Below are 72,089 nucleotides of genomic sequence, written 5' to 3' on the forward strand. Positions count from 1 at the left end.
TTCAAGAGTGTCCAGAAAGTTGGTATCGAGATTAGCATTGTTGGCCCAGGTTCGGTACATGGTCATATCAACAACGTGATCTTTATTCCGCTTAAACTCCTCAAGAAGGTGAGCCTTCTCGCCCTCGATTATATCAAAGGTGGCCTTCTTCTCCTCCTCGAACTTGGTATTTAGCTCTTCAAGCTCCTTGATTCTAGAGTCCCTCTCCATGATCTCAGAATCTTTAGCCTCCAGCTTTGACTCGAGCTTAGACTTTGTGGCCTTAAACTCGTCTGCGAGCTTTATCTGGAGGTTCTTCGCCTCCTGACCATAGGACAAGCTCGAGTGGACTTCATTATTTAGCTTGTAGTTAAGCTGAGCAAACGCGGCGAGGGCCTATACACAAATAAAATGGGTTAGAACACATACAGAATAAATCCGAGCAGGCAGCATGTAACGTCCCAAAATTACCTAATAAGGCTTATGGCCTTGATTAGGGGGTCGGGATGGCAATATATGGAATTACGTGTATAACTGCTATATTAATTGTTAATATGTGAATTATGTGATAATATGATTAATTGTGCATATTTAGGGATATTAAATATGCATGTGGGCCCGCTTCTTATTAGAAGGGCGATTTAGTAATTTGGCCCGTTGCGGGCATAAATGTGTATTTTTATGCATATATGTGAGAGACAACATTATTATGTGGGTTTATCTGGGTTGCTTGGCAAGAGGTGGTCCTAGGGAGCAAGTTAGCAGGAAAGTCACAACGGGACCCGATACCCGACTCAGGGCGAGTCAAGGCGTATTTTGGGTAATAAACATTTATTTGGGTTATTGGGTTATGAAAATAAATATTTGGAGATATATTTGGAGTTAGAGTGTTTAGGATGGAATATTGGGGAAATTTACCATTTTTCCCTCGGGGACGTTTTTGGTACCCCGAGCTTTGGGATTAACTTAAGTTAGAAAAAACAAAAGTTAGAAACCCATAGAGTGTTCAGCCAAGATCGAATCTCTCTCTCTCTCTCTCTCTCTCTCTCTCTACTCTCTTCTTTTTCTCTCAAGGACTTCCAAGCTAACCTTTGAAACTAAGGGGATTTTGGGCTAAGACCACTTGAATTGAAGCTACGGATTTGGGAAAGAACTCAGTAGAAACTTGGTGGACTCATTCTTCAGTAGAGGTAAGCTTTTAACTATGGTTTAGCATTTAAATTCTAGAAATTGTCGGTTGTTTTAAGGTGTTTATGAGCTTTTGAGCTTCAAAGATTGAATTGGAGTTTTGATGAGTTTTCAGTTTAGTTTTCTGTTGGGTTTTGTTGCTGGGATCATATTAGAGGTGTTGTGTTGGTTGAATTGTGTTGTTGGGATGATTTTGGGTTAAATTGAAATAAAATTTAGCTGCTGAAATGGAGGAAACTTATGGGTTCAAGGGGTCAAGTCGCAACCTTGTTCTTGACAAGTCGCGACTTAGCTTGAACCAGGCGCCTTAGGAGGCCTCTGCCTGGGGGGGGCGCCGCGACTTGATAGGCCAAGTCGCAGCCCATGCCTTTGGACAGAGAGGGGGAAAGAGCCTGACCAGGGGGCAAGTCGCAGCCCGCCTGGGCAGTTTTTCCTTGGGGAGTTTGTTTTAGAATGAAACTTTTTCCTTAGGGCTCGGGATAGTTTCCACTACCCGGTTTGGTGGAACCCGAGGCCCTGGAGGCTAGGATTTGGTCCGAAAGCCTTTGATCGCTCGATATTAATAGAATCCTATTTTATGGTTGTGGCTTAGGGTATCGCTAAGGGCTCGGAACTGGGATCGTGCTCGAGGGTCGTCTTAGTTACGCTTGCTTGGACCTAAGGTAAGAAAACTGCACCCGGAACATGTTGTATGTGATTAGGGCTTGGCCCATCTATTGTATATTAATATGATTAGGGCTTGGGCCCCAGGATTTGATATGTTACGCTATTGTTCTAAATGCTTGTTGATAAATGCTTAAAGTGCTTATATTCGTTACATGAATTCTATGGTTAGGGCAAGTGGCCCCGTTATATGAATATGTTTAGTATTGTGGAAATGGTTATTCAATGGGATTATATGATTAGCATGAATATGTGCTTAATTTTTCGGGATGTGCCTATCCATATCTGTTTCTTATAAGTAAGATATGCACTCCTGGATCAGGGCTTGACTTATGAGTGAAGGACGGTAATAACGCACAGTGCGCTGGTCGAGAGGCATTGGCCTAAACCAGCAACGTACTATTACGTTGATCGACTCTAAGGTCGATGGTGAACCACGGGGATTGGGCTAGCTCTATGGCTAGTGAGACAGAGCTAAGGGCGAGGCCCCAGATGACTCTATGGTCACATAGCTAGGGCATAGGCCCGGGAAGTGGCTTAAAAGCCAACTGAATAGGGCAGCGGCCCCAGGTTGATCCAATGAAAATGTGATTGAACTTGAGTGATATTGGCTATGAATTAATGTTACTGATTTTTATTGAATGGTTATTTTAAAGTTATGTTTTCTGTTGTCGCATGTTTTGTTTTCTTGCTGAGCCTCGGCTCACGGGTGCTTTGTGGTGTAGGTAAGGGAAAGGGAAAGCTTGACCAACCATGAGTTGGAGAGCTTCGGTAACAGCGTGTACATATGCGGCTTCTCAACCATCACGGCTGGGGTTATCACAGAGGAACTAGGGTTATATCCCTATTTTGCCGCTTAGGCCGGCAGATGTAACTTTTGTTATGTATTTACCCTTTTAAACAGTTATGTTGTAATATTTTGGGATCCCACGTTGTATAACACTTTTGAAATAAAATTCAATGGTTCTTTGACCAAAAATTTTAACCCTAACCCTTGTCACTAACCTTAGTTACACGATTTAAGCCAAATGATCTGATTAGTAGGTCTAGCACAATTTTAAGTACATAGTGTAACGGTCCTAGATTAGGAGGGCGTTACACAGCATGAAAAAATAAAAAGAATTACCGAAGTGATGAGCTCTCTACCCTTGTCATAAGGGGTGGCGTTGTCTCGGCAAGAGGTGAAGAATTGCCATTGTGGGGCACCAAGGTTGCTAAAGCTTTGGCCAACTCGGAACAATACATCCAAGCCCAGACTGGCTCCATGAGTCCCCACAGCGCTGTCAATCACGTACTCAAAGGTATGGGTCGAAATCGACAGCAAGCGTTCCCGGGTGGGAACCAGCTTCTTTGGAGCCGGAGCGGTCTGTTGAGAAGTTTGAATGGCAGGAGGAGGCGAGGGGAGCAAGATCTCGTTGGAGACTCTGACCTCAGGATTTGTATCAGCAGCCTGGCTCAGGCCTTGTGTGTCCGAGGCAGGACGTGTCACCTCGGATTTTTTCGGAATCTTGGAGGGGCCCCCCGACCTCTATGAGGCCGTCGGGCGCTTACTCTGCTTAACTCCGGAGCAGCAGTTGAGGACATTGTCTAAATCAAACTCCATTTCACCTGCATATACACAATTTACACATGAGTGATCGAGCTTAAACTACAAAAAGAAATGAGGCTAAAGTCAAAAGAAACCTAACTGGTACTTTCCCTCGAGCTTGTGCTCGGCGACCAAGTAATCCCCTTATCTTTAGAGGATGCTAGGGGAGTCCCTTCCCTATATATGGGGGATAGCCTCGAAAGGTATCTATAGTCATTGGTCCCATATTGAACTGCGACCCCATCCCAAACTTCATTTAAACTATACATAGTTTGGAATTTGCCTAACCAATTATCGAACCTATGAACCCTCTCATCTACCCAAGACCAAACACGAAAGTTGTCTCTGGAATCCGGGAATAGGATCAGAGTGTCGGGCTTGTGCTTAAGCATAGAAGGAGACCACATGGTCGAGCTAAGTATTACTTTACCTCTACCACCCGAGCTTAAGGCCTTGTCTTGGGCTTCGTTTCCCGAGGTAGGCCCGTCGTGACGACGAGCCATAGAGGGATAGGCCCGTGAGGTCGGCGACCTCCATCTCGGGGGGAGCTCCTCAATGGGAAGTGGCACGTGCTCCCACTTAAGGTACTTGCGGTATGAAGAGTCGTCTGTCGATTGATCATGCTCCAGAAGGCCGCAGGCTCAAAGTCGATCTTCATGGAGAAGATAGGATAGGGAGCGTCGACCATAGGGCAGTCGGAGCAGAGTTGACTTGTGCTTAACCATTGAATCTGAGGGTGTTGGATGGTGATAGCTGGCTGAAGAAATGGACGAGTAATTATTTCGAGCCTAGTCATTAAACGAACAAAAAAAGGAATGGGTATGAGTACTTACGAATTCGTTGGAATAAGTAGAATTTGGAAGGAGCGAGGCCATCCATCCAGAAAAAGGCCTGCTTGAAGTTCGGAGGATGGTTTGGCATATCCTCAAAAATCTTCTTCTCCTTTGGGTAGCTCGAAAAATAGTAGAAGCCATCCTCTCCCCGAGCTCAAGAGGGATTACTCTTCAAACAAAAGAGGTACAGGATCTCTTGCGGGGAAGTTCCTTCCCACTTCAGCTCGTGGTACAGGGACTTGAGGGCGGATAGGATCCTATAAGAATTGGTCTGGAGTTGGAATGGGGCGAGCCCAACAAAGTCCAGAAAATCCTTAAAAAAAGATTTCAGGGGCAGTAGGGCCCCTACCTTCATATGCCCACGACTCCAGGCCGCGAGCTTAATCTTGCTATTGGGTCTGCCATCACCCGGGGCGTAGCATCTCCGCTCGTTCAGAGTTGCAGGTCGACACATCAGCGTGCCAGAGAGCTTCAGGCCATGGCGAGCTAGAATGTCAGAAATTTGGCTCATTGAGGTGACCTAGCTCCAGTAATGTTCTGCCTCGAAAAAACCCTCTTGCGGGGTCAGAATTGATGCCGCTTACAAAGTTGAAGGGTGATCTGAAGGGTCCTCCATCAGCGAAAAGGAAAGTGCACCAGGCTCATAAGCAACGGTGAATTTGAGTTTGGGATCGAGCGGGATAGGTTTGATCTCGAGGTCCGGATCTGGATAAATCCCAACCCGGAGTTTCTTCCTTTTCCTTTCCTCGATCTCATCAATCTGACGTCGAAAATGGGCTCGGATATCCTCTTGTTCGCACCTCATGCGGTGCTCGCATATCAGTCGCTGGTTTCGAGTGAAGGGAGATTCTAGACTGGGAGTTAATGGAGAATAAGGGATTGCGAGCACTGACCCCCACCGATTCTCAGTGTTCTGTGACATCTAGCAAGAAAGAAAAGGGTGAGGGCCAGGCATACAAGAAATCAGAGTATAGCTTTGGTGATTCAAGCTCGAAGGCTCGAGATCACGAAGTAAGCTCGATCGAGATCGAGGTCTAGAAAGGACAAATCAAATTCGAGGAAGAACCCCGAACTATTGTAAAGTTGGGGCTTCAAGTGTGTACTTGACGCGAAAGTGGGAAAGTGTGGGTTCATTTTAAGAATCCTGGATTTTCAGGGGAAAAGTTGACGGTTACCCAAAAAGGTGATAATTTTGGGATTTGTGCAATTAAAAACTCTAATTCAGGACCCCATTTTTTGGCTTACATGATATATTACCCGTGGTCTGAAAACACCCCATGTTTGCATTTTTTACACTAAATATGGGTTTTAGAACTATGTTGTCAAAGATTTTGAATCAAAAGTTTGTGTTAAGCAGTATTGCTAAAACAACCAACTATAGCATACATTCGTACGGGAATGAAAAACACAAAAATGCACGAAGAAATAAAAATACGAGAGTCAAGAACAAGAAACTTACACACAGAAGCTTGTGGGTACAGTGAGATCGACGACTGTAGGAGCGGTTTGAAGGAAGCTCTCACGGAGTCAAAAATGCCAGGGGTGTTATGTCTCTTCGGTTTGGAGAATATGCAAAGATGAAAATGGAATTTTAAGCTCTGGTTTTTTTCTCTCTCTCTAAAGCTTGAGGCGCAAAACTAAAGAGGAGGAAGATGGTATAGTCATATATATATCCCAAAGGGAGGTCAAAGATCGAGCTAATCTGGGCCATTGGCTGGATTTGGTATTCGATCAGACGGTCAGGTGCAAACGTGATGATGGCGGCAAAAAGCTTAAATGCGAATAGACGTGGATGTGGTGAAAAAGTACTCGAGTACTCTGATTGAGCAACCCGTGGCTGACGCGTGTCCACACTCGAGTGTAGTAGGTGGCTTAGTTTTCGAAAGAGGCAGTTTAAAAGTTTCCTTCTCATAGGATTCGAACTGATACTTTTGAGGGGGCAAAATGTTACACCCAAATTTCGAGAATGGAGATTTTGATCTCGAAATTCAGGCTCGTGAGATGTAAGCTTGAAATAAGCATATTCATCTTATAATCAGCATTGATGAGAAAGTCAAAGACAGTCTCGTTAAGTAGTAAATGGGACAACTTCGGGATTGGTAAGCTTGGAAATTATGTAGTCTCGGAGGTGCTTCGAGACTATAAGTGAGGCTCGAAACTCTCAATGGAAATAGTTCAACACTTGTATAAAATCTTCTTATTCATTTCCTGTCCTCAGACAAGGCAATTTGAGCTCGAGTATTGTGAGCTCAAAGAAGATGGTTTCGTCAACATTACTTGTCGACAACAGAGGCGAATCGAGGTTACAAGCTCGCAGTGGGTGAACGACCGCGAAGGCGTATGAGTCAAATGCCTACGCTCGAAAATTGTGTGTGTACATATTTATTGTTGTAAAATCCCTACGTTTAAGGGATCTATGTAATCTGTTACTAATCATAAATATCATGGGATATAACCGCGTACGTAGCAAGTAATGCATTTAATGGCATTCATTTTAATTGATTTATATTATATCAACCTGAATTCTATGGGAATATATTTGGAAAACAACTCTATAAATAGAGTAGGATGATTCATTTGTAGGGACAGAGAAACCGATACTGGGAAAACTCTGTACAATTGCTTCCAGAAAGCCATCAGAGAATTCAAAGAAGTTAATAACACAGACTCGTGGACTAGGCAGATTTTAACTGCTGAACCACGTAAAAAATCGTGTCTATATTATTTGTTTCCTCTAGTATATTTAGTTTAATTGATCTCATTTTCTAAGTTGACGAAAAACGGCGTCAACAGTATCTATCTCTCTCAAAGGCCATTTATATTACAATTACTTACTGATACAGGATATCTTGGTGCTAAATCGGTTTCTACACAAATGGAACCTAACCTCAAACTAAGCAAAGACACTAGTGACAAGTTAGCCAATCCTACCACTTACTGAAGTCTCATTGATAAGTTAATATATCTGACTATAACTATGTCAGACATATCTTTTATTGTCAATCGCTTAAGTCAATATCTTGCTACTCCTCGAACTCCTCATTTTCTTGCAGCTCAACGAATTCTCCAATATCTCAACGCAACTCCTGGTCAAGGACTATTTTTTTCTTCTACCTCTACTGATTTTCACCTAAAATATTTTACTGATGCTGATTGGGGAAGCTGTCTAGACACTAGACACTCTATTTCCAATTAATGTGTGTTTATAGGCAACTCCTTGGTCTCTTACAAATCAAAGAAACAAACCACCATTTCTCGTTCTTCCTTTGAAGCTAAATATCGTGCCATGACAAATGACATATGTGAAATGACTTGGGTTCTCGCAATTCTCAAAGACTTTGGCATTCAAGTTCCACTTCCAACAATCATGTATTGCAACAACAATGCAACTGTTCACGTATCAGAGAATCCAATTTTTCATGAGCGCACCAAACACATTGATATCAATTGCCACATTGTTCGAGAGAAGGTAACACAAGGAGTCCTCAAGATGATACATGTCTCCTCAAAGAGCAACCTAGCCGACATATTCACTAAAGCTTTATTTCCTAGTTCATTCAATGATATTGTATCCTAGATGGACACTCCATCTTGAAGGAGGTATTAGAACTTAAGTTAGTTTTCCCTAACAACTTTCTGTTACCTACCCATTTAGTTTAGTTAATTAGTTAAGCTAGGTTGTTAATCAGTTATGTAATTCATTTGTTACCCTTTTCTTGATCTCTGTTGCCTATATAAGGCTTACCTGATCATTATGTAATCGATACTTTTTTGTTTACTTGGATAATAAGAGCAAAACTCTCTATTGTTCTCACTCTCTCTGTTTTTCTCTGAGGTTTCACCAACTATTGCTACAAATTTGGGTCTTATTATATATATGCTAAACTACCACAATAATTTAGCAAGGTGTTTTGATTAGATGTGTTCCACTGATCAACAATGTTCTATGAAACTCAACGATGAAAGGTTAGATCTTACGATAAATGCTAAGATGAAAATTAAAATGATTACTGATGGTAGTGAACTCGGTGCCTTATTAGTGGTCTTGGATACAATCTCTCTCTTTTTGAAGATATAAGGTGGTAAAGTATCGTCTTTTGGGAAGAGAAAGGGTGGTTATTATGTATCAACTATTTATTGAAGAAAAAGTAGCCAAGTATCATCCTAAATCTAAAATGACTAATTATTGACTAGAAAGAACGATCATGCATTGTTCTACTAGAGAAAGATTGTGTGCGCCTCTTAGTCACATGTAAGAAAGAGGACACAATGACTAGATCCCAACTTTTGAGATAGGATTTGCCATCTATTAGAATTGGGGGGTCATTGTATTTGTCATCAATGAGCCCACTTTCGGTTTCTGTCTTAATTCAATGAAACTATCATCAATGCCGCGTAATAACTACAATGAATGCATTGCACCTTTGTTTTGAACTTTTATCCATCTCAGCTTCTCATTCCATTATGCACTTCTCTCACTAAATAAATATCTAACGGTTCCTCTCCGGGATAGCAAGGGAAAAAAATCCACCCCAACAGGCCCACATTAATAAGAGAACACATAACTCAAAATTGAATCGACACTCAAGTTTGCAGCAAAGCACACATTTATGGATTTATATCGATTGTTGTACAAACACATCAATGATTAGCTTAGGCCAGCAACCACATATTACATACTTACAAATACCATATCCCTTGCGAATTTTCAGCAAATTGCTTGTAAGGAAAAAAACAACTGAATTGGCTTGGATCATTTTGAAACCAATATGAAGAAAAAGACTTCTTTTTTTCCCCTTTCCTCAATTTTGTTGAACGAAAGAAAGGCGAATCCTACAACTTACATTACAAAGTTACAATTACCAGAAAAAAGAAACTACTCTCCTGTATCGTTTCCCTATATATATATATTTATACTAATTTTTTTTTAAGTTGAGTTGATTAGTATATTTGTCTAAGTTACTACTGTCATCGTTGTCGTTCTCTTCTTAAATCCACAACGACGACACTGACGTTATCCGTACTGTGCCTAGCCAAGGCGAGCTTGGTGAGCAATATGGATGCATCTGAACAAGCCTTATCGGAGCTCTCGGCAGACGAGTCAGCGACGACTCTCGCCGCTTCGTCTTTACCACCTGGCGACCTAGACGGCGACGGTGGTGGCTTCTGAGCTCTCAAACACATGCGAGCGACACAACAAGCCGTTTCGTTTGACACCACATCCCATAGTCCGTCGCTAGCCAAAATCAGGCACTCGTCGTCCGCCATTCGGTCCGTGATGGTTACCTCCGGCTCCGGTATCACGTACGGCTTCAAATAATTATCGCCGATCGCTCTCGACATGGCAAGCATTCCAAGGACTCGCGCGCCGTCCCAGTAGATAACGCGCCCTCCAGCGTTTTCGATTCGAACCAACTCGTCAGGTCGATCAGGCTGAAATTAATTAATAAACACAAGTTAGTCGATCCAGATTCAGAAAGAACAAAAAAAAAAGCGTAGATAACACGCGCTATCACTCTCTCAAGTCCAATGAACTTAAAGCCGGAGATTGAGTCCAAGATCTCGGAAAAATCAAACAAGTATTTTCCAATCAATTTTCTCAGGGGGAAAAAATAAGGTCGAAAGTTCACCTTGTGGTCGGAGGAAAGTGGAATAGCGACGCCGTTTCGGCATAGAACAGCTCGAGAATCGCCGCAATTAGAAACGACGATCTTCTCCGAGGTTACGACGGAGACAACGGCGGTAGATCCAACAGCATCGCAACGCGGGGTCTGAAGTTCGCAGCGACAGTTAGAGATCTTGTCACTTTCATTCCACGCCTGGACCTCTTCGTCCATGCGTGTGAAGCTACGCTCCATCATCTCTTTCCACAGAGGAGAAGTTGATTTATCACCTTCTAACTCCTCCTTCACGATTTCATGCAAGCGTTCTTTACACTTCATAGCCACCTGAGAAAATTTACAATGAGCATTAGAATTTAGGGATTAAGATACTGACTAAATTAGCTGAGAAATAAAATATGATTAGAGGACTTACATGAGAGCAACCATGGCCATCGAAAACGCCATAGAAATGGCATCCATTACCAACAGAAACTTCCAGGTGGTTCGAAAAGTAAGGGTGCGCAGAAACAGCATCCTCCATATCTCTTCTCCGACCGCAGACAGAAGTCACACCATACTTCGGGTTCTCTACCTGAAACTCTTCCTTCCCATCCACTTGAACCGAAATCGAGTTATCACACAACACGTCACAATTCTTTAAGCGCAAACCATCACTGTTCGCATCCTTGGATGATTTCGCTTCACAACTTTCCACCACGGATCCCTTCACGCACTCGCGGGGCGACGAGGAAATCGAAGGACGAAGCTCCAGTTTCTGCCGCTTCATGGAGCAAGGCTCCACCGCCGCCTCCGCCGGCGGCGGCGATGGTACGGTCACATCGGTGATGAACTTATAAGTCAGGAGCTCCATTTTCCGGCGTTTCAAGGTCCGAGAACTACTCGTCTCAATAGCGGACGAAGTCTCCCCTTCACCAACAACTCCACAGCAAATTCCAGCCATCATCCAATACCAGAACCGCGTAATCAAAAACTATGTTGTTGTTCTTCTTCTTAAGCAGAATCTGTAGGAATTTCTTCAGCTACAACAGGCTGTTCTTTCAAAGCTAAAGCAAAAATATATCAGAAAAAATATTTTGGGGATTCACTCGATGTTCACAACAGATGACAGACCCATAAAATGGTTTCCCAACGAAGCTTTTCTACACAAGCCCAAAATATTTTTAAAATAATAAAAATTCGTATTCGGGGAGTAAGGGGCCCACAATCTAAACACGGGCAGCTAGCCCGTCACTATCACGGGCAGGATTCGACATGTACAGTTGTTATGACGTCGAACTACTGAATAGGAAGGATTCAATCGTGACCGTCAATTGTTTTAAATCTTTCTCTCTCTTCCTGATCTCTGACCACGTGGTTTAACCTTTAGACATTTGTACGTGGACCAATGAGAGGCTACCACGCCTACTTGAAACGGCCTCCCTTTTCAGACACGCATGTGGTCCTTTCGACCCTCCCTTCTTCCCTAATTGTTTTTTCTTTTTTTCTTTTTATTATATTAACAAAAAATTGGGGATTGAGAGATATGACCACGTGGCAGTATCATCTATTATACGAGGTGCGATGTTCGATTCTTTCCCTACACGCATTTCCGAAAGTTACACTACGCGCCTAGATTTTCACGTATAAAAATCTCTCCTACTTTAGTAGATATTTTACTTTAACTGACACTGTTCTTCGTATTAGGACTTGGCAAAATTTTTTACAATCTGTCTAACATGAATAAACCACCCAAACCAATCCAAAAACCGCAATTCGAATAAACCGACTAAAATTTAAACCGTCCAATTATTACATTGGGTGGGTTGAAAATAATTATCAACCCACCCAATATAACCCAACCCGCCCAATTAATAATTTATTATTTTTAATATATTCAAATAAATATATAAATTAATTAAGTTTTGTTTTAATTTTTTTATTATAAATTTAAAATATTGTTTTAAGCTTAAAAATATAAACTTCACACTATTAGTACTAATATTTAAAAGAAAAATATTACAAAAATGTTAAAATAAAAATATCACTTTTGTTTGAGCGGGTTGACCCGACCAACCCGCCCAAATTATTGGACGGGTTAAAAAAAAATTCTTAATTAAGCAAATTACGGGTCACTTTTGCTAACCCGATTATGACATTGAACGGGCAAAAATACCTTGTAACCTGACCAACCCGCCCAATACTCAGTCCTACTTCATATCCATCGATGTAGTGCCAGCACTATTATGGTGTACATAAAAAAATAAATTAAATAAAAAAAGGAAAAATTGCCTCAAAATTACCTAATTTTATGTTCACGTATTGATAAATACCTTTTCTTCCACTTTTAAGTACCAACAGTTAAGTTTCCTTTAACTATAAAATTTAAGGCTAAAATACATAAATTTTATGTTCATTTATGATTAAATACTATTTATTTTTTACGCTAAAGTTTCGTTAAAATTATTTTTTTAAATTCTATAAAAAATTTAAATTAAAAAATAATCAAAATACAAAAATATTGTAATTAAAATAAGAAGAAAAAAAGGCAAAAGAGGAGAGGAGTTGGACAAAAGAAGTGAAGAGAAAAGAGGAGATGGACGAAGGAGAAAAAAAATAGTTTATGGATTTAATTTTTATTTTAATCTGTATTACGATTTAATTTATAATTATTTTTTATTTTAATTAAAATAGTTTTTAATATTATTTTTTATTTTTAAATCAATTAAAATATATTTTTTAATTATTTTTTAATATTAAAATTACTATAGGATTTAATAATGTCAAAAAATGATTTCTTTTTAATTATTTTAACATTTTGTCACTTTTATTGTAAAAAATTATATATTAAAACTATTTTAATTAAAATTTTCTGGTACTTTAGCAGCAAAATTTCTGGTCAAAAATAAGACTTAACGGCTCATACCAACGGAATAGAGAAAAAAATAACATTTTAATACTTTTACGGCCAAAATAAAAATATTTTAGTATTTATCCATAACTAAACACAAAATTTAAATATTTCAACTACAATTTTTCATTTAAAAAAATATTGTGCTTAGTTATGATATTAGGGAGTGAGAATGAGAATGGGTTGCATTGCCCTTCTTTACTTATTTTCTTTCAAGAATGAGATTGAAATATGTGGATTTTCCACCTATTTGGGATTAAAGAATGGAATTGGCAATCCTGCAAGATTGAGAGATTTTCATTTCCATTCCCCTCAAATTATAAATTAATGGTAATTTTACTTGCACGTAATTAGAATGATTTACAATCAGATTCACTTCCAATCGAATTAATGAATCAAAATCATAATAAGCTATTTATTTTAATATCGAGAATCATAATCGAATTCAACATTATTCCCATTGTCATAATAAATAAATTGCAAGACATAGAATACCCTTAAATAAAATTAATACAAAAGACAAATTCCAATTTTTAACTTTTAAAATGCCCTTAAATAAAATTAATATAAAGAAAAGTTTTAAATTTAACTTTTAATGTAAGGACAAATTTGTCAATTCATTATTAAAAGAGGAATGAGAATGGCCATCCCCCACCCCAACTTCATGGAAATGTAATTGCCAATCTCATGCTATAATCCCAAATTTTCGTGGGAGCTACATTATTCCTTCCGAGTCCTTGATAAATTTAAGGAAATAAACATCGGTATTCACACTTATTCCCCATTCTCATTCCCTAAGAGCATTTCTAACACATTACCTTATTATGGGGTTAAGCCGTCCAGTTGCATATGCTCTAATCCCACAAGCAAACACACCATAAATTTATATATATTTTACTTTTTTTAAAAAATTAATACAATATATATTTTAAAATTATATGTTATTTTTGCTACAAAAATTATATATATTTTTTATAGAACAACCTCTATAAAATAAAAATTAATAACTTAAATATTTAATATTTATCTTTTTCTTTTTGACTCAATAAAGAATAAAATAGATTTATAACTTCAATATTCGTTAATTTTTTTATTTTGATTGTTAGTAATTAGTATTTTTTATTTATAGTATAGTTTTGTGGATGTGGAATTATTATCTATTATTTATAATATTATCTAAAATAAATTATATAATTTAAAATATTTATATTATTTTCTAAATGCATGGCATTTAAAAAAATTATACATAACAATAAATTAATATTCTAAGTTAAAAATATATATTATTATAATATTTAACAATACAGTATATATATGATAAAAGATCTATATACATATAAAACTTTAATGAGGATTATTTTTGTAACTCATAAATAATTTATTCATATTCCAAAATAAACTAAACACATCAATTGAAATATTATTAATTTCAATTCAAGTTCCTACAAATCAAAAATCAAGTAAACAATTTATTTTGACTCTGACTCATTAATCCAATTGAAGGTCAATTCAATTACTAATCATTCTAATTGCAAATCATTTTCATTACATATAAGTAAACGCACCATAAATATTAATTAAATTACTATCCTTATATTATCAAAACAAGGAAATCATGTTATAGAGGTTTTTGTTTTTCATTAACTAATTATTGATGCGTTGTATACTTATGGAAGAGAATAGAAATTTAAAATGAGCATAATTATCCATGTTTAAATTTGAAATTATAGAATTGAAATGACAATCCTACGAGATTGGAGAATTGTAATTTTCATTCTCCTTAAAAATGCATTGACAAATATACTTTTCTTTTAAAAGTTAACATTGGAATTTTTCTTTTGTAATAATTTATTTAAATATATTTTTATAATTTGTAATTTATTTATCACAATTTTAAAGTGAAGTAACACATTAATAAAAATATTGTTGAGCCGAATTCTGATTTCTGCTAGTAAAGCCGACTCCGAACTCGGAATTGGGGATGAATGTTATTGCTAGTGAATTAGATAGGTACCTCCCTTAGTTGTGATTGTTTGTAACATGTAACCTTTCCTCAAAAAAAATAATTAAAAAAAACCGACGAACGATATTGACAATGTTGATTAAGTTTTATACATTAAAGCCTCTTTCAAAAATATATATATTACTATGTGAAAGTAACGTGGAAGGCATGTTTGCTTAGTTTTATTTAGAAAATTTATTATTTTATTTTTAGTAAATATTATTATGGACCCTATGTTTTGTAAAAGTTACTTATCAGACTTTATATTTTGTTAAATGACAATTTAGATCATATGTTTTGCAAAATAAAACAAAATAGTACATTAGACTAGATTTTTGTCAAACTTTCTTTGACTATGACCAATATATTCTTATATTATATTAATTAATTAATTAAATATATAATAAAAAATATATTTTAAAATAAAAATAATAAATTAAATTGTTTTTACATAAAAATAATTTAAAAAACTATTTAAATTAGAAAAAATTAACTTAAATAGTTTTCTAAAAATTAACAAAAATAATCAGATTTAATAAAAAAAATTATACATAAAATTAAAAATTAAATACCAAAATTAAACTAACAAATTTAATATTAATAAAAACTTTTTCTAAAATGAAATTAGAAAAAAAATTAAAAAAATCTTTGCATCTCCCTCATCCTCGTCTTCTTCTTCTCCTTCTTGATGCTCTTCTTCAGCATCTTCAAATTTGATTCCCTTTCAGTTTCAACCACTAGCCCTAACCCCAGAACCCAACCACTAGTCCCGACCCTAGCATCTTTGGCATCACCCCATTCATTGTTGCAGAAAGAGAATGATGACATCTTCGATAGCCTCATCACCTACTTTAGGAACAGTGGTCAACGAAGAGTCAGCAACTTCATCACTTGCTTCAGGCACGATGGTCGACAGAGTCAATGAAGACCCACGAATCTCCTCCCTCGTCCTCTCTCACATACCCAATGAAAAAGTCATTAAAGATTAAGAAACCCAGATCCAGCAACGTCGACATCTCGCACCAAGTCGCATGACCCCGATCCAGTTGTGAAGCTGCCCAAGTCGCCACCTCCATCTCTAGGTTCATACTTTGTGAAGCTGCAAAAAAAAAAACAAATGAAGGAGGCATGGAGGAGGCAATCAGAAGAAGTGGATGATGAAGAAGAAAACATTTCAGCCTCATGACTGTGGGTCTTCATTTGATTTCTTGTTTTAGCAAAAAGAAGAAGAAGAAGATGATGATGATGATGATGATGATGATGAAGGCTCTTTGAAGAAGAAGATGGACGTTGATAGATTGAGACTAGGATTTAGGTTGATTAAGTTTTGATTTCTTTAGTTTTATTTGTTTATTTTAAATTATGTTTAGTGAATATTAAGACTGATAGATTAGGATTAAATCATGTTTAATATTTTTTAATTAAATCTGATTGTTTTTGTTAATTTTTAGAAAACTATTTATGCTAATTTTTTCTTATTTAAAATAGCTTTTAATTATTTTTTATTTAAAAACAATTTAATTTATTTTTTATTTTAAAATATATTTTTCATTATTTATATAGTTCATTAATTAATAGAATATGAAAGTATTTTGGTCATATTTAAAAAAAATGACCAAAATTTGGTCCAGGGTACTCTTTTGTTCAATTTTACAAAATACGAGGTCCAAAATAGTATTTATTCTTCTATTTTTATTAAGTTGTTTAACTATCATATAAATTTTAAATAAATAAGCAATATCATATATAATAAAATAAGATGTTTAAAACACTAAAATCGGACTCTTGGATCGAAAGTTATGGCTAAAACACTGAGATAGTTATACCTTTACAGAAGTAGACCAACGATAGAACCAGAGAGATCGTGTGATTGGGAGAAAGCATCACATCAGTAGTAATTTTAAACAAACAATTCAATCATAGAAGAATGCTCCACAAAAATCCATACGAAAAAGAAAAGATACAATTAGAAAAAGAGAAGAAGATAAATACAATTAGAGCAAAAACAATGGAGTGTGATTAAACAAAAAAGAAATACATACGTAAAGATGGAGAGAGAAGAAGAGGTGCACAGTCGAAAGAGAGTGAGAGAAAGAAGAGTTATTATCAATATTATTTATAGTTATTATATATGAATAATATCAAAATAAATTAAATGTAATAATAATTAAGATAGGTAGTTGTATATGTGTTCTCATTTTTTCGTCAAGTTGCACAAAGCAATAAATGAATAATTGTTTTGTGTATAATACTTAAGAGCGAATCTTAATGACGAATAGTGAGCTAATGAAAAGAGGAATAAATGCAACAATAAATGAATAAGACAAAGATTTATAGTGGTTCGACCCAAAAAAATATGACATACGTCTACTTTAGTCAGTATTATTTATGAACTTTGAACCCTCAAGAGCAAGCTGAGTTTGATCTTGCCCTTGGGGCAGTTACAGTGATGGAGAGTAGAAGCTCTCTCTGAAAATGAACAGTTACTGGCTTGTTTTTTCGGATCCTCTGTTCTCTTGATTTCTTGGATTTGATTCGTCATTTTCGCTGTAGTGCGGGTTGCACTATTTATAGTCGCGGAGATGGGAAGGGCTGACGGTGACACATTGTTTCCCGATCAAGCAAAATTTTAGTACACTTGGCCTGGAGATAGGTTTTGTGTCTCCCAAAAAATGGAAGTTTGGCGTGTCCTATTCATTTAATGGTTGATAGCGCACTCTTGTGCGGAATGAGGCTCGGATGGCGAGGGCCACTGTAACGCCCCACGTCACTATGGCTGCTTCCTAGAATGACGACTAGCCCTACAAACCAACACAAGTCTTTCCAGCATGCTTTGTCCTCACTCGCACGCTTCCTGGGAAAACTTCCCAAGAGGTCACCCATCTTGAGATTACTCCAAGTCAAGCACGCTTAACTTTGGAGTTCTCAAGTGATGGGCTACCGAAAAGAAGATGTATCTTGTTGATATAGGTTGTAACGACCCAAATTCGCTATTAAGGCTTAAGGGCCTTGAGTAGTGTGCCTAGAGGGCATAATGGGATTTTGTGTGTGACTTTAATGAGTTTAATGCATGATTATGATTTAATGCACGTTATATGACTATTTGATTATTTGAGATGCATGACTATGTGAATTAGTATGCCTGTAGACTTGATTATCTTAGAAAGAGCATATTTGTAATTTGGCCATTTTGGGCATGACTGTGTTGATATCTGTGATCTATGACTCGAGACGATCCTAGAATGAGCGGGTTAGCGGAAAAGTCAAAGCGGGAATCTATACCCGGCTTGGGTTAAGCCTGGGGAGTTTAAATGAGAATTTGGAAAATATATTGAGGTTAATCTTGATAATGAAGAATGTATATTTGGTGATTAATCAGGTATTGGGTAGCGAGCGGGAATTATTAGGAACACTTGAGGAATTAGTGGGAATTTGGGTAATATGACTCAAATGTCCATTTATGGGCATAAAGGTTTAGAATTATCAAGGGAGGGCATTTTGGTCTTTAGGCTTGTTAGAGATGAGTTAAAGGGGGCTTTATACTTAGTGGATTTTGTAGAAAAAGAGTTATAGGCTGAAAAGAAAGAAAGAAGGAGGAGAAAAAGGAAAAGAGAGAAAACAGAGGGGTTTGGCTTTAAAGAATCGGTTTGTGGCTCTCCCAACCATTTTCCTTCATTTTTCTTGGAGTTAAGCTCAGTGGAGAGCTAGGGTAGGCTGAGCATCAAGGATCCTAAGCTAGACTTGAGGATTGGCAAGGGATTAGCAAGATCACATCAGAAATTTGAGGTAAGTTCTTGGAGATTTCAGTTTTAGGGCTTGACTGGTTTAAGCTGTGTATTTGAGCTAAATAGATGGGATTTTTGGGGAAATCAGGTCAAGGTTGTGAAGGTGCAAGCTAAGGAGGTCTAGGGTTCAACTCAAGGTCGAATTTCTATCCACGGTATGATTTCTAAGACCTTATCTTTGTTGTTTGAATGAATTTCTGGTTTTTGGGTTCATTATGATAGATTTTGAGTTTTGGGTTGCTTGAGCTTGGGGTCGAGTTCTTGGGATGCTTGGGATGAGTGTGAGGTGTGGATAAGTTTGTTTTTGGGCTTGGGAATGATTTGGACAAGTTTGGGTTTGAAATGGTAAAAGGAAATCGAAAGAAACGATTTTTGGGTTTGGTCCGGCTGCAACTAGCGCTACAGCGCTAGTCAGAGGGCACTGTAGCGCTAGCCCCTGTTTCTGGGGGTGGTTCTGCTTGTAGCGCTACAGCGCCCTCTTTAGAGTGCTGTAGCGCTGCACTGTTCACAGAAGGGGATTTTTGGGCTTTTGTTAAGGGATTTTGACCTAGGGTTCGGGGCTCGATTCCACCACTTTGTTTTGGGGATCTAGGACTTCCCGGGGGCTCGGGATTGGTCCCGAGGCTAGGTTTTGGACTTGAGGTTTGGTGATGACTTTGACTTTGGATTTTGCTTAGGTAAGCGCTAGGGCTCGAGTAGGATCGTGCTCAAGGAGTCAGGTGATCAAGGCTACCGAATTTAAAGGTAAGAAAACTGTAACACCCGGGATCAGGGCATGGGCCCACAGTGTTATTGCAGGGCATGGCCCTAGATTGTTTTACTTGTAAATGTATGACCTTGGATGAATTATTATATGTTTGAACAATTATTTCGAAATGTATTATGCGTACGATTATAATGAAATGAACGGCTAAGGCTGAGAGCGGCAAGGGCCGGGTACGGCCTTGGGGCCGGAAGTAACACTCAGCACATGGGGTGCTTATAGCCAGGGTGAGACCCAAGGGATACAGGAGTTATCCTTACGGTGAGGACCGAGACCCCCGGGCTTTGGTAAGTCCTCTGGGGCGGCATGGTCGTGCTTGATCAGTCGGATGGTTTTCCTATTTATCAATGGATTATATGTCAACTATATTCTGTGCATATGTTATATACTGTATGGGTTTTCTTGCTAGGCTTCGGCTCACGGGTGCTCTGTGTGGCAGGTAAAAGCAAGGAGTCAGTCAACCGGCCATGAGTATGGAGAGCGTGGGAGCGGCGCGTACATGTTCGGCCTGCCCAACTGCTTTGGTTGGGGGCATTTTGTATATTGCTGTATTAACTCATTCTTTTGATAGTTAACCTAGTGTAAATCTATTTTTGAGTTGTAAATATTTTGTAAACCTTATTTTTGGGATCCCAGATGTTTGATACTTAATGTTTTCAATGAAACTAAACATTTTCAAAGAGTACAGCCTTAAATTTTGGTTTAGTCACACTTTTGGTTTTAGAAACCACGTAGAGTCAGTCAAAAACACGATTTCTGTTTTAAACTCACTAAGTAACGGCTCTAAGGTAGTAGGGCGTTACATAGGTAGTACCCATCAATCCATTTAAGCTCTCTTTAACCGTGTAGTCCCATACCTACACAGTCTTAGAATCATCACACTTGACCTTCCCCAGGCGGTGTGGGATTGCATAGCTTACCTGGTCTTTCCCCTTACGGATCACAGGATTCTGACTGTCACAATCACCCCCCCTTACAGGCCCGACGTCCCCATCGGCCACACTTCCGGCTGGGTCAAGGTTCTGATACCATTTGTAACGCCCCACGTCACTATGGTTGCTTCCTAGAATGACGACTGGCCTTACAAACCAACACAAGTATTTCCAGCGTGCTTTGTCCTCACTCGCACGCTTCCTGGGAAAACTTCCCTAGAGGTCACCCATCTTGAGATTACTCCAAGTCAAGCACGCTTAACTTTGGAGTTCTCAAGTGATGGGCTACCGAAAAAAAGATACATCTTGTTGATATAGATAGTACCCATCAATCCATTTAAGCCATCTTCAACTGTGTAGTCTCATACCTACACAGTCTTAGACTCATCACACTTGACCTTCCCTAGGCGGTGTGGGATTGCACAGCTTACCTGGTCTTTCCCCTTATGGATCACAGGATTTTGACTGTCACAGCCACCGGCGAGCAGCGAGGAGCCTCGATGATCGGAAACTGGCTACTGGCGACTAGCGAGGGCCTCGGGGAACAACTATGGCCGATGGCGACTTTAGCAAATCCTTATGACGTGTGTTTGTCTCACTTGTGTGTTTGGCTAGGGCCATTTTCTTCTTACAATTGGCGTTGGTGTGGCCACCTAGGAATCATTTGGCTTCACGAGATAGAAGAAGTAGGACGACACTGATGAGTCCTGCCTATTCTTGAGTATTAGGGAAGTGGCGAGGGCCACTTCTTACGGCGGCTGGTGGTGACTGTTGTGTCCCAACACTTTATCTTGACATATCATTACTTCGCGGGCTGCAACGTGGAAGTGCCAAATTTTGAGTATAACAATATGAATAATATCAAAATAAATTAAAATGTAATATAATTGAGATAGGTAGTGTATAGTAAATAAATAAATATTTTTATATATAAAACTGTATCTTATTTTCAAATGAAATAATGTTTTCATCATTATTATTTTTTACTTTAAATTCCATAAACAAATCAAATAAACATAATTTTAATTTGAAATTAAATCAAATAGCTTCAAATTTTTATATAAAAGTGAAATTTCGCATTTAAACATACGACTAATTTTTTACTCTAAATAATGTGAAAGAGAAAAATACTACTTCACACAAAATTATATATTTCTTAATTATCTTTCCAACAATATCTAATTCATTAAGATTGGACTTATGGATCGAAAGTTATGACTAAAATACTAAAATATTTTTGTGAAATTTTGTAATTAACCCGTCTCTAACTTTTACATCAGATTTTGACTTCTAAATAATACAAAGATCAAAAATACTATTTCACAAAAAGTTATAGATTTTTCAATTATCTTTATATAATTCATTAAAATCAGACTCTTGAATCGAAAGTTATGACTAAAACACTGAGATAGTTTTGTAAAAAATTTTAATTTTGTAGTTTTTTTATTTCATTATTGTTTTTAAATTTAAATAAACAGTTAAAGTTGACATTAAAAAAAAAAGTTAGATGCACATTTAATAAGCCCTTCATTATCACTGCAATAGACATCTTTAGAAACCAGCGTGGTGACAACATTAGCACAATCAAATTCCACAACAAACCTTGGAATTTGAAGTTGTTGCGCAAAAGACAGACCTTCCTTGATAGCAAGTAATTCAGCAGTATATACATTATATCGTCACTGCAAAAACACCGACTTGGCAGCCACTAAGTTCCCAAAATAATCTCTAGCGATTATACTGATAGTACGACATTCCCTTTCTACGTCAATCCCATTATCAACATTTATCTTGACCACACTTTCTTTAGGTGGACACTATTTCACACATATTCTATTATTAACTTTGGGGGGAGTAGAGTTGACTTATTGATAATCTGCAAGAAGCTTAGAACACCACCCCAAAAGATCTGCAACCACTGGCTCCTTTTTACCATGACACAAACCATTCCTAATATACCAAAGTTGCCAATATGACACCAAAAATCTCAAAATCAGACTTCGTTAGAAGAGATTTTAGCCTTATAAAGAAGGAGATAATATCATTAAGAAAACACTCCTCTACAGCTTTCCAAAACCTGCTCCTCTTCCAAACTGTGAGAACAGAAGCACACTTCCAAAGGGCATGCATAAAGTCTTCCCCATAAGCTCCACCACATCTCAAACAAGAAGTATCTAACGAAATACCCTGGAAAATAGAGCACAATTAGTGAGCAGCCACAAGTGGCTTAATTTCCAAAAAAAGTATTTAATTTTAGGAGCACTCTCATTTTCCAAATATAAGTCCACCATGATTCAGTTTTCTTCATGTCAGATGCTTCAGTTCTCTCTTTCATTCTCATGACAACCTTGTATCCACTTTGAACACTATATTCAACATTCTTCTTATAATGCCAAAGCACTTTATCTTGCATCTCCCAATCACAACTAGGCATACCCAAAATCAGTTTTGCATCCTCCTTGGTAAAGACATTTCGAATGAAATCTTCATCCCACTGACCTTCCCTATTGTAATGCCCTAAAATCCCTAATGAAGTTTAATGGTCTGATTAGTAGGCCGGAAAGGCCATAATTGATTTATTATGTCATTAAACTATTATGTGCATGTTTATGTAAATTATATTATTTTATGATGATAAATGTATGCACGTGGGTCCACATTTCATTATAGAGGCATTTTGGTAATTTGGTCGTTGAGGGCATATTTATATACTTTCATGCATGTTGGTGATCTATTGTTGAGGCCACATTATAATGTGGATTTGTTCGAGCTATTCGGCATGACACGATCTTTGAATACAAGTTATCGGTTTGGTCATAACTGGGTTGAATTCGGGGCTCGGGGTGAATCTCAGGGTGATTTGATGATTAGAGCATTACTGGGAATTAAAGGGTAATGGGATATGATTTTATTAGTATTTGAGAATAACGGAAATTGGAGGGCATTAATTATGATTAACAAGATAAGCGGGAAATGACGGTTTTGCCCTTGGGGGTTGTTAGGAGATGAATTAAGCATGGATGTATTTTGGTCATTTGACCTAGGCTATATATAAGTTGAAGGCTGTGGAAGGTTAGCCAAAACAGAGCCTTGTCTTTCCTCCCTCACGATCATCATTTTCCTTTTTCTTTTCCTTTGAATCTTGAAGCAAGTTTGGGGATTCAAACTTAGAGATTGAAGCTTGAGGTTTTAGGCTAGTGTTCAGCCATTGAAGAGGTTTCAATTCAAGCTTAAGGTAAGGTTTTAGTTCAAGTTTATGGTTCCTTGCTCTGTTTTTATGTTAGTTTTGAGATTTGGAGTTTTGATCATTGAAATGAGAATTTGATGAAGTTTTGATTGGTTTAAGGCTTAGGTTTTGATGGTGATATGGTAGATAAGTTATGGTAATAGTTGGTGGCTTTGCTTTATGATATTGGGAGTGTTTTAATAAGGTTTTGAAATGAGTTCGAAGGAGAAAAACAGGGATTTTTGGCTGAGTTTCAGGTGGGGTCGCAGCTCTGTTCTAGAGCGCCGCGACCCAAGCTCATTGAAGAGGAAGGGTAGAGCTGAAGGGCTGTTGGGCCGCAGCATGGTGAAGGAGGGTCGCGGCTCATGTTGGGGATTGAAGGGTGGCCGCTTCTATTTGAGGAGGTGGGTCGCGGCATGGTGGTGTAGGGTCGCGACCCTTAGTGGCATTTTGGCAAGAATTGAGTTTTTGGCTTGGGGAATCAAACCTTAGGCCTCAGGATCGTTCCTACTACTCGGTTTAGTAGGATTCGATGTCCCGGAGGCTAGGTTTTGGTCCGGGAACCTTTTGTGATTCATTTTATTGATGGAATCCCATAATTGGTTATGACCAGGTGACCGTTAAGGAACTAAAATGTTGATCGTTCTCAAGGGTCGTTCTTTTACTAATTCTTGCTCGAACCAGAGGTAAAAAAACTACACCCCATACATAACATGCATGGTTATTCATGAGGCATGTTGAATGTTTAAACGTGGACGTTGATTGTATATCGAATGCTTAGCAATTATTGCTTACTTGTGAATGGTACTGATTTATTAGTCAGAATCGGCAATGGTGTTAGAACTGACGGTGAAGCTGTGACTGACTAGTCAAGTTCGACAGTAGTATGAGCACTGGTCGTATGTTATTGACCTATGAGTCAGGAACGGCATAAGCGTCATGAACGCAGAGTTGAAAAGATTAGATCTAATCGACATAAGCATTGAATGACTCATCATGAGCATTAATGCCGGACCGACCCCAAGTTCGATGAAAACTAAAAGCGCTTGTCCAGTTCCATGACTAGTCACTCAGAGCCAGGGCCAGAAGGCCCAGGTGACTCCATTGTCACATGGCTAAGGGTACGGAACCCACGCTAGTGATTCCATGATCACTCATTTGGTTTACATTAGTGACTTGCTCATCAGTCACTCACTTGGTTTAAGCAAGTGACTCGATCACTCATTTGTAAAGGGTACAGAACCCACATTAGTGACTTTTACATCTGTCACTCATCTGTTTAGGGCTATAAGTCCTGGATGATTATCATGATCATTATTTGATGTTATATACATGAAGTAATGAGTTTTCTTGATGGGCTTTGGCTCACGGGTGCTATGTGGTGCAGGTAAAGGGAAAGAAAAGCTCACCCAGCCTTGAGTGGAGAGCTTAGGTGGCAATGTGTACATATGGGGCCGCTTGACCACCACGGCCAAAGAGTTCTCGGAGGAACTAGGGGGTTAACCCTATTTTTCCTGCTTAGGTCGGCGGGTTGTAAATTTTACACTGTAATGACCATTTTGGATTGTAAATAACTTGTAAACGTTTTTTTATGGGCCCATGAACAGTTTTATGTTTTAAATAAAATATATCTGAAATTTCGTTTTTTAAGATTACCAACTTAATTATTCAAATTAAATAATTAATTGTTGAACTGTTACAGAAATGTTTAAACAGACACAACGACTGTTTGAACAGAAACCAGATATGTTTAAACAGTTTGTGACCAGAAGATGAAAACGAACATAAAGTAAAGAACACACGATTTTTTACGTGGTATCAGCAATCTTTGCAGATTGCTACTAGTCCACGAGGCCACGCCCAGAGAATGAAATTTATTAGAAGAATATCTAAACGATTACAAAACCAAATTGACTTATACAAATAAAGACTCCCTTTTGAATTTGTCGCAACTGTTGTAATCTAAACTCCTAATCAAATTTATGAAGTGCTAAGATCTTGAACTCCCTTCAAATCATAACACTTGCACTTTTCCTCCCGAAAAGTGACTCACGAACAAGACTTCTCCCGAAGCTTGATGACCAATGTCCAAGTGTGTTCAACCTGCACAATTAACACAAAGAAAACAATACAGAAGTACACTGTAATAAACCACTAAGAACTTGCTGGACTCAAGTTCTTCACATAATAAAAAGTCTCTCTAAAACGTGAAAAATATTTGGAAAATAATACACCAAGAGAGATGATCAAAAACCAACGCCTTTAGGTCGTGGAACAAAAAACAGAAATCAAACAGCCAATAAATGGAAAATCTTCCAAAATAGGAAAGTCAGAATCTGTTCAAACAGACTGGCAATCCGTTCAAACAGATTCATTGAATCTAAACAGTTTTTCAACCCAGTTTCCTTAAATAAATAAGGAAACAATATATCATTTATTATTACAAGCTGTACACGATTTCTGGGCAACCAAATCAGATAAATGAAAATAAATACTAATAATTTCCATATAAACCAATTTCAAGAAAATATATTCTTTTATATGAAATTATATATTTATTTTATAATCATATATAGAATAATCTGATTTATATCACACAAAACAAGAAACTAACTATTTTCGAAATGTACCAAAATATTACAAAACAGGAAACTACTAATTTCGAAAATACCCTTTTAATTAATTTTGTCATTATTGTCAAATATGCCAATAAAGGATTTTACAATCTCCCTCTTTGGCAATTTGATAGACAAAATTAATTAAAAAATACCTGCAACACAAATGTTAGTGATAAGTAAAGAGAAAGAAATCCCCCTGCAAACATGCATGAACTTATAACAAACATGTAAATAAAATAGACTTAACTCCCCCTCAAAATAAGAAGGTCCAGAGTTAAACAAAACAACAAACAACCAGGTTTTTGAAATACTACTCTCCCCCTTTGTGTCTTTCAAAGAAGCCAAAGAACCATAAAACAAAAAAAGAGTATCAATGTTTAATGGACAAAAACTAAAAACTAAACAACTGGATCTTTGGACAGAGATTGAACAGCCTCCAACACAGAACGTTGCAGTCCTTCAATTGACATCACTCGAGCAGTCAAAGAATCAACAGAGGCTCGAACAGCAGCTATTTCTGTTGCAACAAGTCCTGAATCTGTGGCAACAGAGGAGGAGGCATGAGGAATGTCATCCGAGGAAATCTTCAGAGATTGGGGCTTGACTTTATTGGAGGACGGAGCAACAGTGGCTTCAGTAGGAGTGGCAGAGGCCTTGTAGGAAGCAACAATAGTGGGTGCCACCAAGTCTTCTTGATCACGTTGGAGATCTTTTTTCTGCATACTCAACACTTTATAAATAACTTGAGGAAAATGGAGATTCAAGTTTTTCCTGTTACCTTTGCGAAACCCAATGATTTGATCATGAATAATCGAAGCCAAATTTATACCAAGACCGGTCCCCACCTTGTACAAAAATGATGCCATATCAAAAGAGATAGTGGCGGTGTGAGAAGTGGGCTTCCAATTTGTTGTGGCAAACTTATGGAGAACAGCATAAGTGTAGGTGAGATTGGAGACCGAGATGACTGTATTAGATAGCCATACCATTTTTTGACCTACCAATTCAATGATAACCATGTCCTTGTCAAGAGAGGCACCATCAACATCATCCTCGACAGCAAGGGGAAGATGCAAAGCAAGAGCAATGTCTTGAGGAGTAAAAGAGAACCAATGGCCCCTGACAAACATTTTATTATACAGAGGAGATGAAGGTTCAATAATTTCATTAGTAAGATTGGCATAGAATTCCTTGACTATTCTATCCACAAAACCAGAAAATTTAACCAAAGAACCTGTCCATTGTCGATCTTGAAGCATTGTTAGCACACCAAAAGGACGATGATCATTCAAGACATAATTTCTTTCAATGATAAATTTCCTTTGAGCATATAGAACCATATCACATGCATTATCATTATAGCAAAAAATGGAAGAATAAGGTTTGAAATTTACACCTGAACGTTTTGGAGAAGGTGTAGAACCAGAAATAGGTTTCTTCCCTTTAGCTTTGGATGTCAAAGGATATGCAATTTGGTCTGAGTCAGATTCGGCTTCTTGATCAGAGGGGACAATGTCTTCTTTTTCTGGCTCATCAGACTCAGCCTCTGATTCTGCATTGTCAGGAACCGTTTCATCAGACAATGTGGTATCATAGGTTGCTTCAGAATCTGACTTTTCTTCCTCAGGATCAGATTCGGAGGAAGACAGAGAAGGGGGATGAGCCTTCAATTTTTTCTTGGTAGCAGACAAGGGAGAAAGAGACGCGTCCAACCCCAATTTCCTTTTGGGAGTCACAGAATTTTTCTTGGACTGACTCGGCTTCAAGGGCAATTTGAGCAACCCAGCAGCAGCAGCTTTGGAAGAGGATGAAACAGATTTCGATTTTGCCTTAGCCTTCAAAGACGAATCAAAAGGAAGAGGAGAATGGTCCTTGGCTCGAGAGGGCACCACCACTTCAGATGGTGGTGCAACAATGTCAGCAGAGATATCTGGAAACACCATAGGGTGTTCATGAGAGAGCAAAAACACCTTCTTGCGTGCCTTGGATTTGCAAGACTTTCCAACAGATGTGGCAGCTGCTGGAACAGAAAGAGGCGCTGTTGACACAGACGGAGAAGGCGAAGGAGATGGCACCTTTCGGGATTGAGAAATAGGAATCTTCTTGGAGGAAGCACCACGAGTTCTGACCATTTTTTCTCTGAAAAACAAAAAACACTTACAAGAAAATGAGAGAAAAAAAAATTAGAAGGAGAAGAGATAACTGAGTGAAATCGTGGGTGAGAAGAAATAGGGTAATGGCATGCCTTTTTAAATACAATACTTACCCAAAATGAATATCCACGGCAATAAAAGGTTTCTTTTTAAAATTTTTTTTTTAATTTAACCAATAAAAGGAAACAACCTTTAATACACACGATCTTCATACAACTTACCTTTTTTTTTTTTTTTTTAAATTATGTTTATAAAAATGTAATATGAATAAAAACCCAATCCAAAAAAGGTAACCAGAAACAAATACCCCACACGATCTCCTTATTGACTTTTTCCCTTTTTGTTAAAAAAAATCCTTAACAAAGTACAGGACAATAAAGATACAAATCATGATAATCCAAAATGAGAAAGAAGACAAAAATAAATTCCTTGGAGACAAAGAATATATTAAATCACACACTTAAATGCATAATTTTTCATAATCACCACAATGATTCGGTCCTCCATGTATTTCCTTGATTATCATTTTTTTATTTATTTTTATTTATATATATGCACAAAAATAAAAAACTCAACCCTAAAAAAAATCTGCTTTGATCAAAGAGAGTCATCCTGATAAGAATAAAATCAAGCAAATGAAAATAAGTGTTAGTGTAAACCAAAGATAAGAACACTTGTGAAAATGAAAAATTAGAAAGAATATTCGAGAGAAATAAAACACAATTCAGTCACAAGCACATATTCTTAAGTGAATCAATCAACATGTATGAGTCTTACACACATTTTTTTTATTTTATTTTTTATAAACTGTGTACAATTTTTATTGCATTGTTTCAAGCATAAGTGTGTGACAGTGTATGCAAGGGAACATTGCCTAATGACAAATAAGTCTTTTTCGAAATTAAAATAATTGTAACCCATGAAGACGCTGTCACACTACACCAGTGGTAGCCCTTTTCTATGGTAGCGTATCTTCTTCATAACTCCAAATTACAAAGTTCCAACTTACTCAAAAGACGGCTTTCACACACTGATGTAGGTAGCTCTATTCTTGCACAGGAGCTTGAAACAATGCTACACAAAAGGAAGCTCAAACCTTAAACATTGATTAATTTACTCGAAGATGCCTAGGAGGAATAGATTAAATTTCTCTCAAGAATATACAACCAAAGATTCATAAACACAAGACAGATTATCCAGCTTGACACACAACAAAATTTTCAAATTGATTGACAATTTTCTTAACCAAAAGAAAACACATTAGATCAAGCGGACAACACCATAACAAGAGAATTTAAAGAGAACAAACCCCCAAAGATTTTCGGAGGAAATCAAAGCGAACCGAATCAAGAGCTTTAGTGAAAATATCTGCAATTTGTTTATGTGTTTCAATATATTCCAAGACAAGAACTTTATTTTTAACTAATTCTCTTATGAAATGATGACGAATATCAATATGTTTAGTACAGGAATGTTGCACAGGATTTTTTGAAATATTAATTGCACTTGTATTATCACAAAAAATAGTTAAAGTGTCAAGATCAAACCCATAATCCATCATCATTTGCTTCATTCACAAAAGTTGTGCACAACAACTTCCCGCTGCAATGTATTCGGCCTCAGCTGTTGAGAGAGAAATAGAATTCTGTTTCTTGCTGTGCTAAGAGACAAGATTATTTCCCAAGAAGAAACATCCTCCACTAGTGCTTTTTCTGTCATCAGTGTTACCTGCCCAATCAGCATCACTAAAACACACTAGATTAGGGTTAGTTTCTTTTGAATACCAAATACCATAATCAGCAGTCCCATGAACATATCGAATGATTCTTTTGAAAGCTGCAACATGAGACTTCATGGGATTTCCTTGGTACCTGGCACACACACCAACACTATAACTCAAATCAGGTCGACTAGCAGTGAGATAAAGAAGACTTCCAATCATGCTCCTATACAGTGTAGGATTAACTTTGACACCATTTTCATCTTTGGATAGCTTCACAGTCGTTCCCATTGGTGTTTTGACAATCTTTGAACTTTCAAGTCCAAACTTTTTCACCAAGTTCTTAGCATATTTGCTTTGAGAAATAAATGTGCCTTCATCTAATTGCTTGACTTGCAAACCTAAGAAATAGGTCAATTCTCCCACCATGCTCATTTCAAATTCCTCTTTCATTTGCTTCACAAATACCTGCACCTCATTGTGAGAAGTAGAACCAAAAACAATATCATCAACATAAATCTGAGCAATAATTATGTTAGATTTAATATTTTTGATAAACAGAGTTTTATCTACTCCACCCCTTTTGTATCCATGAGAAACAAGAAATTGAGAGAGTCTCTCATAACAAGCCCGAGGGGCTTGCTTCAAACCATATAGAGCTTTCTCCAATTTGTAAACATGATCAGGTGCATGTGGATCTTCAAACCCTTTGGGTTGTTCAACATATACCTCTTCATTCAAGATCCCATTGAGAAATGCGGATTTGACATCCATTTGGAACAACCTGAAACCAATCAAGCAAGCAATAGACAATAATAATCTAATTGATTCAAGTCTTGCAACAGGTGCAAATATTTCATCAAAGTCTATTCCTTCCACTTGTGTGTACCCTTGTGCCACTAATCTTGCTTTATTTCGCACGATTGTACCAAATTCATCAGATTTATTTTTGAAAATCCATTTTGTGCCAATAATATTAGTATGCAACGGTCTTGGCACAAGGATCCACACTTTGTTTCTAAAAAATTGTTCCAATTCCTCCTGCATAGCTTTAATCCAATTTTCATCAGTTAAAGCTTCTTTCACATTGTTAGGCTCAATTAGAGATAAGAAACAAACAAATTGAACAACATTACTAAACCTTCTTCGTGTTACCATACTGTCTTTTGGATTTACAAGTATTAAATCTGCTGGATGATTTAACTTAACTCTGGTTGATGGCTCCTTTTGGACTTCATCCTAAATAATATCTGGAAATTTCTTTTCTGTCTGTCCAGAATCTGTTTCATCGGATTCGTGATTTGTTGGAACAGATGGACCAGACGTTGTAACAGTAGTATCACTGACATTTGCTTCTTCGTGTTTTTCAGTAGGTTCATCAATAAACCTTTCAATTTCTTCCTCAGTAGAAAACTCAGAAAAATCCCTGGAATCATCAATAACAACGTTAGCCGACTCCATTACAGTTTGGGTTCTCATGTTATACACACGATAGGCCCTACTGTTAGTGGAGTATCCAATAAAAACACCTTCATCACTCTTAGTATCAAATTTACCAAGATTTTCTCTATCTCTCAAAATGTAACAAACACATCCAAAAACATGAAAGTAAGCCACACTTGGTTTCTTACCTTTCCAAATTTCATAAGATGTTTTAGATGTACCTGGATGAAGAAAAACACGATTTATGATATAGCAAGCAGTGTTAATTGCTTCTGCCCATAACCGTTTGGTAAATTTTTTGTTGTTTAGCATCACTTTAGCCATTTCTTGAAGAGTGCGGTTTTTCCTCTCTACAACTCCATTCTGTTGAGGAGTTTTGGGAGCTGAAAACTCATGAGAGATACCTGCAGACTTACAAAAATCATCATAGACAGAATTCTCAAATTCTTTACCATGATCACTTCTTATACGAACAATTTTTCCAATGTTGCAATCTTTTTCAACTTTTAATTTCAAGCAAAGAGTTTTAAAGGCATCAAAAGTGTCAGATTTTTCTTTCAAGAAATCCACCCAAGTATATCTAGAAAAATCATCCACACAAACAAAAATATACCTTTTCCCATTTAAGCTCTCAATTTGAATTGGACCCATAAGATCCATGTGAAGCAATTCTAAAACTTTCGAAGTGTTTATGTTAGAAACACTTTTATGTGTAATTTTCAATTGCTTACCAAGTTGACAACTCTTGCACTTACCATCAGATTCTTTACCTAGCTTAGGTAAACCACGAACACTCCCTGCATGTGACAATTTTTTCAAGGTTTTGAAATTTATGTGACCAAGTTTAGCATGCCACATATCAGTGTTATTACTCACAACAGATTGACACATAATAGATGGCAGAAGAGTGTAGCAATTGTCATTAGATCTATAACTTTCAAGAACATTCTCACCATTCTTGTTTAAGACAAAACAATTCTCTTTATCAAAGTTAACAGTATAACCTTGATCACAAATTTGACTTATGCTTAGAAGATTAGCTTTAAGACCTTCCACAAGTAACACTCTTTTGATTCTAGGCAACCCTTCAAAGTTAAGATTACCCATACCAAGAACATTACCTTCAATTCCATTGCCAAAAGTAACAGACCCACAATGCATAGGTTTTATGTCTGTAAGAATAGACTTGTCACCTGTCATATGTCTTGAACAACCACTGTCAAAATACCAAAAATATGAAGAAGCAGATCTATCATATTCACTAGTAAAACCAGCAAAACATATATTCTTTTTGATCCATATTTTCTTTGATTGAACATTTTCCTTTTTTACTCTTTTGAAATCATCAAAATAATTGAATTTTTCAAAATATTCATTTTTAGCAAAATTCATAAGAGTAAAACACTTAGGACGAATATGACCCTTCCTACCACAAAAATGGCAAATTGGAATGAATTTTTTGAATTTACCATTGGATTTACCTACTGACTGTGTCCTTTCTGTTGGAACAATCCGAGTACCGGATACAACAGATTTCACTGAGGATGACACAGGAACATCAGACGATAACATCCCAGCCGAGATAAAGACAGTTTTCTTTGATTTTTGAGAACTTGAAGCACCCAGTCCCACATGACTTCTTTGACCTGAATTCTGTATATTCTCAAAAATAGTTGAACCGGGGTTAAGCATTCTAACATTTTTCTCAAGAGTATCAAAATCTTTAGACAACTTATTAATTTCAACATTTTTTGAAATTATTTCTTTTTCCAAATTTTCATTCAAATCAGTAAGTTGTTTAATTTCAAGGGATAAATCTTTATTTTTGCTTACCAATGACCGATTTTCAGAACACACTTTCACCCATGAACCATACATCTTTTTGTAAGATTCACTCAAAGACTCATCATTCAATTCAGATTCATCACTATCAGAATTTTCTTCATCTTTTGAAACATTATTCAAGCAAACAATTTTTTCATTTTCAGATTTAGAACCAGGTAAAATAGAAGTGAGAGTAACATTACCTTCCTCATCTTCACTACTTTCAGAGTCATTATCACTCCAAGTAGCAATCATACATTTTTTGTTCTTTTTCAAAGTATTTGCACATTCAGACTGGATGTGACCAAATCCCTCACATTCCCTGCACTGAATACCCTTTTTATTAGTTTGAAAAGGTTTAAGAGAATAAGGATTACCTTTTGACATCTTGCCATTGAATTTCTTGTTTCCTATCTTATTCATATATTTTCGAAAATTCTTTGCAAGCATTGCCATTTCATTATCACCATCTTCATCATCTGAGACTTCCTTTTCAGTGCTCTTGAAAGCTATGGTTTTCTCCTTTTCTTTGGAAGTACTTGGCTTGTCTTTTTGACGAATCTTTTGATTTAACTCAAAGGTATGAAGTGACCCCATCAGTTCTTCTACCTTCATAGTACTGAAATTTTTTGCCTCTTCCATAGCAGTGAGCTTAACATTGAACCTGTCAGGAAGAACTCGAACGATTTTTCTAACAAGAACAGAATCATCAAGTTTTTCACCAAGTGCAAAATACTCATTAGAAATATCAGATAATCTCTCATAAAATTCAGATAGTGTTTCAGAATCAGACATTCTAAGGTCATCAAACCTGGTTTGTAACATAATAAATCTAGACCTTTTAACATCTACAGTTCCTTCGAACTGAGTTTGAAGAATTGTCCAAGCATCTTTAGCCGAGACACACGTGGAAACAAGTTTTATAAAACTTTCTCCAACACCATTAAATATGGCGTGAAGAGCTTTATTATTATAGCTGGACAATTTTTCTTCTTCTGTGTCCCAAACAAGTTCAGATTTTACAATTGTGCTTCCATCTTCACCTTTTTCAGTAGGAGGTGACCATCCAGACAAAATTGCTCGCCATGCTTTCTCATCTTGAGCTTTTATGAAAGCTCTCATCCTAACTTTCCAATATGGATAGTTTGAGTCATTTAGCAATGGAGGTCGAGACACCGAACTACCTTCTGCAAAGAAAGACATTTCACACAAAACAAATCAAACGGAAAATAACCACAAGATCTCACTAAGAGTTTAGTGAACCGCTCTGATACCAATTGAAATTCCGTTTTTTAAGATTACCAACTTAATTATTCAAATTAAATAATTAATTGTTGAACTGTTGCAGAAATGTTTAAACAGACACAACGACTGTTTGAACAGAAACCAGATATGTTTAAACAGTTTGTGACCAGAAGATGAAAACGAACATAAAGTAAAGAACACACTAATTTTTACGTGGTATCAGCAATCTTTGCAGATTGCTACTAGTCCACGAGGCCACGCCCAGAGAATGAAATTTATTAGAAGAATATCTAAACGATTACAAAACCAAATTGACTTATACAAATAAAGACTCCCTCTTGAATTTGTCGCAACTGTTGTAATCTAAACTCCTAATCAAATTTCTGAAGTGCTAAGATCTTGAACTCCCTTCAAATCATAACACTTGCACTTTTCCTCCCGAAAAGTGACTCACGAACAAGACTTCTCTCGAAGCTTGATGACCAATGCCCAAGTGTGTTCAACCTGCACAATTAACACAAAGAAAACAATACAGAAGTACACTGTAATAAACCACTAAGAACTTGCTGGACTCAAGTTCTTCACATAATAAAAAGTCTCTCTAAAACTTGAAAAATATTTGGAAAATAATACACCAAGAGAGATGGTAAAAAACCAACGACCTAAGGATGATTATATACATTTTAGAATCCCTTTAGGTCGTGGAAAGCAAATCAGAAATCAAACAGCCAATAAATGGAAAATCTTCCAAAACAGGAAGGTCAGAATCTGTTCAAACAGACTGGCAATCCGTTCAAACAAATTCATTGAATCTGGACAGTTTTTCAACCCAGTTTCCTTAAATAAATAAGAAAACAATATATCATTTATTATTGCAAGCTGTACACGATTTCTGGGCAACCAAATCAGATAAATGAAAATAAATACTAATAATTTCCATATAAACCAATTTCAAGAAAAGATATTCTTTTATATGAAATTATATATTTATTTTATAATCATATATAGAATAATCTGATTTATATCACACAAACACAGGAAACTAACTATTTTAGGAAACTACTAATTTCGAAAATACTCTTTTAATTAATTTTGTCATTATTGTCAAATATGCCAATAAAGGATTTTACAATATCATTTCTTTTTTATTGGTTTTACACCTTAACCTATTAATAACACCTAGATGCACATTTATAACCAAATAACTCAATTAGTGAGTTAAGTACGGTTCAAAGTTCACAATAACGGTCTTGAAGTAACCAGGTGCTACACCTATCTTTAAGATCAATAACATATATATCATCAAGAATGGCAGGCTTATCAAATGGTCTAAAAGTGATAGGTCTTGCTAACCAAGGATCATGAATCACCTTCGCATCACTCCCATTTCCATTTGACATCGATAGACATTTTAGAATTATATATATATATATATATAAATAAAAGTTAATGAAGGATGTTTTATTAACTTTTTGTAATAATAACTCTCATTTATTTATCAACGGTTATTATGTTCTTGCAAATATTATTTTTATACATTTATTTTATTTCTTTATTATTGAATATTTTATTATAATAACAAAGGAAGTTTGCAGCATAAATTCTTATGTAGTTCAACAAAATAAATTATCCTTATAGTTGATGGACCAACGTTGGTAAACTACACACAGATTTATGCTGTAAATTTCCCTAATAACAATGATAATAACTTTGTTTTATTAAATATTAAATTATAGTAATAAGTTGGAAGAGTTGATGATCAAGGGAAGCTCATAAAATCAACAACAAAAGATGTAGTTGTGAGTATTAAATAGTTGCGTGGTAGTAATATAATTTCAATCATATAATGTTACTTAAAAATAGTTTTGTACATTAAAATTATTGTATATATTGTTTTTTTAATTATTATATTTATTGTATTGATAAAATAATATTCTTTTTATTACACATACATTTTTTTTGGCACGATTCTATTTCCAAATTAATATTAAAATACAGTTTAATGGTTTTTTAGGAAATTTTTTGTGAAAATTTTAAATAAAATTAAAAGGGTTCCGGAACGAAACTTTTTTCGGTTTCAATAATTGATACCTCTTTTGTTGATGACCATATATCATGAAAAAATTAAGGTCATCATTGGTGAAATATTTGTTTTTTTTTAAAAAAAACAATAAATGAAATATTTTTTCTTTTCTATATCAAAACATGCTTTGTAATTCAAAAATATAAAAAATGGAAATTTAAAATTTGATTGTGAGCAACTACAAGAAATATAAATCTTCTATCTTCAAATTGCATGTCTTTTTTTATTCCACCATTTAAATTTGACAACACATTATTTATGAGAGTAAATTTATATAAATAACTAATTTATAAAAATTTGAGTGCTAGAACAAGAATGAGAGATATAATTTGGAAACATAAAATCTCTATTCAAGCATCATTAGATGATATAAGTTAAAAGAAAGAAAAAAATTGAAATGAGGAATATGTTTGAAAAAAAAGAGCTAAAATACATTCTTGAACACTAGATACTATGGGTGTTCATCGGCCGTTTTGGTCGGGTTATAAACATATTTTAATCATCCTAATGTAAAAATTGAGTTGCGAAAATCTAACTCTAACCCGTCCAACTAAGAAAAAAAACATTAATCCGTCCAATGTTTTAGGCGGTTTGGTCGGGTTAACCCACCCAAACCAATTTTTTTTTTTAAATGTTCAAATAATGAGATTCAACAAACTAAATATACAATATACATCTTCCAAAATTAGACATATTATTATAAATTAAAACTTTAAATAATTATTCTAAATTGATTGTTAAATTTTTTTTAAATAATATTTAATATTACATATAATATATGTATGTAAAATAAAAAAACTATTAATTGTTTTATTCAGGTTATATTGGGCGGGTGGGTGTAATTCTCAAACTGCCCAATGTAATAATTGAGTGATTTGAATTTTTGTCGGATCATTCAAGTATAATTTTTTGTTGGTTTTTCGGTTTAGTTTGAGCGTTTTATTTGGGTTGGATGGTATACAAAAACTTTTGCACACCCCTACTAGATAATTACGAGTAGAAGCATTAATAAAAAAAAAATTATTAAATTATATAAGTTATTGTAGCCTTTACATATAAGATAAAATACGAATAATCAAATATATGAAATAAAATAAAAAAGCTTTGTATTTTTACAAATTATTTATTTTTATTAAAATATTATTTTAAAGTACCCAATACTACATAATATATAATACACTCATTACTAACCATTTAATATTTATTGAATATGTAAGATCCATATTAAATTACACCGTACAATAATGTTGGGGATCATATAGTTCCTTGAATAATATTCATTTTATTAGGATTAATGTCAAAACCCTTAATTATAATATCAAATAATAAAAATAATAATTTTGCAATTTAAGTAAAAAAATAAAAGAAGAAAATATATAAAGAAACAAATGGTATGGTTGTGGCTAAATTGTAAAGTAGCATGATAAATGATTGAGATGGGTCCATGTTTATGTTGGGTTTGGATGTTGAAATGGAGCGTGAGAGTAGGCGAGTGTGGTACAGTGAGTACAGTTAGAGGGGTGGTTCACTCACCGTTCACTTGATTCTGGTTGCCTCCAGTTGTGCAATGAAAGCGTCTACGTAACGAGGGAGATTTAGACACGTGTGAGACCACATTTCAACATCAATTGACGCTTGCAGAATATGTGAGGTTCGGTTAACTGCCTCTTCGACACGTGTTACTACTGACGTGGAGCTGAAGGTGCGTTTCCTCGTTCCTCGCGCTCGACACGTTTGGAGCACTGCCCTGCTGTGACTCTGCTCAAAAAATTAATTTAATTTGCCGTCTTCGGTGCTATTTTATGATTATTATTATATTTTAATACGAAAATTAACTGACAACAGACACCTCTCATCCTCTTTCAATTTATAATTTTTTTTATTTATAGCCTGAGTCATTGTGTGTCTAATGGGTCCCCCCCTCCATTCCTTTACACCTTTATTTTTCTCAAACTCCAATTTTCTATTTTGGTTCTCTTTTTGACCGACTTTGCATTGACCAGCAATCCAATGTCAATATATTTCTAGTTATTTTTAATCTATTCTTATTATTCGTACACAGCACAACTAGTTTAGTTTTTATTTTTTTATTTATTGATATGTAGTTTTATATTACTTGTTTTAGGGCAAATACGCTAATAACAGATCTCATAGATATTTCTTTGCGTGAAATCATATAAGAAAGTCATATCATAGACATAGTTTATATGTATTCCTTGTATATAATTTATATATTTAAATCCAATCATACCTAAAATTTGTTTTGATAATTAAATATTAATAGCATGTTCAATTTATGAAAATATTAAAATGTTAATAATCCAACAGAAACTTTATTCGCTGAACCCATGTATATTCATTTGTTTTAATATTTTTTTGATATAATAAGTGGGTAAATAATGTAAATTTTTTGTTTTAACGATTTTTTATTTTTTTATTGTTAACTTTAACAAAATATTTTTATATTTAACAAAATATTTTTATATTTAATGGTTGTTTGTAAACACTTAAACTTAAATAAAATAAAATTAAAAATTAAAAAAATTAAAATAAGATAGTTTTTAGATATTTTACTTTGATAATTATTTAAAAATAATAAATAATTAAAAAAAATTAAAATATAATATTTTTTAGATATTTTATAATAATAATTATTTTAAAAATAATAAAATTATATGTTTTATAACTTAAATAAAATTTAATTAAACTTAAACTCACTTATTAGAATAATATCATATTAAACATATAATATAATCAACTGTGAATTAACAACAAATTGATTTTTTTAAAAACTAGACAGAAACTTAAATTTAAAATCCACTTATAATATTTTATATTACATTAAACATATAATATTGTTTCTCCCAAATTCAAAAACTAGAACAAATATAAACTTAAACAAAAATAAATAAATTATTTAATTAAAATGAGATATTTATTTGAAATTTATATGACATTGATATAAATTTAATAAAAATAATTAATAAATTCTATAAATAAAACTAAACAAATATACATATTATACGTTGTTTGTATCTGGTAAACAAATAAACATGATCTAAAAAATGTGAGTAGTACCAAAATTATAATTGTCAAAGTATCCTTGGAAGATGTTAAAAATAATTACTTCTATTAGCATCAATCAAAAGAATAACCTATAAACAATTTATTATTAAAGAAGAAATATTAATAACTTGTTTATAATAGTATCAATATATCTTTTATATAAAAAAATATGTAGAAAAACATAAATTTTTTATTTTAATAGTTTCTTTTGTTAACTTTAATAAAATATTTCAAAAATTTAACGTAATCTACTTTTAAAATTAATAAAAAAATAAATATTTATTAATTATATTAATATAAATTCAAATATTATAAAATATGGTTTATACATTTTTAGACCATATATTTTGCTTCATTACTTGTTTGGATCCTATGTTTTGATAAATTATTTTTTGGATCCTGTGTTTTGTAAAATGGTTCAAATAGGCCTCTAAACCTGATTTTGATAAACAAAAAATTGAATATAACAACACAGTTCTTAGACAGAATGACTGTATTTTTGTTCTGAGTTGTTAGTTTGATGAATTATTTGTGATTTTAGTTCAAAAAACTTTGATCAAAATCGGGTTTAGGGGTTTATTTAAATTATTTTAGAAAATACAGGGTCTGAAAAGTAATTTATTAAAATACAAGGCCCAAACAAGTAATAAGCTAAAATACAGGGTCTAAAAAAGTATAAATCCTATAAAATATCATTAGATATTTATTAATTATATTGATATAATTTTAAATGGTAAAACATATTATTATTATTATTATATTAATAATATATATTATATAAGACTAGATATTTAATAATTATATCAATATAAATTCATATGTTGTAAAATATTATTATAATCTATAACATATAATATGCAATCCTAAATTTTAGGGGTGAATATTTGACCAGAAAAACCTGCAAACTTGCCCGATCCGCAACTTAAAAACCTGATTTTTTTTTAAAATCCATCGACTTCTGGTGAAATCCGATCCGAACATGACATGGTTCGGGTCGGGTTTTGAAATTAAGGACACACGAGTTTGGGTTATACCCGAACATAATTAAAAAAAAAATCGAAAAAATTAATGATTTAAAAAAAAATTACTAAGGCCCAATTTGTAAAAAAAATCAACATTACCAAACTAACAACAAAGTTAAAAAAACATGTAAAAAACAAAAAAATAAATAAAAAGGTGTAAAAAAAAATGGTATTTTGAAATTTGTATACAAAGGCCCATTTTTTGATCAATCCCACCCGAAACACAACCGGACCAAACCCGAAATCACCCCAAATCTCGAAAATTTTGGACCGGGTTCGGTACCACTTTCTTCCACCCAAAACTCGAACGCGATGATGCACCTGAAACCCGAAAACCCGACCCGTGTGCACCCTTACTAATTTTTATAAAATTTTGCTAAATATATATTTAGTAATTATATTTATATAAATTCAAATATTATTAATACAAAACAAGATATTTAATAATTATAATAATATAAATTCACATGTTATAAATCATTATTATTATAATAATAATAATAATATATAATATATAATAAATACATTATATATAAATGTATATGACTGTATAATTAAATAAGAAATTAGATTAATATTTTTCTTTTATAAAAATAAATAATTTTCTTTTTCAATCATTGAAGTATAAATTGAATAATATAATAAATGTTTTGTACCATAAGTATGGTAGTTTGTGATTTAAAAAATTATCTTATCATCATTTTTTTTTAAATCCATACATAATGTTATGTTTTAATATATTTATGTCATTTTTTATATATAAAATTGTTTATTTATTTAAAATTTATATGATAAACATAAAATTTCATAAAAATAATTTATAATTTTTTTAAATAAAACTAATTAAATATATATATATATATTGCAGGATGCTTACTAATGAACAAATATGTGTAAGGATTAATAAATAGGCTAGATATTTCCGAGTTATCGTGATAATGTTATACTTAAAAAAGGAAAAAATACATGTAGAATAGCTTAGTACACTGCTCAAAAGATTTTTTTATTTATTTTTTTGACAAAACATAGCTCGAAAGAATTTAGTAAAAATAATAATAATAGTTGCAGTACAATATGAAGAACATGTGACGTGAATTAAATAAATATGTAAAAATTCCGAAATTCCCGAAGCAATATCTGTAAATGGGGTCCAATTTTCCAAATAGAAGCAAGAAATGCGGCCACCAATATAATAATAAATTTAAGGTGGCGCACATTCATGTAATCTGTACGGATCCATAGATAATGTTATGTTACCCATCTAGACACGTGTAGGGCCTATATTCCATTATGATCATCGACGCCACCAATCAAGAGTACGACGACAATGTTTACCCGCTCATATCAACAATTCATCGCATGCCACGTATAATGTAATGGACCCAACGAACACCGTCAAATGTGGACTCCTAAATTACACGTGTCATTTCTTACCATTGCCAACTCATCATCAATCTATCTCGAGCTTTTCTATTTATAATGAGAAATTTTAGTTTTCATATTTAATGAGATGTCTTACATCAAAAAAAAAAAAATGTTAAGCCTTCAAATTATTTAAAAAAAATGTTAAATTTTTTGACAATACCCAAAATACTCTTCCTATAATTTTTGCATCTACTTCTTTTTTTATCTTCTTCAACCCATTTCTCTAAACTCTCTTTCTAGAAAAAAATTCACAGGGAAGGTAAAATATAAGAGAATTCAATGTAATAACAAGTATTACTTACTTAGGACACTAAAATATTGCATTTCGGATAGATCTGGGCATGATTTTTGAGTTTTTTTAGCGATTTTTTTTTTCAGACCTGAAACTTTAAAATTTGCAAAAAAATCGACGTGGTTCGATGGGGCCTTCAAAATCAAGATTTTCATGAAAAAAATGATGTTGCTCAATGGTGGTTCGATGGTGTTCGATGCGATTCTTGCAAGATACGTAATTTTTCACTCGAATATCCGTTTGGGGTAATTTTTTTTATTTTGGGTATTTTTTCAAGATCTACACGTTTTAGATGTGTATATACACATTTGGGAAATATAAATCTTGACAAAAAATGACAAATGCAAAACATAGCTCATGTTCAAGATATGTTTTGGTATGTTTTCAAGTTCTAAACTTTGAAAATGTATATGTGAACATCTAAAATGTGTAGATCTTAGAAAAATATCCAAAATAAAAAAAAATCATCCAAAACGGACACCCGAGTGAAAAATTATATCTCTTACAAGAATTGCATCGAACTATCATCGAGCAACGTCGATTTTTTCATAAAAATATTGATTTTGAAGGCCCCATCGAGGTAGCATCAAACACCATCGAGCAACCATCGAGTTGGACATGATTTTTGAGTTATTTTTCAAAACTGAAACTCTGAAATATGTAGAAAATTGACTTTGCTCGATTGTTGCTCAATGGTGCTCGATACCAGCTCGATGGGGCCTTCAAAATCACTATTTTTATGAAAAAATCGACGTTGCTCGATGGTGGTTGGATGATTGCTCGATGGTGGTTTGATGGTTGCTCGATGGTGGTTTGATGGTGGTTCGATACAATTCTTGTAAGAGACATAATTTTTCACTCGGGTGTCCGTTTGGGATGATTTTTTTTTATTTTGGGTATTTTTTTTAGATATACACGTTTTAGATGTTCACATACACATTTTCAAAGTTTAGAACTTGAAAACATACCAAAACATATCTTGAACATGAGGTATGTTTTGCAATTGTCATTTTTTTTTTCAAGATTTACGTTTCTCAAATGTGTATATACACATCTCAAACGTGTAGATCTTGAAAAAATACCCAAAATACAAAAAATACTCTAAACGAACACCCGAGTGAAAAATTACGTATCTTGCAAAAATCGCATCGAACACCATCGAACCTCTATCGAACCACTATCGAGCAACATCAATTTTTTCATGAAAATCATGATTTTGAAGGCCCCATCGAGCTGGCATCGAGCACCATCGAACAACGTCATATTTCTACAGATTCCAAAATTTTAGATCTGAAAAAAAAAAAAAAAAAAAACCAAAAAATCATGTTCAGGTCTATTCAAAATGTAGTATTTTAGTGTCCTAAGTGATAAATACTTGCTGTTACAATGATTTCTATTATATTTTACCTTACCCATCAAATTTTTTTCTAGAGAGGAATGGGTTGAGGGAAAGAGATGGAAGAGAGAAGGGAAGGTGGATGAGAAAAATTATGAGATGGGTATTTTGGGTATTGTCAAAAGAATTGACATTTTTTTTTAAATGATTTAAATGCCTAGCATTTTTTTGACTTAGAACCCCTCATTAAGCATAAAAACTCAAATTTCTCTTTATAATATGTAACTACGATCGGAGAACTTGGAGCATCTGCAAATGTCTCATGCTTTCTATTAGGATGTTCACTGATAGGTTTGTTCGGTTTATAAAATATTTTAATCAATTCAATGTGAAAATTTGGTTGTAAAAATTTAACACTAACTCGTCTAATTAAAAAAAAAAAAAAAAGTTGTCTAATAGTTTAGGCAGTTTGATTGGATTAACCTGCTTAGATCAATCTTAATTTTTTTAAAAAATGTTTAAATCATTAGATTCAACAAACTAAAAATATAGTATAAAAAAAAAAACTCTTAATCGGTTTATTTAGATTATATTGGGCAGGTTGGTATAATTCTCAAACAGTTTAATATAATAATTTGGTAGTTTGAATTTTTGTCAGATTATTCGGTTGTATTTTTTGTTGGTTTTTTTCAGTTTGGTTTCGGAAGTTTATTCGGGTTGGGCAGTTTACAAAAACTTTTGCACAATCCTACATCGCACAACTTCAATATTTTTAAATTTAGGACAATTTTTAGTATATTATAAGATAAGTTTTTTTTTAATTGTAAATTTAAATCCCAATTTAGTATGATATAAATTTGTACCAGCAATAAATAATTATTATTTTTATTTATAATATTGTTATCAAATATTAATGAATAAATATTTTTTAATTACAATATTTACATTAATTATTTTTTTAAAATATTTAATTTATTAACAATTATTTATAATAGTTACTTTTTATATCAATTAAAATCTGACTGTGTATTTTAGTGCAATTAGAAACATTGTGCATTAAATATGGCCTTAGATCTCTATAGAACGAACGAAATTAAAAATCATTTCTGCAATGTTTAGGTGATTTGAGTGCACATATTACGACTCTTCTTTAAAATCACCCACCGTAATAATAATAATAATAATAATAATAATGAAAACTCATATTTGATCTTTCACATCATTTTTTCGGCATGTGTAAATGTTAAGTGGCCTGGACACGAATGATTACTTTTTTCTTTTTTGAAACAGAATCTGGATTCTTATCTATTAAATTGCAAAATGAATTCATGGTTAAGTGAAGATATATATTTTTTTATAATAATGTGCTGGTTTTAGTTTTTTATTTTTGAATAATGTGGTTGTATCCTGTTTCTATTGTTTTTCTTTTTTAGGAGAAAAAAAACTATATAAATAAATCACGAATTTAACAAGTTTTGGATTGAATTGGATTGGCAGTGAAGTTAGAATCAATGGAATTTTTTAGAGATAATAGCTTTTGCAAGGGAATATTTTGGCAATGGACCTTGCTCGAAGCTCAAAAGCCCAGGGCAAAAATAAGAGATATCATTTTGCAACTCGTGTCAAGATTCATTGGAATAGTGCAAGACTGGTGGTAATGTTTGAGAGAATACAAGCAACTTCAATTTCTACAAACAGAATCAATCGAAACAACTCTAAACCATCTCTATGTCGAATTTTGTGGGCAAGATACCCAAGTAATAGAAAGACTCAGAGCAGAGTTCTTTAAAATAAAGTGCTCCTCAATGGATAAAAATGACTTAGAGCTGCATTATCAAAGAATGTCCAAAAGATTTTACCTAATTGGGGGAGTAGATGATCCAAACCTAAAGCAAGCTTTCCTAGCATCCATACCAGAACCACTCGGAGAAGAGACGTTCAGACTCTTCTCAGAAAATGGTAGAACATTACAAAACACAACTCCCGGTGAGCTATTCCAGACGATAATGAGAGCATTAGAAAAAATGTGCTCCCAGAACAAGTTTCTACAAGAATATATGAAGCAAACAAAGTAGCTAGACAAGGTCTGTAGCCCAAGAGACCTCACAATTAAATGCTCAACAAAGTCATCTTGTTCCTGCGAAAGGTCAAACTATGGAAGGAGGAGATACAAGAGCAAGTCATTCAAACCGAGGAATCCATGGAAATTCCTCCGGAGAAAGAATAGGTCAGGCAAGTCTTCTAATAGATGTTTCTTGTGCAGACAGAAATGTCACTTTGCCAAGCAATGTCCAAAAGGCAAAACGGCAAAAATGATCTCACACATACAGGATGTAACAGGCGTATCTCTCTCCGACGATGTTGTAGAATATGTATTCTCTATAGAAGATGAAATCTCTCCATATACTGTTTGTGTCTTATGACCATTCTCAAACTCAAACAATGATAGTGATGGAGGAATCTTCAAAATGAATGCCATAAATTTAGTTCAACCCATCCCTATGGAAAAAATGCAGATTATCCCAACCAAATACTCAAAACCAATCAAAGTAGCTGCCTTCTTTGATACTTGAGCCTCCTATACAATCATGAATCCTGATATACTACCGCCTGAATTCTGGAAGAAAAAGAAACAGTATTTCCACGCAGCAAATAACCAAATTTTCTGAACAGAACTGATCAACAAGCCTATCAAGCTGCAATTCTTTCTAGGTTGCTCAATAGTCCACAGGGTCATCGGGTCCAAACTTCCGGGAAAAGATTTAATTACAGGATTCGACCTATACACAAAGAAAAAAGGTCTGAGAATACTTCCACATGGTTTGGCACACAAGCAATACTTTACTCCATGGGAACATGTTCCGAACTACTTTCATATGACTAAAGATTGTCTGACATCGATCAAGGAACGCATTATCCCAAAATCATGTGCTAATTCTCATATGGAGTTCTCGCATAAATGCGACCACCCACTGTGGAAAAATGAAGAATTCTTCATTTCCCTTCCGTTTAAGATGAATGAAGATGCCAACCCAACTAAAGCAAGCCATCCGGGAATGAACCCTGACCACCAAAGTTTGGCAAACAAGGAATGCAACAAGCTAAAAGCGCAAGGATTGATCGAAGAAACTGAATCTCCATGAGCTTGCCATGCATTCTACGTCAACAATAGATCATAACAAGCTCGAGGAAAGCAAAGATTCATGATAAACTACCAACCGCTCAACCACTTCCTAATAGATGACAAGTTTCCTTTATCAAACAGAAATTCCTTATTCTCCAGCCTATCACAAGCAAAGGTATTTTCAAAATTTGACCTAAAAGCAGGCTTCTGGCATCTGGGAGTCAAAGTAGAAGACAGGCCGAAAACAACTTTTTGTATCCCAAACCATCATTTCCAATGGACCGTAATGCCATTTGGGCTCAAAACAGCTCCATCCCTCTTCCAAAAAAGCCATAAGCAAGATTTACAAGCCAATCTTAAACCAGGCCCTTATCTACATTGACGATATCCTACTTTTTTCCCTGGATATAAAGTCTCATACGAATCTCTTGACCCAATTTGCAATTATCACCAAAAAGTATGGGATTATGTTATTAGGAAATAAAATGGTCTTGGGCCAGCCCAAAATTGAGTTCCTAGGGATGAAGTTGCACAATGGCACGTACGAAGCCCAAACTCACATAGCCCAAGAACTTCAAAAATTCCCAAATGAAGGCCTAACAAAGACCCAAGTCCAATAGTTCCTAGGGATCGTGAACTACCTTAGAGACTTCATGCCCCACCTGTGACGCCCCATATCATTATGGTTGCTTTCTGGAATGACGACTGGCCCTACAAACCAACACGAGTCTTTCCAGTGTTCTTTGTCCTCACTCACATGCTTCCTAGGAAAACTTCCCAGGAGGTCACCCATCCCTAGATTACTCCAGGCCAAGCACGCTTAACCATGGAGTTCTCAAGTGATGGGCTACCGAAAAGAAGATGGACCTTGTTGATATAGGTAGTACCCATCAATCCATTTAAGCCCTCTACAACTGTGTAGTCCCATACCTACACAGTCTTAGAATCATTACACTTGACCTTCCCCAGGCAGTGTGGGATTGCACAGCTTACCCGGTCTTTCCCCTTACGGATCACGGGATTCTGACTGTCACACCACCTGTCAGGCTTCACAAGCCCATTAACCAAGATGCTTCAAAAAGATTCTCCACCTTGGGTTAAAGAACAGATAGAAGCAGTGAAAAACCTGAAAGAGTTAATGAAAAATTTACCACCACTACAAATTCCATCAGATGGAAAAAGAATCCTACAAACTGACGCCAGCGACAAAAATTGGGGAGCGGTCCTATTAGAAGAAGACACCAACAACAAAAGAAAGGTGTGTGGATACAAGAGTGGAGCATTCAAAGATTCCCAACTCCACTACCATTCTACTCTAAAATAAATATTGGCGGTTAAAATGGGAATTGTGAAATTTGAATTCCACCTCATCGGTCATAATTTCCTGGTAGAAACAGATTTATCATCCTTTGAGCGAATGCTCACATTCAAACAAAACAAAGCTGTCAATGCCCAACTACTCCGACTAGCCATGTGGTTCTCTCGCTACACCTTTCAGGTCAAACACATCAAAGGAAAATCAAACACAATCCCAGGTTTCCTGTCAAGGCCAACCCGGAGTACTATAAATATGATCTCCCAAAAAACTAAACAACCCATGCCTCTATTTTTCATGGCACACCCTGCAGTAGTTATCTTTGCATTTCTGAGAGATGCTCAAAAGGTTATCAACAACAAAACCCCAAAAATAAAGGCCATCCAAAATGCCCTAAATATCCAATCCACCCTTATCAGAGGTCATGGAAAATCGATGGCAAAAGAGTTAGGCTTCCATCCAAAGTACCCATTTGCCAAACTCTTTCACATGGAGAATACCATTTTCATGCCAAAAAAGATCATCTATGGAGTAAAGTATTGCTTGTATGCCAAACCATGTGGAAGTATTCTCAGAGGAGGCTCCAGTATCAAAGAAGGCAGCTACTTTGATTGGTTTTGAGTATTTGGTTGGGATAATCTATATTTTTGCCATAGGGATGGGTTGAACTGAATTTGTGGCATTCATTTTGAAGATTCCTCCATCACTATCGTTGTCTGAGTTTGAGAATGGTCATAAGGCACAGACAGTATATGGAGAGATTTCATTTCTATAGAGAATACAAATTCTACATCATCGTCGAAGAGAGATACGCCTGTTACATCCTGTATGTGTGAGATCATTTTTGCTGTTTTGCCTTTTGGACATTGCTTGGAAAAGTGACCAATCTGTCCGCACAAGAAACATCTATTAGAAGACTTGCCTGGTCTATTCTTTCTCTGGAGGAATTTCCATGGAGTCCTTGGTTTGAATGACTTGCTCTTGTATCTCCTCCTTCCATAGTTTGGCCTTTCGCAGGAACAAGATGACTTTGTTGAGCATGTAATTGTGAGGTCTCTTGGGCTACAGACCTTGTCTAGCTGCTTTGTTTGCTTCATATATTCCTGTAGAAACTTGTTCTAGGAGCACATTTTTTCTAGTGCTCTCATTATCGTCTGGAATAGCTCATCGAGAGTTGTTTTTTGTAATGTTCTACCATTTGCTGAGAGGAGTCTGAACGTCTCTTCTTCGAGTGGTTCTGGTATGGACGCTAGGAAAGCTTGCTTTAGGTTTGGATCATATACTCCCCCAATTAGGTAGAATCTTTTGGACATTCTTTGATAATGCAGCTTTAAGTCATTTTTATCCATTGAGCATCACTTCATTTTAAAGAACTCTGCTTTGAGTCTTTCTATTACTTAGGCATCTTGCCCACAAAATTTGACGTAGAGATGGTTTAGAGCTGTTTCGATTAATTCACTTGTAGGAATTGAAGTTGCATGTATTCTCCAAGACATTGCCACCAGTCTTGCACTATTCCAGTGAACCTTGGCACGAGTTATAGAAGGATATCTCTTATTTCTGCCCTGGGCTTTTGAACTTCGAGCAAGGTCCAAGCTTTGAATTGCTGAAAATGAGACCTCCATTGACTTGGTGGTAAGGTATGAGGTTTTCCGCTTGTTGCAAAGTTGTGCGTGGTGGTGTTTTGTTCTTCTGATGATGACGCCTCTTCTTCTATGATCGGCTCTGTTCTAGGAAACCCTGTTTCTCTGTCTACCCCCAAAACTTGGGTGTGGTTTGTCATAAATTGATGTGGGGCTTCGTCACTACTGTCATCATCTTCAGTCTCCCATAATTTAGATTTCCCAGAGGAGGATGATTGCATATCATCGCTTGAGCCATCTAGTTCTTCATTAAGATTAATCTGAGGGAGATTGTCTAAGCAGTGTTGATGGATAATTTCAGTGAGGTGATTTGTCTTTTGGACCATGAGCTGGTTTTATGTCTGACCACCATCTACTTGCTTTTCTTTTTGTTGTCTCTTTAGTTGGTCTTTTTCTTCCAGGATTCTTTGAGGTGAAGTATTTGATCTCCCCTTTTGGTTGGCGTTGCTAGTGGTTGGGAGTGTTGTGGCAGCGTTGAAAACATCCATGGAGTGAGATTTACGCCTAGGGATAGAGAGACTTCTTGTTGCTAACTTTGCATAGCGACATATTGACTTTTCAGAATTTTAAGTTCTGCTTCTTTTGCTCGAAAGATGTCATGTGGAGCATGTTGGGACTTTGCCATATTCAGTAGTTCTTCGTGCACTTCTGAGATTCTGTAAACGAGTCTGCTCATAGTCGTGTCTACCTTTGAGATTTCGTCGCTGAGTGTTGCGAAATTTTAAGCTATGCAAGTGCACACAGTCGCAATTTGTAATAATATGGTAAAGAAACCAAGTATCGTCCTCAAGGACTGAATTCTCAATTACCAGTCAATTAATTTCTCTTTCTATTTGATCAATTAAAATTCTTGATTCTTATAGACACAGCAAAAGAACTATAGTATTCAGAAACAATAATTAAAAATTGAATAAAATAACAACTAATAGCAAAACCTTGGATTTAAACACTCAAGAAATAATTAGGATATTTAATCTCATCAACTATCCTCCCTATCATTTCCTAATGCAAAGTACTAAGTTCTTCTTCTTTCTGCCTAATTCAATTAACAAGTTGATACAACAGCTTATAATCATACTATGAATTATAAACTCAACCTAGGTGACAATTTCCTATATTTCTATGGTAAATTGAACCACAAAGGTAGCATTAATCTCGACAACTTAATAAACAGTCACACAATTAATATGGATACTTTCGTTCCAAATTAAAATTATGTCCAATATAACCACAGCAGATTCAAATCTCACTTCTCAGATTTTGATTTGAAAACATATATATAATGACTATAGATGGCCAATCGATAGTCAATCAAAAAGAACAGGTTATATGGAATTGAAGAATATTGAAGAAGAAGAAAATTGAAATTGCATTAGTTCATAATAGGGATTCAAGTGATTCAATTAAAAATCCTAAACAGAAAATTAGTTCATAATCATAATACTAATCACAAAAACAATTAAAGATAACATCAGAAAATAGAAGAAAAACATGTAGATTGAATACTCCCAGCCTTCAGCCTTCAAGCAATTTCCACCCCAGATCCGTACCTCCTCTTCTTCTCTCTTTTTCGCCTTATAAAAACCTAAGATTCAATTTTTTTTAAAAGAGGCGGGACGCGGCTCTACATGCACCATGCCGCGGCCCGTGTCTAAATTCCTGGGCGATTTGTTCTCTCCATGCCGCGGCCCTAGTCAGCCATGTTGCGGCCCGTGTCTAAGATTTCTGGGTTGATGCCCATCTATGCCGCGACCCTCTTTAGCCATGCTGCGGCCCGTGGTTCTCCTTCAAAACAATGGCTTTGTTTCACCAGCTAGCCGCAGCTTTACTTTGCTCATGCCGTGGCTCTTAAGAGATTTCTCAATTTTTCAAGATTTCATCCCAAAAATTCACCAACACTTCCAAATCATGTTGAGATTCATCCTTTCTTGAAATATTTTGTAAAACTTGGTTATTTCTTCCCTTTCTTTGAAATTTTCCTCCAAGTTCTCAATTCTTCCTGATATTCACAAAGACAAACAAACACAGCATAAACCCGCACTAAATGAAAGAAAAATGAGATAAAAGGCTACTTAAAACACCACCTAAACATGACAAAAACTAGACTCAACAAACTCCCATAAACTTAACCTTTACTCACCCTCGAGTAAAGATTGACTTTAGACTTGAAACAAAACAAAACACACAAATAATAAAGCCTCCACTTTGTCCACAACACACTGTCATTAATCGCGAAATAGCAAATGCGATTTTCAACCAGAATTTCAGTATAATCACTCTCACAATTAACCCAAATGCCTCAGTTGGAAATTAGAATATGAGTTGTAAATAACAAAATGAGCAATTAGAATACATCATACATATTTTACTCTTTCAACAATCCACTCACCAAAATTCAATATGCTTGCATACTTGCCTTTCTCTACTAATGTTAACAACACATGTTTTGGAATCAACAGGACTTTCAAGGTTCATGCATTTTTGGCTTAGGTAAAGGTAGATAAAAAGACATTTAGGCTTCATTATACCATAAGCACCTAAAAAGAAATCAATCAAACAACCCACATTGCGTTTTAATAGCCAGCCCAAAAAATTCACTCATTTTTCAACGATTAAGACCTCATAATCGATACACCAACATCACTTTATTTATTTATTTTTTTTTTGTATTTTTGTATTTTTTTGAAGAAGAAAATTGAAACTGATTTACAGTGATGTTGCAAGTATTTTTACACTTTACACTTGTCTCAACCGAAAAATAAAATTACATTGTTCATCCACTCACACCAATATGTTTTTCCTTCTTTTTTTTCGCTCTACCCAATCACAAATCTCTCCCCTAAACTTATTTCTAAGCTTATGGCATAATTCATAGGACAGGGAAAAATAATTGGTACAATTTTGGCTTAATGAAGTGGTTAAACAATCAACAAAACAAGTTAAGGCACAAATGAGCAAACTAGGGAAAATAATGATAAGGGTAAGCTTGAAAGGCCCAAACATTCCAAAACATTGCCTATATCATATTCCAAAACACATGTCATCAAGGATTTCGTCTCAAAAGACAAGTAATACAAGTTCTATCAGATTCCACCATTCATTCCTCATACCCAAGTAAAACATATATAACATAAGCTAATTGTCCCAATTTACAGAACATATTCAAATTTCCAACAAAACATTTAGACTTAATCCCAAGAGTAATCAACCAAGCACACGGTTATTCACACAATTACTATCTCACAAATTGATGACAAATGATATTACAAACAAAGTATCGACAAACTAAAATTAACAGAACAAAGATAAAAACAAAGATAAAAACAATAACTGATAAGTCCCTCCCCCAAATTTAAATTTCACATTGTCCCCAATGTGACATGAAGAGTAAGGAAAGAAGACTTACCTCAAAAAGCACGCCACGTTAGTATGGCGGAGGTGGTGGTGGGGGGTTGTATGGATTGAACTGAGGCGGAGGAGTGAAGTAATTTTCATCAGCAGAGCTCATAGTCCACCTCGTTACCAAGGCATTCAACTCCTCTATATGAACCCACCCATACTCATTTTGCTGCACCAGGAAGTCATTTAAATGCTGATTTTGCGCATGATGCGATTGGATTAAGTATTAATTTTGCTGAATAAGATAATCCAAGCGATCATGCGTGCGCTGCGTGTGCTCATCAATAGGCCCACCAATTGCCAAATTCGAAGGTGGATTACTAGGGCCTGCTTCATCTGCTTCATCCTCCTCAGCTTGATCAATGTCAGCTGGTTCATCAGCCCTTCTATGCTTATAGTGCTGGCCAGGGGAAGGCGGCGTAAGAGAAGTCGAAGGAAATGCCGTAAACAGAGTCTGATTAATTGGCCCCATTGGCTTCCGAACTAGATCGCTGGCGAAGACTGGTACCTCATAAGTGTTACATAGGGTCGAGATAAAAGTACCATGGGCAACACCAGCAGTAGTATTGAATCTGCTGATGTTGCGAATGCTGTAACGAATTATTCGGCCCACATCAACTGTCATCTTGGTCATGATAGCATAAACCAACAAACAACGCTCTCTATCAACAGTAGAAACATGAGAGGTCGACAATAAGCGTGAAATTACAAAATAAACCCATGCCTTAGCAATTGGGTTAAGCTGCCACCGGTTCATGTCTTTAGGCTTGCCATTATGATAATTAAACTGAGCACCTTCCATACTCAGAACTTCAGCCACAACATCATAATCTGGCTCACTAAAATGGGCCAACTGCCAATGCTCGTCATCAAGCGCATACAATGTAGGGAGGTGCAGTAATTGGTTAAATGAATAAATTTCCATAGGCACCTTTTTACCCCTAATAAAATTTTGCTTTTCTGCATCAAGGTATGGGAAATTGGCATAGAACTCAAACATTTGAGAGTAGTTGGCCATTCCCACACAGGTAGAATCGCAGAAGAAACCCCAATTGCGTCTCATTATTTCAGCCCGGATGATATCATAAGCAGGGTTATTTTCAAAAGGTTCCTCTTGAAACTCAAATCCCCGTTCCCTAACCACAGATTTCTTATGAATTTTTTTGAACATGTCAGCCGCTTCCTTATTGACAAATAATCGAGTATCATAATCAGCCGGAGGAGGTGGTGTTGGTTGAGTTCGGGATGAAGAGGCTTTCTTCGAAGAGGCATCTCTCGGAGGATTTCTCTTAGAACCCATTGTTTTTCAATACAATAACAGACTAAACCCCCTAATTGGTTTAAAAGAAATTGAGTATAACTTCTCCTTGGTTTCACTCCCCCAAAAATTACTAAATTACTAAAAACAAACAACCCAACCACTGATCCCAGAAAAAAAAAATTAACAAACCCCTTAGATGTCTCACAAGAAAAACATAAAACAGTCCACAATGCCAAAATGTAATCTATCCTCCAATCAGAAAGCACTAGAATAGATGTGAGACACTTACTTGAATGTCACAAGGCTTCTCCTTTTTGTCTCCTTGGCTGATGAAATTCTCAAGATGGAGAAGGGGTTGGAAGAATTGAGAGAGAAAAGAGGCTTTGAGTGTTGGTAAAAAGGAAATTGTGAAAGTGAATGAGCATGAGGGCAAAATTAGGGCTTTTTACCCATGATTTCGCACACGGGCCGCGGCATTAACCATACTATGCCGCGACCCGCATCAACTTTTTCTGGGAATAATGTCGCGGCATTATGATATCCATGCCGCGGCCCGCCTCTTTCTTCTGGGAAATCTGGGTTTCAATGCCGCAGCCCTCCTCAGCCATGCCGCGGCCCGCCCCTTTCCTTCAAAATTTGTGGGCCTCTGGAACCAGTAATGCCGCGACTTAGTATGTCTATGCCGCGGCCCTTAAGGATTCTCCATTTTTTTTTTTTTCTTTAATTTTTTCATTTTTCACTTTTTTCACTATTCTAAAAGTCCAAAAATAAACCAAATATCCATTGTTTACAAATGCAAAAGTAAAATAAATAACACATAAAAATAGGGTGCCTCCTACAAGCGCTGTCGTTAACGTCATTTAGCCAGACGCTAAATTCCTCTTCAGAGAGGCTTCAAAAGAAGGTTCGACTTTGCTTGATCAAAATTACCACCCAAGTAGGGCTTCAATCTCTGACCATTGACCTTAAAAGAATCACCTGAGTTGCCCTGAACTTCCACAGAACCATATGGAAAGACTCGAACAATAGTGAATGGTCCTGACCATCTTGACTTCAATTTGCCAGGAAAAAGTCTCAATCTTGAATTAAAAAGAAGTACCTTCTGCCCTGGTTGGAACTCTTTCCTGACTAAGTTCTTGTCATGCCAAGCCTTTGTTCTCTCTTTATAAATCTTCGCATTTTCATAAGCCTCATTTCTGAACTCATCAAGTTCATTCAGTTGCAACGACCTTCGTTCACTGGCTGCACTCCAATAAAAATTCAACTTTTTCATAGCCCAGAATGCCCTATGCTCCAACTCAACTAGTAAATGACACGTTTTACCAAACACCAACCTGTAAGGAGACATACCTATTGGTGTTTTGAATGCAGTTCTGTAGGCCCAAATCGCATCATCTAACTTCTTCGACCAATTTTTCCTCGAACTGTCAAAGGTCTTCTCAAGGATACTTTTGATTTCTCTGTTTGAGATTTCAGCTTGCCCATTTGATTGAGGATGGTAAGGCAAAGCTTTTCGATGATATACTCCATAACGAGCCAGTAATGCATCAAGTTGTTTATTCACAAAGTGTTTTCCTTCATCACTAATAAGAGCTCGGGGAGTGCCAAATCTAGTAAAAATATGTTTATGAAGAAAATTAAGCATAGTTTTACCGTCATTGGCTCTAGTTGCTGCAGCCTCCACCCATTTAGATACATAATCTACTGCCAATAGAATATGTTCATTGTTGTAAGATGGTGGAAAAGGCCCCATGAAATCAATGCCCCATACATCAAAAAGTTCCACTTCAAGAATTCCCTGTAAAGGCATTTCATTTCTCCTCGAGATATTACCAGTTCGCTGACATCTATCACAGGCCTTGACAAAAGCATTAGCATCCTTGAATAATGAAGGCCAATAGAAACCACTTTGTAATACCTTGGCTGCCGTTCTGGATGCACCAAAGTGCCCACCACATTGTTGAGTGTGACAATGGTTGAGAATTGACTGCATCTCTTCTTCAGGAACACACCGTCTGATAATTTGATCAACACAATGCCTATAGAGAATAGGCTCCTCCCAATAGTAATGTTTCACCTCAGAAAAGAATTTCTTTAATTGCTGATTCGACATTTCAGGGGGCACAATCTCGGCAACCAAGAAGTTTACTATGTCAGCAAACCAAGGGACAGCTAATTTCTCACTTACCCCAAACAACTGCTCATTAGGAAAGTAATCATTGATTTGCACTGCTTTCTTATTTTTAGTCTCCTCCACTTCAAGTCTAGAGAGGTGATCAGCTACCACATTCTCGCTGCCCTTCTTGTCACAAATTTCCATGTCAAATTCTTGAAGTAAAAGAATCCATCTAATCAGGCGGGGCTTGGCATCTTTCTTTGACATCAAGTATTTAATGGCAGAGTGATCAGTGTAGACAATCACTTTATTACCAATCAGATATGGTCTAAATTTATCACAAGCAAACACAATAGCTAGCAACTCTTTTTCTGTAGTAGTATAATTCAGTTGAGCATCATTTAGAGTTCGACTAGCATAATAAATAGACCTGAATACTTTGTCAATTCGCTGTCCCAAAACTGCACCCACTGCATAGTCACTAGCATCACACATCAACTCAAAAGGCAATTCCCAATTTGGAGCTATCACGATTGGAGCAGAAATAAGCTTTTCTTTCAAGACATTGAAAGCCTTTAAACATTCATCATTAAAATCAAAGACAACTCCATTCATAAGCAGATTCGAGAGAGGCTTGGACACTTTAGAAAAATCTTTTATGAATCTTCGATAGAACCCAGCATGACCAAGAAAACTTCTTACACCTTTGACTGAAACTGGTGGAGGAAGCTTTTCAATGGTATAAATTTTTGCTCTATCTGCCTCAATTCCCTTACTTGAAATTTTATGGCCAAGAACAATCCTCTCTTTTACCATAAAATGGCATTTCTCCCAATTCAACACCAGATTTGCCTTTTCACAACGATTCAACACGTTTTCCAAGTTACCCAAACAGAGGTCAAATGATGAGTCAAAAACAGAGAAATCATCCATGAATATCTCAATACCCCTTTCAACCATATCTGAAAATATAGCCATCATGCACCGTTGAAATGTTGCAGGGGCATTACATAGTCCAAATGGCATTCTCTTGAAAGCAAATGTGCCTTAAGGACATGTAAATGTTGTTTTCTCTTGATCCTCTGGTGCAATAGCGATCTGATGATACCCTGAATACCCATCCAAGAAACAGTAGTAGCTATGGCCTGCTAATCTATCAAGCATTTGATCAAGGAAAGGCAAAGGAAAATGATCCTTCCTTGTTGCCTTGTTGAGCTTACGGTAATCTATACAAATCTGCCACCCCGTTACAGTTCTTGTTGGAATGAGTTCATTGTTTTCATTTTTTACCACTGTCATACCACCCTTTTTAGGTACCACTTGCACAGGGTTCACCCATGCGCTATCAGAAATTGGGTAGATCACCCCAACGTCCAACCATTTAAGAATCTGCTCAAGTACGACTTCCTTCATGGATGGATTGAGTCTTCTCTGGGCCTCTATGGATGGCTTGCTATTCTCCTCCAATAAGATTTTATGCATTACTGTTGATGGGCTTATTCCTCTAATATCCGCCAATGTCCACCCAATGGCCAATTTATGATCCCTTAAAACCCTCAACAATTTCTTCAATTCTATCTTTGACAGGTCAGCTGACACAATGACAGGTAAAGTTTCATTCTCTCCCAAATATGCATATCGCAAATGATCTGGAAGAGCCTTCAATTCCAGCTGCGGTGGCTACTGAATGGATGTTAGTGGTTTATCAGGCGTGTCTGCTAATTCTTGAAACTTCTTCCAGTATGGTAGGAAGGAATTGATCCAGTTTACACAATCTCTTATCTCAGCATCATCATCATCGACCTCATCACCTAATAATACTGCCTCTAAGGCATCACTATTCATCCTTCTCTTCGAGACTGCCTTCTCTATCACATCCACACTATAGCAACTGTCACTAGCCACCGGATACTTCATGGCCTTGAAGACATTAAAGACCACCTCATCTCCTTGAACTCTAAGCTTAAGCTCTCCCTTTTGAACATCAATAAGAGCTTGACCTGTGGCTGGAAATGGTCTGCCGAGAATAATAGGTATATTCATATCCTCCTCTATGTCTAGAACGATAAAGTCAGCTGGAAATATAAACTTATCCACCTTCACAAGAACATCTTCAATAATACCCCGTGGATGTGTCACCGATCGGTCTGCTAGTTGTAGAGTGATGGTTGTTGGTTTTGCCTCCCCAAGCCAAGTCTTCTAAACACAGATAAGGGCATCAGATTAATACTCGCCCGCAAATCACATAAAGCGTGTTTGCATTCAAATTTGCCAATGGTACAAGGTATGGTAAAGCTCCCCGGATCTCTCAACTTTTGGGGTAACTTCCTATATAATATCGCGCTGCACTCTTCAGTGAGTGCTACCGTCTCATAGTCTTCCATCCTCCTTTTCTTGGACAGAATCTCCTTCATGAATTTCACATAGCTGGGCATCTGCTTCAAGGCCTCAGCAAAAGGAATATTTATATGCAGCTTTTTAAACACCTCTAAAAACTTAGAAAACTGTTTATCCAGTGTAGTCTTTCTAAGCCTCTAAGGATAGGGAACTCGAACTGGCTGCTCATCAACAACTGGCGGACTCTTTTCTGAAAGCTGGTGGTCTTCAGTAACCTCTGCTGGATCAGACTGTTCACCCATCTCTCCATTCTGAACCACTGCCTGTGGAGATCTAGGCTGCTCAATTTGCTTCCCACTCCTCAGAGTAATTGCCTGAACTTGCTCCTTAGGGTTGACTTCAGTATTACTAGGCAAATTTCCCTGCGGTCTGTTATTAAGCATATTAGCCAACTGCCCTACTTGTGTTTCCAGGTTTCTGATAGAAGATCTAGTCTCTGTCATAAACTGAGTTTGAGTGTTGGTGAGGGTCAATAATGCAGCTTGCAATTCATTAGGCCTTTCAGGTGGAGCTTGATTCATTGACTGTTGAGGCCTAGGCTGTTGTGATGAAGAGGCTTGATGCATTGGTGGCTGAGGCATATTATTCTGAAATTGACCCTGAAACTGAGGTTGCTGGCCCTGATTATTCCTCCAAGAAAAATTAGGATGATTTTGCCACCCAGAATTGTAAGTATTGGAGAATGGATTATTGAATGGCCTCTGAAAGTTTCCCACTGCTTGAACCTGAGCTTGATCCATCGGAATGTTATTGTTAATACTGGTAGGGAACTGATCAATAGAGTGAGAACCACCACAAATTTCACACCTAGCTGCCATTTGAACCGCATTAGCAGATACAGTGCTCTGTTGTAACTGTTTTGTCAAGGAGGCTACTTGTGCTGTTAGGGCAGTGATTGCATCCAGCTCATGCACCCCAGCTACCTTTCTAACCCCCGATGATCTTTCCTCAGACCACTGATGATTATTTGTGGCCATGTCCTCCAGCAGCTCATAAGCACCAGTTGCACTCTTGCTCATAAAAGTACCACCCGCTGCAGCATCAATAATGGTTCTAGTAGTAGGACATAAACCATTATAAAAATTATGCACTAACATCCACTGTTCAATGCCATGATGAGGACATCTTCTCAAAAGTTCTTTGAACCGTTCCCAAGCTTCATACAATGATTCTCCATCATTCTGGCAAAAATTATTGATTTCTCCCCTCAATTTAGCAGTTTTGGAAGGAGGGAAGAATTTTGACAAAAACTTCTGAGCCAAATCTTGCCAGGTAATAATAAAGTTTGGTTGCAAAGAGTTCAGCCAACTTTTATCTCTATCCCTCAGAGAAAATGGGAAAAGCCTAAGTTTAATAGCGTCATCACTCACCCCATTGTATTTAAAAGTTCCACACATCTCCAGAAAATTAGACAAATGGGTGTGAGGATCTTCAGAAGGCAACCCATTAAATTGAACAGAGGATTGCACCATTTGTAGAATAGTTGGCTTGATCTCAAAGTTGTTAGCCTCTACAGCTGGTGGGCGTATACTGTTTTGTACTCTCGTCAGAGTGGGCAGTACATAGTCTCTCAGGCTTCTCTCAGCATTTTTCTGAGCCTGACCCCCTTGTGCAATTCCAGGAATTAAAACATTCCTGTCATCCCCATCATTCTGTGCCATCTTCACAGACTTTTGGGCTTCCCTCTTGTTCTTTCTGTTTTTCTTGCAAGACTTTTCAATCTCAGGATTCAAAGGAACAAGACTGTCTGCTCCTTTTCTGCTACGCATATAACACAATTCACCTGAGATAGAAAAATTAAGCAACTAAACAGATTAGAAACAAGAGAAATTAAAATCAAATTAGAATAAAAATTAATCAGACTGATATTGATAATTCTTTTCAGTCCCCAGCAACGGCGCCAAAAACTTGTTGCGAAATTTTAAGCTATGCAAGTGCACACAGTCGCAATTTGTAATAATATGGTAAAGAAACCAAGTATCGTCCTCAAGGACTGAATTCTCAATTACCAGTCAATTAATTTCTCTTTCTATTTGATCAATTAAAATTCTTGATTCTTATAGACACAACAAAAGAACTATAGTATTCAGAAACTGTTATACCCAAAAATTGGAGAATGCATCCTAGGAGGCTAAGGAGAATGCATTCTAGGAGAGCTAATGGGAGTGGTCCTAGGAGACCCCAAGGAGGATGTGGTCCTAGGAGACCCCAAGGAGAAAGTGGTCTTAGGAGACCCCAAGGAGGATGTGGTCCTAAGAGACCCCAAGGGTGTGTAGGAGGCAAACCTCCCAAGGTTTCCTAAGTGTTGGCTCGAACGTGTCCAAGGTAAGTAGCTAAGGAGGAGGAGTCTCATGCAAGAGGATGGAGACTTAGATTTTGATAAGGAGAGCCTATACAATGTTCGATCAGACATGTTTGGGAGATGCTAAAGGAGAATGCCTTGAACTTGTCCAAGGTGAGATGTCATGGAGGAGGTTGCCTCAATGTTGTCCAAGGTGAGATGTCATGGAGGAGGTTGCCTCAATGTTGTCCAAGGTGAGGTGCCAATGAGGTTGCCTCAATGTTGTCCAAGGTGAGGTGCCAAGGAGGTTGCCTCGGACCACCTTGGTCCGAGGAGAAGCCAAGGAGATTGGTTCAAGGAGGAACATGGCATGCTAGAGGAGAGTGTCATGTTAGAGGAGAGAAGTGCATGTCCTACCACCATGCACGTTCAACCCACGAAAACATGTCCTACCACCATGCATGTCCTACCACCATGCACGTCCGACCAACACTTGCATGGGTGGTCAGTAGGAGGTGGATCAACTAGCTAGAGGAGACTAAGTCAAGATTCCCAGAGACAGCTTCAACAACATACGCGGGAATCTCTCATTCTTCCCACAAATGGGGGGTTTGTTACATTTCGAATTTTGAATGTTTAAATGTAATAAATATAATAAAATATCCCTATCATAAGGGGATATCAGTTGAGGATCCCAGGCCTATAAATAGAGAGCTTATGGGATGAGAGAGGGGGGTTCTTCTGCTTCTTCTTTCTAGAGAGAGAAAATTGGGACTGTGTATTCTAGAGAGAGAAAATTGGGTCTGAGAATTCTAGAGAGAGAATTCTTGTATTTTTTCCATCAGTACTGAAGAAACTCAGTTGGCTCAGTCCATCTGATCTTGAGTACAGATATATAAATCACAACTCTAAGTGGATTAGGCTATTACCGACAATCGGGGCTGAACCACTATAAAGATCTCTTGTGTGTTCTTTATTTTCTTTATTATACCGTCTGTGTCGTTTTTATTTCTCTTGAAGGCTTGTCGTTATTGACGTTCTCACGTCGTTGGCTAAAAACGCAGTCAACAGAAACAATAATTAAAAATTGAATAAAATAACAACTAATAGCAAAACCTTGGATTTAAACACTCAAGAAATAATTAGGATATTTAATCTTATCAACTATCCTCTCTATCATTTCCTAATGAAAAGTACTAAGTTCTTCTTCTTTCTGCCTAATTCAATTAACAAGTTGATACAGCAGCTTATAATCATACTATGAATTATAAAATCAACCTAGGTGACAATTTCCTATATTTCTATGGTAAATTGAACCACAAAGGTAGCATTAATCTCGACAACTTAATAAACAGTCACACAATTAATATGGATACTTTCGTTCCAAATTAAAATTATGTCCAATATAACCACAGCAGATTCAAATCTCACTTCTCAGATTTTGATTTGAAAACATATATATAATGACTATAGATGGCCAATCGATAGTCAATCAAAAAGAACAGGTTATATGGAATTGAGGAATATTGAAGAAGAAGAAAATTGAAATTGCATTAGTTCATAATAGGGATTCAAGTGATTCAATTAAAAATCCTAAACAGAAAATTAGTTCATAATCATAATACTAATCACAAAGACAATTAAAGATAACATCAGAAAGTAGAAGAAAAACATGTAGATTGAATACTCCCAGCCTTCAACCTTCAAGCAATTTCCACCCCAGATCCGTACCTCCTCTTTTTCTCTCTTTTTCGCCTTATAAAAACCTAAGATTCAATTTTTTTTTAAAAGAGGCGGGCCGCGGCTCTACATGCACCATGTCGCGGCCCGTGTTTAAATTCCTGGGCGATTTGTTCTCTCCATGCCGCAGCCCTAGTTAGCCATGCCGCGGCCCGTGTCTAAGATTTCTGGGTTGATGCCCATCTATGCCGCGGCCCTCTTTAGCCATGTCGCGGCCCATGGTTCTCCTTCAAAACAATGGCTCTATTTCACTAGCTAGCCGCGGCTCTACTTTGCTCATGCCGTGGCTCTTAAGAGATTTCTCAATTTTTCAAGATTTCATCCCAAAAATTCACCAACACTTCCAAATCATGTTGAGATTCATCCTTTCTCGAAATATGTTGTAAAGCTTGGTTATTTCTTCCCTTTCTTTGACATTTTCCTCCAAGTACTCAATTCTTCCTGATATTCACAAAGACAAACAAACACAGCATAAACCCGTACTAAATGAAAGAAAAATGAGATAAAAGGCTACTTAAAACACCACCTAAACATGACAAAAACTAGACTCAACACTGAGTTTGGTCATCTTATGGCTGACGTGAGAGGGTTTTTCATCGATCTGTGCTAGAGTTTTGTTTTGGGCTAGCATGTTCTTATCTTTCCAATTCAAGATGACTTCTGCAGGTGAGATCTTTTTCAGGAATCCATCAGGCTCTCAAACTTTTGGATTTGTGATCTTTGGTTGGTGGGTTGTTGTACCATCGCCATTTGTAAATGAAGCAGATAGTGGAAAATCACCTTTATGGGTATTTATCATGAGGTGGTGAGCGATTTTTGAGTTGGGTTGTTTTTTCTTGTAACATGGTAGGACCTTTTTTTGTTTTGGCTGAGGGGGGGGGGGGGGTCATTGGGTGTTTTTCTTCTTCGTCCCATAGGTGGGAGAGGGGGGTAGGATGGTGAATCAAAGGAGTATTTGACTAAGTAATCAAATTTTCCAGAAGGTTGCCCAAGAGGAGCAATATTTGTGTGTCCTGCCTCCCATTTTTCTTTTAATACTTTGCTAGTACTAGTCTTCTTGGGGATTCTTTCTGGTACGTCCATGTTAATGCAATCTGGGCAGTTGCATACGTCCCAATAAATATGCCCTGAGGATGACTTATAGGTATATATGAGGATTCCATTTTTTTCGAACCAGGTGATTTATGCATTTGTTGGTATGATTGAGGACATCATGTACTGAGTAGAGAATATCTTAGGTGCATCTTCCTTCTTTTGAAAGTTGATTTCAATAGACCCATCTTTATTTGTGGAGTACGCTGGATTTTCTGAATGGATTGTAGGAGGCGGTCTGTGGATCCTTTCGTAATTAGTAATCCATGAGGTCGGAAGGATTTTTTGCAGTTCTTCAGTAGTGATTTGTCTTGGTATGTGGGTGCAACTTTGCTGTTGATTTGTATCAACAATGATCATCAGTGCGTCTGAGCTTCCCGAAAGTGCTATGTCAATGGCATGGTTTTGGACTCTGTAAGCCATTTGATAGTGTAATGTAGCACCAATAGATTCTAGATCTTGGTCTAAGCCCACAATTTGTAGCTGAACTTTTAAAGCATTGAGAAGTCTTTTATCTTTCAAAGACATGCAGAAGTTTGGGTAGAATTTGACAATTACCATACCCGCATTAAGCGTCGTTTCAAGGGTGCCGATGGAGGCATGTTGAAACCTTCACATTCGTGTATCCAACAGAGTGATCCTAGCACAAACAGGTAAGCCTTTTCGTCTATGATGGGTGAGGGCGAGTCGAATAGCCCCAAAATGGATGTGTGTCAGCCCTTGGTCTATCCATTGTTGAGGGAATTCCGGTGGGATTTCTAATGTAACTAGTTGTTCTTGCTCAGTAGCAGAGTGGTTACATTGCTCAAACTTTGTTGATTGGATGTATTCTTTGACTGACTTGGGTTGTTGGCAGATAAGGGTTTTTATGCACCAGGTGAGTATGCCTTGAGGTTTGGAGAAGGTATGGTAAGGATTTATGAGAGGTAGGTCAGAGGGGACAATCTTATCATCATCAGAGATGTAAGAGAGTTCATACATGTAGGCAAGTTTATTGGTTGAAGACTTTATAAGGGAAGGAGATCTAGAGGAGGCCATAGAGACCGGAGTAGAAAACATGGAGAGATGAGTTGTCGAGGAGCTAGGATTTTGAGGAATTAAAGACATTGCTGGTTGGGTTTGAGTTTTCTCTCTAGAAGGAAGGTGAAGGAGTCGAACTGGGCTCTGATACCATTATTCGGTATACCATTATTCGCAGGAACAATAGTTCAGAAATATTGGCAGTGGCAGTGGAGTTAAATTGGATTGGCAGTTGAGATTTATGGGATTTACTAATACTATATGCAAAAATATGGGATTTACTTTTCTCAAATTTTATAGGAATAGTTTTAAAAAAAGTAGAAAATATGAGAATTAGATAAGTAGCTAAACAAAAAAGGAAATTTGAATTTAAAAGGAAAACAAGGTAAACAACACAGGGGTAGATTGAGAAATAGTAATCTCATCACTCCCAAAAACATACATTGACAAAATATCTCCAAAAAAAAAGACATTGATGGAACCGATCTCCATCTCCAAGTTGTGATGAACTCTGCAACAAGTTCTAGAAGCTTCAACAATCTAAAGCATGGACTCTCCGGCGATCTCCACCTTAAGAAAATAATCAAGATTCTAGCCGCCTGCACATCCGACAATTGTTCAAAGAAAAAGGACGCTGATCTACATCTCAAGAAAACAATAAAAACTTCGGCCATTTGCAACAGCAACGACAATCTCCTAAAGCTCCAACCAACTATTCTTACTCTTCTTTTTTAATTTTTAGATCTTATTTTTTATTTTCAATGTATAATTTTTTTTTTTTAGATTTGGAACTAACTTGTAAAAAAATTTAAGTTTAGGTAAACAATTACTCATATTATTACAAATATACTTTCTTCTTCTTGTGTTGCAGATCAAATGTCGTTTGTTTTCTTTGGACCAGTTTTTTTTTTCTATCTTTAGATCTGCGATAGGTAACTGGTTACCTTCACGTTCTGATATGTGTGTATATTTATGAGTTCTTTATGGTAACCGGTTACCTTCACGTTTTGATATGTGTGTATATTTTTGGGTTCTTTATGGTAACCGATTACCAGTGTTACTAAAATTATAGTTACTTCTTCTTCTTTTTCTTCATTTTTAATGAAATATTATTCTTCTTTTTCTTCAATATTTTTTTAAATAATTTATAATTACTTATAAGATCAGATTAGGTATTTTTTTCCTTAGTAAATGGTTACCTATGTTACTAAATTATAGTTACTTCTTCTTCCTTTTTTAATGAAGTGTTATTATTCTTTTTCTTCAATTATTTTTTTAAATAATTTATAATTGCTTATAAGATCATATCAAGTTTTTTTCCTTCAAATTTGATGTTTCTTTTCATATTTAATATAAGTAACTCGCACCCCTCTTATGGTAACTGATTACCTCTTTGTTGTACCCTAAAATTAGCACGAGTTCAATTACTTAGCTTGAGTACAGCTGGCAGGTAAATATATAGAAAAATAGCCAAGTAGAATTTCTGGTTATTAATGATGTGAGCAGCTTGAGATTCAATCCAGTTCGTACACGGTATACAGGTTATTATCTGACCAACACTTAAGGTAACAATTGAGTTCGAGACTCATAATGGTCAGATCCAACTTTGGGCCCTCTAAACTTACTACGAGCTCGAAGTAAGGTAGTTGTTAAACACGAGCTCGGGTGAGATATCCAGCTCGTGAGGATCTAGATAGAATGTATAGTGAAGGATCCCAGGAGATTCGAGATTTCTTTATACGCTCATTAATGATCAGGCTGTATCATGTATACATAATTTATTATCCGAGATAGCAAGAGTATATTTATTTTGTTATCAAATCATATCCCAATGTAAATGAGAATAATATGTATCAATTGTATACCTTATTTACTTATGCGATTTATTTACGTAGTGACCCAAACTTGTCCATGGAATTCCCCTATAAATACTAGGAATATTGGATAGGAAAGGGGGGATATTATTTTTGTATTACCGAAACTCTACAGAAATAGAGAGAAAAAGTAATTATATTGACTCGTGGACTAGGTGGATTTTAACCACTGAACCACGTAAAAGTTCTGTGCTTTTGAGTGAATGCTTACTATTTCATTGTGGTTTATAATCTAGCACTAACCTACCCGTTTAATTTCTAAATACAATGTTGGCAAAAAACCGCCTCAATAGTTTGGTTCTTTCACTGATAGGAAATTAGTGCGTCACAAGTTCCAGTCGACTTTCATCATGGTGTTCACTCGATCAATGGATGATAATGAGACAGAACATCCTGGTGGGCAGGAGGCCCATCATACCGCTGTTCCCAATGAAAGAGGCCTGGATGTTCAACAACGTCCGGGAAAATAACCGGCGGGTCAAGACGATACTGGAAGTTCAGCGTCACTACCGCCAAATCCTAATCCAAGACACATGACTGTCATCGAGATGGAAAACACCCAATTAAGGAGCCATCTCACTAGGGAATATAGGCAGATTAAGGAGATCTTGGCTCGGTTACCCCCTATTGCAACCGACGTTAATGTCGGAAACAGGCAAAGTGGGTCTCATAAGTCCCACAGGAATAACCGGTCTAAACCGAGTCGATCCGTCAAAACCGCCACTTCGAGTTCTGTGCCATCAGGGCAAAACCACCAGAATGCCCAGCCCACTGGTCATCACAGGGGTCATCATCAACACGTCAGTCGGTCGGTTAGGACTGCGACCCCAAGCTCCGTAACTTCTTCACAGATTCCTAGAAATGCCCATAATAATCCGCGGGGAGGGGATGTGACAAGCTCACGAAGGCACAATTCTCCAAACAATTCTTCTGTGCCACGATCAGAGCCCCATGTACAGAGAACTAGGGACATTGGAATAGAACCAAGGTGGGTTAATTTAGTCCGTCCTGATGGAATGAGGATAGCCTCGCCCATAAGGCATCCGCTGTCGCCTGTAAGATATCCAACACCACCTCGTCCTCAACGAGATGTGTTGCGGCCCCCAGCCAAAACAGGGGCATCAGGGGCAAGCGCTGCGGCGCCCTACACCTAGTGCCGCGGCCCCCAGAGCTCACACCGCCTGCCACCTGCTTCATCGAGCTTGGGCCGTGGCGCCCAAGAACAGGGTCGCGACTCGACCTCGGACCAGCCATTTTTCTCCGACTTTAACCTTTTAAAACCTCCCAAAAACATATCCAAACATCTCCAAACTCAAAAATCAAAGTTCCCAAACATCCCCATGATCCAAAACCCATAAAACCCAAGCTTCAATTCAATCAAAAACTCATCAAAACACAAAGTCCAATTTAAGCTTAAAAACTTTAAAAAACTTAAAACTTAAAACTTGAATTACCTCCGATTGAGTTGTTTCCAACTAAATCCTCTGGCTAATAAGCTTCTAATCTTCTCTAGGATCGCTATGCCTCGATCCTCACTTGAATCTGAGTCCTAGAACTCAAGTTACCTTCGAAAATGCGATCGGGAGACGAAAATGGAACTTTGAGGGAGAGAGAACGTACAAAATGTTCTTTTTATTTCTTAAAAGGTTACTTCAAGCTTAAGTAGCCTCAAACAAATCCTAACGCTCGGGGTCCCGAAAACACTCCCGGGAGCAAAATAGTCAAAACCTCCATAATTTCCCCCTGATCTTACTAACTCCCAATTTATCACCAAATATTTTTTCCCATTACCCAAATACCCGGTAATGCTCTAAATACCCATTGACTCACTCCGAGTCAAGAATAAATCCCATTGTCACTTTCCCACTAGCTTACCTCCTAGGATCGTCTTGTGCTAAGTAACCCTAGCATAACCAAATAATAATAAAGCACCACACACATATCACATATATGCCAAATATGCCCGCAATGGCCAAAATATGAAAATCACCCAATTACTTAGAAATGGGTTCACATGCATATTTAATACACCTAAACATGCATATTATCATTTAATAACACAATAAATCAATTATGGCCCTCCCGGCCTCCTAATAAAGCTCTTAAACCTTATTAGGAAATTTGGGGCATTACAACTATCCCCTCCTTACAGAAATTTCGTCCTCAAAATTTATCTGAATTGCCCAGAATATAAATTCCGCACAACTGATTCCAGTTTCTCAGGTCGTTCCCTTGACCTCACTGTCTCTGTATCATACCTTAACCCAAGGTATAATTTATTCCTCAGAACCTTATTCTTTCTCTCTCATATCTAGACTGGCTATTCTTTACAGGATACCTTAGCCTGAAATCCCCAGATTCTCATAACTCAACTCATGAGTTTCTTTTAACCCATGTCCTTAGCATGGAAATACATAATACACTGTATACAACTAACAATGCCAAAGATAAGGTCGATCCAAAGTCAACCTAACCAGTCCTATCTAGGACTCAAACTGTTATACTACTCTGGGGCTTAACTTGTCCCATCTCCTCACCCTTTTCCATGGTGATACTTTTAAGGAAGATAAAATCTTCTACCTGGAACTCTATGTTCCTGCTTTTCAATTTAGTAAAACTTTTCCATTTACTCTGAGAAGTGAGCATCCAAGCTCCAACCTCTAATAATCTCAATAGTCCCCTGAACCCCCTTAGGATCCAGATATAACATCTCACCCATCTCATTCCAATGAACTGGGTGACGAACACGCTCTACCATACCTTATCTCATAAGGTACCTTTTCAACAATGGATTACTCTCTCTTTCCCTCTCTGATTTACCATTAGTTTGAGAATAACGAACTGTACTGAATCCCATCTATATATTCATTGCCTTCTCTAACCCTTCCATGACTTGGAAGTAACAATAGAGTCTTCATCTGATAAGATAGACCTTGAATTCCATGAAGGTACACTATCTCTCTCACATAGAGATCTGAACACCGATCAGCTGTGTTACTTACTCTTACTGATAGAAATGAACTCACTTGGAATACTGGTTCATAATGACCCAATACCAACTCATACTGAACCACTATCCTGGGCAGTCCCATTGCGAAACCCATCGCGATGCTTTTTATTTTTATTTTTATTTCCACTATGAAATACTCAAAGGATACGATGGCCCACCGATTCCTGATACTCTATCTTGACCTGCTAATAGGTTAAGAACTCCACCACGCATTCCATTACATCCCTCTCCATCTCAGGCCACCATTATAAAGCTTTCATATCCTGTTACATTTCCATGAAGCCTGGATGAAGAAAACAAAAGAGTAGCATGAGATTCACCCAGAATCTCCCAATTAATCTTAGTGTCCATCGGATTCCAAATCCAATCCTTACATCACAATAAACCCATACCTAAAACTGTATAATCCTTAGCTAATCCAGCTAAGACTTTCCACTCAATCTTTCTTACCCGCGGTTCACTTAATCATCTCTCTTTCTAATTCTTTCCGAAATGATAATCTCAAACATAAACTGGCCACCTGGCCCACCAGAAACTCTACTCCAGTTCTGGTCAGATACTTTAACCAACATATTGCATAGGCAATTCTTTTTCCCTGTCATTGAGGTGTCATAACCACCTACTAACTGGTTCTGATCTGCAAAAAGACTCAGAACTATTTCCCAAGGCACCTGTAATATTCTTACCACCCAAGGAAACTCCTGCCCCTAAGGCGTTCCTTGACCTTGGCAAATTTTCGCAGAGAATACACTACAAAACCATCGTCCAAGATGATCACAAATCCCATTCAAATAAACCTTTGAATGCTCTGTTCATCTGATACATAAACACTTGGCATTAAACAAATTCTCAAAACATACTCAACACTCCCAGTGCCCTTATCTGATATAAAACAGCCTTCTACATATCCTTCTCCCTGATCTCTAGTTGGTAATAATCAGATCCAAGATTCACCTTAGAGAATACCATCTTACTCAGTAACTGAACCTTAAGTTCTTACAACCCCGCTGAACCATTCAAAACAGTGCCCTAACACTATTTCCATTCCTGGCACCAACCATTCACCATTTTATCTCTCCACATAAAGGAAACCCTGGCAAATCCCCTGGAAGCACATCCAGAAAATCATAGACTAATCCAGTCTGTTCTGACTCCACTGGAATAAGTGGTATCCACCACACTAGCTAAGAGTTCCATGCATCTCTCCGCCATAAAACTCTATCTCTCACTACAGATGTTATAATCATACATAATCCATACATTGCCAATTGTCACAAGACTTCCCACTCTCAAGCCCAAGAGTTACCATTCTATCCTTGCCATTTAAAATTACCCTACACTTACTTAACCAATCCATACACTGAATCATCCTAAAGTCAGTCATAGCCAACTTTATCATATCATTGATGAGTCCTTTTTATTACAACCCAACTCATTTCTTAAATCACTAACACAGTATTACCTTCCCATCACAACATAACCATGTGATCTGCATAACAACTCATGCTTCTCTATATGCAACAATCAAGGAAATAACATGGCACCAAAACCACTCAGCATAATACAAAATCAGAACTAGAAAGCTGACCTGCCATCCCTGAGGAACTAGTCTCAGTCTCGGACTCTGCCTGCCTCAGAATAAACACTCGAGCAAGATTCGAGTTGTCCATCCCTTTTTGCTCATCCTCTCTTAACACTGGGCAATTCTTCACAATATGCCCAACCATGACACATGCAAAACATGCCTTTGCTCAGCATTCTCCCCGATGTTGCTTCTTCCACCGAGTGCAGATCAGATAAATTTTCTTCTAGCTTTCATTCTTACTTGCTCCAATAAGTGGAGGTACCACTATCCGAGCTCTGTGCTCCCTAGCACTCTTCTTCTCATTTTTCCTGCTCTCAACAGTAAGAGCCTTCTCTATCATCTGAGCATAGATTGAGATTTCATACACTGGGGCAACTTTAATGCCTCGAGCTATTCCAGGATTCAATCCCTGAACAAACCTTTCCTTCTGAGCTGCATCTGTGGGTACCATGTCTAAAGAAAACTTGGCCAACCCATCAAATCTGTTAACATATCCGGTTGCTGTTGCATTACCCTGAACGAGATTGAGAAACTC

General features: G+C 36.5%; 2 protein-coding genes and 1 non-coding gene across 3 annotated transcripts; 1 reads left to right on the plus strand and 2 right to left on the minus strand.

The window, feature by feature from the left end:
• Positions 1-8,840: 8,840 nt before the first annotated feature.
• On the minus strand, positions 8,841-11,014 carry LOC133798382 (probable protein phosphatase 2C 24). Its single transcript, XM_062236644.1, has 3 exons — positions 10,288-11,014; positions 9,882-10,199; positions 8,841-9,684 (listed from the first exon to the last, which is right to left on the minus strand). The coding sequence occupies exons 1-3, from the start codon at positions 10,816-10,818 to the stop codon at positions 9,220-9,222; spliced, it is 1,314 nt and encodes a 437-aa protein (XP_062092628.1). The 5' UTR covers positions 10,819-11,014; the 3' UTR covers positions 8,841-9,219.
• Positions 11,015-26,486: 15,472 nt separating this feature from the next.
• On the minus strand, positions 26,487-28,220 carry LOC133795994 (uncharacterized). Its single transcript, XM_062233477.1, has one exon. It carries the CDS (start codon positions 28,218-28,220, stop codon positions 26,487-26,489), a length of 1,734 nt encoding a protein of 577 aa, XP_062089461.1.
• A 31,839-nt stretch (positions 28,221-60,059) lies between these two features.
• LOC133798849 (small nucleolar RNA R71) lies at positions 60,060-60,166 on the plus strand. The gene has a single exon (XR_009876066.1). It is a non-coding gene; the product is annotated as a small nucleolar RNA R71 (small nucleolar RNA).
• Positions 60,167-72,089: the final 11,923 nt, after the last annotated feature.

The sequence above is a fragment of the Humulus lupulus genome, chromosome 8 (assembly GCF_963169125.1).
Source record: "Humulus lupulus chromosome 8, drHumLupu1.1, whole genome shotgun sequence".
Taxonomy (NCBI): Eukaryota; Viridiplantae; Streptophyta; class Magnoliopsida; order Rosales; family Cannabaceae; genus Humulus; species Humulus lupulus.

Bases quoted from the DNA above. Each gene is read 5' to 3' on its own strand.
- LOC133798382 (XM_062236644.1), bottom strand. From the start codon at position 10,818: ATGATGGCTGGAATTTGCTGTGGAGTTGTTGGTGAAGGGGAGACTTCG. The intron at 10,200-10,287 runs GTAAGTCCTCTA...AAATTTTCTCAG, and splicing joins ATGGCCATGGTTGCTCTCAT to GTGGCTATGAAGTGTAAAGA. The intron at 9,685-9,881 runs GTGAACTTTCGA...AATTAATTTCAG, and splicing joins CACTTTCCTCCGACCACAAG to CCTGATCGACCTGACGAGTT.
- LOC133795994 (XM_062233477.1), bottom strand. From the start codon at position 28,220: ATGGTCAGAACTCGTGGTGCTTCCTCCAAGAAGATTCCTATTTCTCAA.